The sequence below is a fragment of the Ascaphus truei genome, chromosome 18 (genome assembly GCF_040206685.1).
Source record: "Ascaphus truei isolate aAscTru1 chromosome 18, aAscTru1.hap1, whole genome shotgun sequence".
NCBI lineage: Eukaryota > Metazoa > Chordata > Amphibia > Anura > Ascaphidae > Ascaphus > Ascaphus truei.
The window spans coordinates 7866603-7936791 of NC_134500.1; the positions used below are offsets into that span (position 1 = coordinate 7866603).

Consider the following 70189-nt stretch of genomic DNA (forward strand, 5'->3'; position numbering starts at 1 on the left):
AATCTGGTGCCTAAAATGTAGGAGCACTGAGCTACAGTGCATTGAAAACTGGTTAATAACCAGGAATGTCCGAGTGACTGTAGTGGGGAAAATCTGCAACAAAAATATGTACTTCCTGCGCTGATCGCTACAGCCAAGGTCCCCGCCGGCACCTGTGTCTGGGGGCAGACATCTCTCGGTGGGCTACTATATTCCCATGCGTGTACTGTACGTCCCCGAACATGCAAGGATTGTCACAATACTGACCCTTTTAAAAGGATTTAAAAATAAAAAACACTAGCTCAATGCCATTCACATGCAATATCTTACAAAAAATACATTCTGCTGGAATTGTATTTTATACCCCTGCAGCCAGCTCCGGGGTACAATCAAAATGACATGTTCCTGGTCCTCCAAATACAGGAACAGCGATTGCTGATTATAACCAATTACTCTTTCCTTGCTGGCTAGCCGTATATAGTGTTGTGCTGGAATAGGATTTTTCACCCTACAAATTCCCAATTCAAAGGGACAAAGCCATTGTCTGCCATTGGCTAAAATGTTAGTTGGAATTCCATTGTGGCAAAGCCCTCTGCTCGTGTTATCTGTGCGACTTCTGCTAACCACTGTATCTGCATGCATCTGTGATCTACAGCCTCTGCATCTCGCTATACACAATGTGAGCGTAACAGAATGCTTTGCAAGCCACGCCAGCATTAAGCAGAAGCATCTTCCTATGTTTTGTGCATGTATATCTTTCTTCTCCAAAGTAGCACGATTAACAAGGAAAACCGTACTTGCAATTTTAATTGAATGAATAAACCGCAAATAAGGCTATTTCTATGTGAGCCTTTGGGGGAGATTGACTAGTCTGATACGGTTATCGTGCTGTGTTCTGGCGGAATGGCAGTGCAATAACCCGTATCGGAGGCAAGTGCAGCCTGGAGATTGTAAAGGCTACAAAGGCATGTTGATGTTTACAGCTTTGGACCTTGATGTTGAGCCTGTTCCTGATTTTTTAAACTGTATTGTGTGTTCGCCTGTCTCAGAACTGCTGCAGATTGCTGGGATCAGCCCACATGGTAATGCCTTGGGGGCATCGATGCAGCAGCAAGTGAACCAGCAGATGCCCCTGGAGAAACGAGGAGGTGATGTGCTCGATTCCAACCATGAAGATATCAAGCTGGAAAAGAGCAACATCCTGCTGCTGGGACCTACAGGCTCCGGTGAGTAGTGACGCAGACGGACCTCACACGCGTATCTGTATCTACCCTGCAGCTCCCGTGACCATTTCCTGTATTCCTAGAGGAAGTGCTTTACATGTCATGCAACCAACTCTTCCAGCATCTTCCTTATACACTGGTCAACAGGCCACCCTTCCAAAGAGCTTTTTAAGACTTGCACCTCAACCAGTCGGGTTGGTGTAGCGTCTGGGGTATGTTATTATATAACACAAATCTCAACCGCTGGAGCAGGTGGAATTGGATGGAGCCCAGAGCATGGCCGTACAGACTGGCTGTGCGTCAGTTGTTGACGTGCAGGATCAACAGACCGAGGCAGACGCGAAGGTCATGTAGGCTCAGGGCAAGCGGAATAAAGGTTTTAAACAGGCCAGGCTCGGGGCAGGGGGGGAAACCGTGTAGTCAGGCAGGATTAAGTATGCACTGATGGCAAGGCTGGATGCACAGGGCAAAACTGCATTTACCTGGCAGCCAGGAAGTGACCTGCTTTTATAGGAAGCCAGGGGGAGTGTCAACGGGTGTGCGCAGCAGGTACAGCTCATCGGTATGCAGTGGAGCTATCAAGAAGCTGGCTACTGCCTTGTATTGCAGAGGTCGTGGGACATGACATTCTGTATATTCATGTTTTTGCGTCTTCGCTGCTCCATTTCGTATTGTTTCCTCCGCCACCGGTGTGTCTCATCTGATCTTTTCTTGTGGTTTTTTTTTTTTTTTTTTGGCGATTTCCCCCAGTTTTTTTTGTTTGGGCTTTCAACTACAATCTCCTTAAGATTTTCAAGAATCAGTGGAGTAGGCTTCATCACTACCAAGTAATGGAAAAACCATAGTAGCAGCGTTTGAAAGCTCATCAGAAAGAGCAGCGAGAATCATTATTCAGTTGACGGAGATATAAGCGTAACATTATTAGTCTATGGCCAGCATTGAGTTACAGACAATGAAGTGGAAGACGTCCACCATCAAATCAACCAACGTAACCACAGAACGTTGCCACCTCCAAGCTCATTACGGGAGATTTCAATGGAAAGATGGTTACCAAGCAGAACAATCAAGCACCAGTTGGGGGTAAGTATGGTTACAGCAACATAAATGAGGGTGGTGACGGATTGATAGACTTTGCAATTGTCTGAACTTCTATATCTCAAACTAATTCTTCAAGAAGAAAATGGACATGGGATGGACCAGATGGATAGTTAGGAAAAACTTGATTAAGAACTGCACCGTCCGTAATGGTCTTGACACAAAGTGATCAATCATTGTTTTGCTGCAAAGATGGAAAGAAGAGAAACGATCACACACATTACTCTCTTGGTGTGTGCATATATATACACGCCTGATAACTTCTTACACCCCGTGTGTGATTTTTATTCAGATGCCTTTGGGTTTTCTTTTCGGGGGTTATTTTTCTAGGTTTCTCTGGATATGCGTAGTAACGGTTTTAATGGTGGTCTTTTATCCCTGGGATCTGGCTCCTAATGACCAGGGCCCTTCATATAGAAACCAGCCATTGATTTTACCAACGGATACTGGAAGCGCCCAGAGGCGGGAATAGTTTTAGCCATTTTTGCTCTGAATTTTTATCCTGGACACCTAATGTGTTAATCTAATGCCTGCATCCGGAGTAAGACCCTGTAAGTCACTTGGGGTGTTCTAACATGTTCAGTAGACTGGCATTTTAATCCGATGCAATCAAAGGGGTTTCCAATGCATTGAGAGAAACAGAAGTTGACGTTCTTTTAAATCTTGGCCTGTAATTTATGTGCAGGTAACTCCCGTGTACTTTCTGGTGTTTGCAAGTCCTTTACCACAGCACACCGAAAGGTTAACATTTCCTCTTGTTGTCTTGCAGGTAAAACGCTTCTGGCGCAGACGCTGGCAAAATGCTTGGACGTACCTTTTGCCATCTGCGACTGTACCACGCTGACCCAAGCCGGATACGTGGGGGAGGACATAGAGTCTGTGGTTGCCAAACTGCTACAGGATGCCAACTACAACGTAGACAAGGCACAGCAAGGTGTGTGGGGCTGCATTAACCCCTACACTCCCGCGGTCCTGCAGCAAATAGGAACACCCCCTATCCAAATAAAAAATACACATTTGAGTCTTGCGTGAGGTCAGGTCATATCTATCTCATGCACACGTTGTTTGGGTCCATTTTTTGGCACTATATGGGGGGTGCTTGTTCGCGACCCTTTTTCTACCTGTTTCGGATTGGTGTCCAAAGAAGTGAATGCCGCCTCGGACCTGATTTTTGTTGTGCAAATAAATGAGAAATAATTGCACAGGATAAATGCAGAACTTGATGCGTCCCATTGTGGTTCCTGCTCCAGGAACCTCCTCCTATCGTCGCACCCACCGCGTCACATACTGCTGCACACAAGGATACATTGTAACAACGTGCCTTGATACATTGATGCAAAATGAACATTTCTCTACTCCCACATTTGTTCCAAAACGGCCTTCGTCCCCTAAAGCTGTTTCTGCAAAGACCAAGAACGATTGTTATAATTACTTTTACAAATGTAGTCCCACAAAGCAGAAGCACATAATACATGTATAAATATGGATTATCCTGAGCGCTGCAGAACAGACCGCATTGCGTTTACATTATATAACATATATTAAACTGTTAATTTCCGCTCCACGGACCCCCTGCTTGCAAGATAACTCACTTCCTAGTGCTGCCAGTATCTCTGTAGTTTAAGTGTCCTTGTCACCCTGGCCAATAGGAAGCCTCAACGGGTGATGTCACGGAATCCTATTGGCCCTCACGGGACATTTAAAGCTGCCCTTGTTAGGCGCACAGTGTGTGACTGCTCTAATTACTTGTGAGAGCGGAATAGCTCTTTTAAAAGTAAACCGTAAATGCAAGATTCACAAATAGCCTTAGAGAATCTGATTTTCAGGTAAAAATAGTGCTGGATGATTTCGCAGGGAAATGTGATCGGGGTAGAAAAGGAGATGACCCCACATTAGTGACCAAAAGCTGAGCCTGCCCCCCCCCCCCCCCCCAGAGTCCGATCTCATATCTGATTGTACTCATAGCCTCTCCTTACAGGGATCGTTTTCTTGGATGAGGTTGACAAGATCGGCAGTGTGCCGGGAATCCATCAGCTGAGGGATGTTGGTGGAGAAGGTGTTCAGCAGGTATGTGCCCAAAATCCCTTCCCTTCAGCGGGTACCTGCCCAAAATCCCTGCCCGTCCTTCAGCGGGTACTTCCCCAAAATCCCAGCCCCGTCCTTCAGCGGGTACTTGCCCAAAATCGCTGCCCCGTCCTTCAGTGGGTACCTTCCCAAAATCCCTGCCCTGTCCTTCAGTGGGTACTTGCACAAAATCCCTGCCAGTCATGATGTGAAGAACAGAAGTGACGTTCTGTATCCGTTGAGCTGCTGACACGGCGGCTGGTCACACCAGTGAAACGCAGGCTCCCAAACGCTTCCTTTGTTGTAGACCAGTCATATGGAGACAACTAGTGTGTACTATTGTTCTGGGGGAGGGAGGTAGTTCTTGGATACTAGGAGAACTTACTGTAGTTTAAAGTGGACTTATTAGTTGGATATTGTCTAGATTTAATAGGACTTATGATTATTAAATACTCTAGTATACAAAATGTTTCTTCACTGTTTTTCACAACTGGCGGTTTGTATTTTTAAAGCGCACTTTCTGTGTGTGTTTGTTTGTGTGTTAATCGCCTCTGTTTGTGCTCAGGGCTTGCTGAAGCTTCTAGAAGGCACCATTGTCAACGTCCCGGAAAAAAATTCCCGGAAGCTGCGCGGGGAAACGGTACAAGTCGACACAACCAACATCCTCTTTGTAGCATCCGGGGCTTTCAACGGCTTGGATCGGATTATCAGCAGGAGGAAGAATGAGAAGGTGTGTGTGTGTGTGTGTGTGTGTGTGTGTGTGTGTGTCACAAGCTTGTTTACTGTTCTGTGGTCATTAACTCGGGCTATGTGAGGTTGCATTTTTGGGGGTTATCGTCAGTGGTTGACAAATAACCAAAAAATCTACTCGCTACCTAGTACCAAACGTGTGCTGCTTGGGCCAATATTTACTCGCCTGGGGGTTAAATCCACTCGCCCGGGGCAAGCAAATGTATAGGTTTGTCGAACACTGGTTATCGTTATATCTCAGGTATTATAGCAATGTGGCACTGCAGGGATTTGGCAGCAATTAATCATCCAATCCAGATGGAGACTTGCAAACTCCAAAACTATTCGGTCTAAGTCGCCAATGTTCGAAAAAAACGCATATATCCAACATCTATATATTTTAAATTAAATGCCGGACAGGTTGTGCTTCATTAATTAGATGCCTGGGTAAGCAGGTTGGTGTTGAGCCTGTGCTTATAGATTCCCAGAGACGGGCCTCTCACACGGTACATGGCAGAGTGATCCAGAGTGGGAGTAGCGTGGCTACAATCTTAAGGAATCATTATAGAACAAGAAAACAAGGCGTGCACGCTAAGAAAAGCAAACACAAGTTATGGCGTTAACGCAAATAGTGTTGCACAATTGATCAGTAAGCGCTTTTTAAATGGGCAGCCTTACTGCGGTGCTATGGTATAGGTAAGTCTGTAGCCATAGTGCAAGCGATGACATGTGTGGCACGAACAAATTCATGCAAGTTCGCGACGGCGTGTAAGGATTTTTTTTTTGCACGACGGCTAAGTGAGCCATTGAGGGCTAACCAGCCTGGTGACACCACGCCTCTCCGCGGCGTCTTCGGAGTCCACAGATCGCTGAAGCGACAGGCGCACGTCTCCATGTGCTCTGTCGAGCGTGCGATGGCTGCAGCCTTGGGGCTCTTATTCGGGCTATAATTTGCTACACTGAAAAAGCAACAGTCACACCACGCAGCACTGACCATAAACAGCCCCAAAAATGTATTTAAAGCATGAAGATACAAAATGCAATAAATCCCTTTGTCAGACGAGACGATGGTGCAGGTTGTATCCCGAAACAACACAATGGGAGCGTTTGTGACACCCGAGGCTGTAACTTCCAGCCCCTCTGCTCATAGCTCTGGCCTCATTCCAGCTCCGAATAATCTACAATGGCTAAATTAAATGTATTTCTGAAACGTTTTACCAGGAAGTAATACATTGCGTTACCTCTGTTTCTCAAGTATGTCCTGGGCATAGAGTTATGATGACAAATAATACATGGATATAGAACCGTTAAAGATATTACATGTTATAGGCGTATGTAACAGTTACAGACGAGATTAAAATGTGAGACCGCTTTAGTTTTGAAAGCACTTAGCCTGGTGGCGGCTGTGAGTCTCGGGTAGATGGTTCCAGGTGTGAGGTGCACGGTACCAGGAGGAGAGCGCCGGATACTTTGCTGAACCTTGGGACCGTGCAGTCTTTTGGAGTCAGATCTCAGATGAGTGCTGCTTGTGACATTGTTCTGATGGTATTTTTATGCTTTAAATACAATTTCTGGGTATGCTGCATGATGTTACCATGTTGCTTTTTTCGGTATTCATTATAGGCGATTGCCAGCTTGTGATTTTTTGTTTCCGTAATGTAAAGCCAAACACTTGCTGTGCCCATTGGCCACAAAGCTGCAGAATGAAAGGGTTAAACCTTTGCCTTCTTGCCGACAGTATCTGGGATTCGGCATCATCTCCAACCTGGGCAAAGGGCGCAGAGCGGCGGCAGCTGCCGACCTCGCCAACACCAGCTCCGAGTCCAACGCCGTGCAGGACATCGAGGAGAAGGACCGGCTGCTGCGGCACGTGGAGGCCAGGGACCTCATCGAGTTTGGCATGATCCCGGAGTTCGTGGGGCGCCTGCCCGTGATAGTTCCCCTCCACAGCCTGGACGAGGAGACCCTCGTGCGCATCCTCACCGAGCCGCGGAACGCAGTGGTGCCGCAGTACCAGGCCCTGTTCAACATGGATAAGGTCTTTGTATTTCCTGCTCTTATTGTGCACAGAATAGAATCCTGTAAAGATCAGAGCGACTTAACCCCTCGGCTGCCAGAGGCCGGCAATGCCGTTAACTCGCTGCCACGGCTTCTATGCCCAGCTCTGCTGACACGCGTGCTCTGTAAGGCGAAAGCACCGGCATGTTAATTTTAGGATATCCAATATGTTTGTCTCTTTTATACAAGTACTTTGTCATAATAACCTGCTCTTTGTGAACTCTTGTCAGTGTACGAGTTAGGCTAAGGCCCCGCTCCCAGAGTCAGCGCACCTGCGCTGCTGACAGGCGGTGCGCTGAGATACACAGACCGCGATCTGCGGTCTGTAGGGAGCGGGAGCCGGAGCGGGAGGTGGGCGGGAGGTGGGAGGTTTGATCGGGAGGTGGGCGGGAGGTTTGATCGGAAGGTGGGCGGGAGGTGGGAGGTTTGATCGGGAGGTGGGCGGTTTGACAGGGAGGGGGGGCGTGGCTTGAGCGGAGGGACCCGCTACTCTCCCCCCCCTCCCTCCACGGACTCGGGCTGGAGCTGGAAAGTAAGTTTAAACACACACACGCAGGCACTCATTCATATACACACGCGCACACGCGCACACACACACAGGCAGGCACTCACGCACTCATACACACACACGCGCGCACACACAGGCAGGCACTCATACACACACACACACACACAGACAGAGGCAGGCACTCACGCACTCGGGCACACACATACACACACAGATAGGCATGCACGCACTCAGACACACACACAGAGAAAGGCACTCACCTGCTGTCCCTCCACACTCCTCCCCGCTCCCCGAAGCCTCTCCTCCTCCCGAAGCCTCTCCTCCTCCCGAAGCCTCCCCTCCCCATTGGCTCACAGCCACACACGTCACGCGTCAAAGCTAGAAAACACCATTCTCTGGTGTCTCCAGCGGCTGACGCGCTACAGCGTGTAATCAGCTGTGCAGCCAGTGGGGACCGGGACCGGCTCGCGAGGATTCCCCTGCTGGTGGGGAACTCGCGACCCGCCGCCCGCGCCAACGAGCGCAGCGGGACCGAGGCCTTAGAGGGTAGCATGCACTGACATGCACGACATCCAGTGTGCGATATGTAGACTGGTCATTTAAAAACGCACCAGACCATATATCACTACTAGTGAAAATACAATACATGTAGGAAACAGCGGTCTTCCAGGGGGAAACCTTTCCAAATAGTGACTGCCCAAGTGAAGTCAAATGAACCCTCAGAAGGCACACCAGGTCCCTAGACCGAGTAAAAACGTATTTTGTTGTGTTTAAAAATGACCATAGAGGGCAATCCATCAGCGTTTCAGTCCTGACTGCTTCTCGCTGTGGTCACTTTTGATGCATTGATCCATTTCTACGTTTGTAATGGATTAATAAAAGTGCTTTTCTGGTGATTTTTGCTGTGCCCTGTTTTGGGGGTCCCCTATTTGGGGCGTCAGTCTGTGTTTGGCCATTGTAGGAGGTGATTGTGCTGTCCTGCGTGTCCCGGCAGCTTTATAACCGCAGTAACATGCCACTTCTTTGTGCACAGTGCGAGTTGAGCGTCTCTGCTGGTGCTCTGAGGGCCATCGCCAGGCTGGCTCTGGGAAGAAAAACCGGCGCCAGAGGACTCCGATCCATCATGGTGAGTGCGCAGAGGGGAGCAGCCGGTTAGACGCGTGTAAGCCTGGCCGGCTGGATACGTGTATCACTGTACTACTACATGCAAGGGGTCCATCTGCGCCTGGTGTAGGTCACGGAAATGCTTCACTTGCGTTTATTTTGCTTCTAAGGGTCTCTGCAAAATAAAAGCTTTATTTACAAAAACTAAGATTTTTGCTTTGCTGATGGCTGCATTTGCAGAAAGTTACACTGTTGGCTTGTTAACAAAACACTTATGAGTGTGACTACCCCATTTTAACATGGCCCATTGTAATATGCAGTACCCCAACCCTTGTTCTTTTGGTAACCGTAACACACCCATGGAAGCCCGTTTCCGTCTTTTTAACCCCTTCTCCCCCTGCCAGGAAAAGCTGCTCCTGGAGCCCATGTTTGAAGTGCCGAACTCGGACATTGTGTGCGTGGAGGTGGACCAGGACGTGGTGGAAGGCAAGAAAGACCCAACATATATCAAGTAAGTGAGCGCAGATCGCCTGCCACACACCGGTGTCACCGCGGGCTTGCGCTGCACCACGTTTCCCACCAGAAAGGGCTGCCATCTTCAGCAGAATTATAAAGGGCTGTCCTTTTTGGTGTTTGGTATTTCTTCCACGTTTCTGTAGCGCTCAGTAAGAATAGAGCTGAATAATATTTAAGTTATGGACTTCATCCATATTCCCAGCATGGGCAAGTCACTATCGCCCTCTGGTGCCTGCATCAACGATGAATTGCCAGCTCTTTGGAACAGGGGCTCATTGGGCTTACACAATGAGGTGTGGTGCCAATTCAGCACTGTCGTACAGGGAGTCCTATTCAAGTCAATGGGGACCTTCTGTAGTGATGAATCTTTACAGTCGTCTTTTATTTAATAAACCCCTTTGTGCCAAATCGGTGTATCAGAAGTATTCTCGCTCCTGTGTTATTTAAACATGTTCACACACACCCCCACGGCTGCTTTTTAAAGACACAATCCAAGCATGCAACTTTTTTTATTTTTTTGCAAGTTTTTTTTAAACATGGGTTTGAAGCAGGGGGTCTCCAGAGCTGAACCCTGTACATTTCAGCCCCGGGGTCCCCCGACTTCCGGAGATAGGCCACTGTAGGTGGTGCCGGTAGCAGCTCAGCTAGCAGGGTTCTTGTAATGGCGGCGTTTCAAAGTTCCCGTGTCCTGTGGGCCAATAGAAAGCTGTGACATCAGGCTTGGCTTCCTATTGGCCAACGTGATACAGGCGCTTTAAACTTTGCAGATATACCGGCACCCCCTTTTTGGAGGTCTGTATCTCGGGAAGCAGGGGGGTCCCGAAGCTGAAATTAATGGGGTTCAGCTCCTGCAACCAACCCTGCTTGGAACCCTATGTTTAAAAATATGCATTTATTGCTCTTTTAATAAACCCCTTTGTGCCAATTCAGTATTATTAGAAGTATTCTTGCGCCTGTATTTTAAAAACGTTCATTGCGTTACGAAGAAAGCATCGTTGCTGTTAATCTGCACGGCTGCTTTTTATGACGGTGCTTTTAATACATTTTTATTTTGTTTTCTTCCGAATAACCGCAGAGCGCAGGCCAAGGAGGTGTCTGAAGAAGAGTACGATTCTGGCGTGGAGGAGGAAGGCTGGACCCGTCAAGCAGACGCAGCAAACAATTAAACTACCCAGCTTAGTTTTTTTTGGTTTCCTTCCCTGTTTAAAAACTTTTCCCTATATAAAAAAAAAACAACAAAAAACCCCCCCACCCCCACGACTTTTCAGCAGTAGACACGGCTCCGTTTTATGACGTGAAAACATAAGGAGAACCAATGTAAAAAAATTGAGCAGATACATTTTAAGAAAATGCTTGATTTCTACAGGCGGACAATATTTACACAATGCCCAGAGGTAAAAATGTACATTATTTTTGGGGGCTTTTTTTTTTTGTTTTTTTAAAGAGATGCTTTGTTAACAATTCTTAGATCTGCGATTTAACAGTAGTCCATTTTACAATTCTGTTCTCTAATACATGGGGTGCTAAACTCCAGTCCTCAAGCCCCTCCCCAACAGGTCAGGTTTTCAGGATATCTCTGAGGCACTTGTGCTGAAGCTGGGAGATCCTGACCTGTTGGGCGGGGGGGCTTGAGGACTGGAGTTGAGGAGGCCCCTGCTCTAATGAACCCGCCGGGTGACATTTCTCACTCCAGAACAGTCGGAATAGTTTTGTTTCCGTCTCGCCGGACCCCTTTCTTCCCATCCGTTTATGCCCCACCTGCAGGTGTTCTGCGGATCTCATCCGTGTCCTCTGCAATCCCTCCCCCAACACTCAAATCCTTTCCTGCCCTCCACGTCTCGTTTTATGGTCGCCTGTTTTAAACCTATCGCAGCTGATTACAAACACACTGGAATCTGGGCTCTTCCGCTGAAGATTTTAGAGTTGCGAGTTCAGCGTTATTATTTTAAACCTGCTTTCATGTTCTTTAGGAAACCCAATCTCGCATCACTTCTCTTACCTGTCCTAGGTCTAACCGCCTCGCATTGGAAGCAGTCTCTAGGGCAATACGGCAATTAACCCAGGGGGTCCTCAAGACCTCCCCCAACAGGTCAGGTTTTCAGGATATCCCAGCTTCAGCACAGGTGGATCAGTCTCTAGCTGAGCCTATGATTGAGCCACCTGTGCTGAAGCTAGGATAATCCTGAACCGGACTTGTTGGGGGAGGTCTTTTAGGACTGGAATTGAAAATACCCTGAATTAACCCCGTTGGTGCCAGATATCGTTGCTGTGCCCTGCAGCCCTATAGTAGCCAAAGACTAAAAGGATGACCGCTGATTAATTATAAAAAAAGTAATCATAAGTGACCTCATTAATCGCCCCCCTGCTATAAGACAGGGCCAGAAATGTATTATATCATGCTGGAGCCCCCCACCCCTGCAAGGAGGGCTCATATGGTTTTCTTTTTAAGTTATAGATAAATGCTTGTCTAGCATTTCCTGTGTTTTTTTGTTTTTTTCTTGTTGATTTTAGAATTTCAGTCAGCCAGGCAATGAAAGATGCGTTGGTCTCGTTTGACACACACACTTGAATAAACTCGATCCTTTAGCCACATGTTTGTGTAACACTAAAGGACTTGTATGTTTTCATTTTTGTGGCTCATTTAAATAAATTAAACTCTACCTAAAATACCGTGCCTGTTTTTATACACTGTAGCTACATTGCATTTTTCCTCACGAACACTCAGAAGGAGCTGCTGAAGCCACATATACACTTCTCCCCCTTCCTAATACAGACATCGGGACTGCATCGTTTCTCCCCCCCCCTCCCCCCCATTCCCCAATACACAGGCATCAGGATCTCATCCTTTCTCTCCCATTGTACTTTCAGTGTCTCTTCTGCTAACACCTCCTCCTCAATTGATCTCTCTGTGGGGGTACCCCAGGGCTCTGTCCTGGGACCTCTTCTCTTTTCTCTGTACACACTCTCTCTAGGTGACCTAATAACATCTTTTGGGTTTAATTATCACCTCTATGCTGACGACACACAAATATACTTTTCAACACCCGACCTTACACCTGCTGTACAAACCAAAGTTTCTGAATGTCTCTCTGCTATATCATCCTGGATGGCCCTCCGCCGCATGAAACTCAACATGGCTAAAACAGAGCTCCTCATACTTCCTCCCAAACCTGGCCCTACTACCTCCTTCCACATTACCGTTGGAACTACGATCATTCACCCAGTAGCCCAAGCACGCTGCCTAGGGGTCACACTCGACTCCTCTCTCACATTCGCCCCTCACATTCAAAACATTTCTAAAACCTGTCGCTTTTTCCTCCGCAATATAACCAAGATACGCCCTTTCCTCTGTTGCTCGACTGCTAAAACTCTGACTCAGGCCCTCATTCTCTCCCGTCTTGATTACTGTAACCTCCAGCTGGCCGGCCTTCCTGCCTCTCACCTACAATCTATCCTAAACGCTGCTGCCAGAGTCACGCTACTCTTTCCTAGATCTGTCTCAACATCTCCCCTCATGAAATCCCTCTCCTGGCTTCCAATCAAATCCCGCATATCATACTCCATTCTTCTCCTCACTTTTAAAGCTTTACATTCTTCTGCCCCTCCTTACATCTCATCCCTAATTTCTCGTTATGCACCATCCAGACTCTTGCGTTCTTCTCAAGGATGTCTTCTTTCTACCCCCTTTTGTATCTAAAGCCCTCTCCAGCCTTAAACCTTTTTCACTGACTGCCCCACACCTCTGGAATGCCCTTCCCCTCAGTACCCGACTAGCACCCTCTCTATCCACCTTAAGACACACTTGCTTAAAGAAGCATATGAATAGCACTGTGGATATTCTGAACACACGATACATAAAGCTTGGCCCCCTGCAGACGCACTTACCAGCACTCCCTCCTACTGTCTCTACGTTCTCCCTACCTACCAATTAGATTGTAAGCTCCTTGGGGCAGGGACTCCTCTTCCTTAATGTTACTTTTATGTCTAAAGCACTTATTCCCATGATCTGTTATTTATATTATCTGTTATTTATTTGATTACCACGTGTATTACTGCTGTGAAGCGCTATGTACATTAATGGCGCTATATAAATAAAGACATACAATATACCAGGGACACGTACCTCCTAATGCACAAGCATCATGGACATATTGCTTCTCTTCCCTCCCCCCCCCTTTTTTTTTTTCAGACCCCTCCTTCCCCTTCCCCCTTTTTCAGACCCCTCCTATCTGCGTATTAGGAAGGGGTGAGAGGTACGTGTCCCTGATACCTTTTCAGACCCTTCCTAATATCAGGGGCTTGTACCTCTCAGACCCCTCCTAATACGCAGGCATCAGGGGCATGTACCTCTCAGACCCCTCCTAATACGCAGGCATCAGGGGCATGTACCTCTCAGACCCCTCCTAATACGCAGGCATCAGGGGCATGTACCTCTCAGACCCCTCCTAATACGCAGGCATCAGGGGAATGTACCTCTCAGACCCCTCCTAATACGCAGGCATCAGGGGCACGTACCTTTCACCCCCTAGTGTCAGGAACACGCTTCTCTGCACTGACACCTCCCGGCCTGCAGGTGTCGCTGTTCCCAGCTCTGGACACTCCCCAGGTCTCTTTCCTCGGCCGGGCGCTGCTGCAGGAAGTTCGTGCCCCACTTCCGGGTGAGTTCCTAGGGATGGATAGGAGGAGGGCGCCGCCGCCCACCGGGGTTTGGGGTGGACCTCTGCTCGGGGGTCCCCAGGGCGGAGAGCAGCAGCACAGGCCCCATCGCCGCGGGGATTTCCAGCCGCAGGAGAGCTTTTACCATGGCGCCCCTCACCGCATACACCCCCAGGGTGGCAACACCTATCCTGGGACCACCCAACAAGTCAGCTTTCAGCATGGGGGTCCGCAGCCTGGCGTCTCCCAGCATGGGGGTCCACAGCCTGGCATCTTCCCGCATAGGGCTCCGCAGCCTGGCATCTCTCAGCATGGGGCTCCGCAGCCTGGCATCTCCCAGCATGGGGCTCCTCAGCCTGGCATCTCCCAGCATGGGGCTCCGCAGCCTGGCATCTCCCAGCATGGGGGTCCGCAGCCTGGCATCTCCCAGCATGGGGCTCCGCAGCCTGGCATCTCCCAGCATGGGGGTCCGCAGCCTGGCATCTCCCAGCATGGGGGTCCGCAGCCTGGCATTTCTCAGCATGGGGGTCCGCAGCCCAGCATCTCCCAGCATGGGGCTCCGCAGCCTGGCATCTTCCAGCATGGGGGTCCGCAGCCTGGCATTTCTCAGCATGGGGGTCCGCAGCCTGGCATCTCCCCGCATGGGGCTCCGCAGCCTGGCATCTCCCCGCGTGGGGCTCCGCAGCCTGGCATCTTCCCGCATGGGGCTCCGCAGCCTGGCATCTCTCAGCATGTGGGTACACAGCCTGGCATCTTCACGCATGGGGGTCCACAGTCTGGCATTTCCCAGCATGGGGGTCCACAGTCTGGCATTTCCCAGCATGGGGGTCCACAGTCTGGCATTTCCCAGCATGGGGGTCCACAGTCTGGCATTTCCCAGCATGGGGGTCCGCAGCCTGGCATCTCCCAACATGGGGGTCTGCAGCCTGGCATCTCCCAGCATGGGGGTCTGCAGCCTGGCATTTCCCAACCTGGGGGTGCGCAGCCTGGCATCTCCCATCATGGGGGTCCACAGTTTGGTATCTCCCAACCAGGGACACCCAAGCACAGACTCCCTCAGCTTGATGCTTTCCACTACAAAACCCCTCAGCCTGGCATCTACCAGCATGGCACCTATCCTCAAGGAGAACCCCAACATGGCCCCTCCCAGTTACCCCTTGTATCCCCCCAGCCTTCCCCCTATTTGGGTATTCCTGGCCCAGGTGAAAACCGGGACCCTTTCCCGCATCATCTGCCCAGAGACCTCTCCCATCCTCCCTTCCCTGCTCTTCCCCCTGCCACGGGCTACAGCCATGGGGCATCTTACACGGAGGAAGATGTGGGTGCCTTAGATCTTCAGAGACATACTCAGGATGTAGACAGATTTGTGCGACAGGAACGCTTTAATATGCAGACTGAAGGCAGATCTGTGTACCAGGATATATGTAATGTGCAGAGGGAAGACACTCGCTTGCACCGAGACATGCTTTTTTTACAGAGATCGGACCCAGTCATGCCCCCGGAGAGGTCCGGCGGGCAAAGCGAGAGGCACTTTATGCACCAGCACCGACCAAACATGCCAAGCGAGGGCCACTTTATGCACCAGGACAGATACAACGTGCATGGTGAGGGCCCTGTCATGCACCAGGACAGACTGGGTGATCGTATGGGCCAACTCGGGGACAATGGGCCATTGCCGTGGCAACAGCATCCAGAACACGGACCAGGCTCCGGTGCAGATGTAGATAATGAAGCCCACCAGCAGGCCCAGCAGTGGCTTTCTACCTTCCTGGCACGCAGGTGCAAGAAACTTCCTACCAAATCTAAGCCTGTGAAATGCCCGTCTATAACGGAAGCCCGGGAGCTCGTGTACGGTGCCCTGCGATTGGTATCCCAGCTCACCGCCCTGTGCCAGGACCTGGAACGCGTTGCTGAGGACGGGGAGGCCTTGGCCCAGGAGTACCCTAAAGCAGCCAGTATCCGCAAGGAGTTGGAAAGGAAAATGAAGGGGCTGGAGGAACCTGGGTATATCGACGGTCTGAAGCGGAAGCTGGGGAGGGTCAGAAAGAAGAGACTCCGCCAGCAGCGGGGAAAGCAGGAGACGGAGGAAGAGAAGGAGGAGGCTGAGCGGGCAGCTGAGCGGGAGGCTAGGATCGATAGGTGGAGAATGCGGCGAATCCAACAGGTGGAGGAGAAGAAAAGGGTGGGTATCATCCTACAGGGCGCAGGTGATTTAGTCTGTGTGTGTGTACAGTATAAATGTACACAGCACCTTATAGAACACATGAACTAAAACTTCAATACAGGGCAAATAGCACCGAACATAGAAGTATCCATTAGTCGGACCAATTCCTGCCCTGAAGAGCTTACACTTTAATCTGTTGTCTCCTCTTATTGACCCAAATGAAGGATCCTTCAGTGTAAAATAACCGTTGGCTTGGTTGCCATAGAATAATGTGACAGTGCTCACCTCTGACACTCACAATTGTTGTCATTCCCTGCATTATCCTCACTGTACAGGCATACCCCGCATTAACGTACGCAATGGGACCGGAGCATGTATGTAAAGTGAAAATGTACTTAAAGTGAAGCACTGCCTTTTTCCCCACTTATCGATGCATGTACTGTACGGCAATCGTCATATACGTGCATAACTGATGTAAATAACGCATTTGTAACAGGCTCTATAGTCTCCCCGCTTCGGTACAGGTAGGGAGCCGGTATTGCTGTTCAGGACGTGCTGACAGGCGCATGCGTGAGCTGCTGTTTACCTATTGAGCGAAATGTACTTACTCGCGAGTGTACTTAAAGTGAGTGTCCTTAAACCGGGGTATGCCTGTATATACAATATCACTGTAATAGGGAGATTCACTAAGCACCCGTGCGGGATATCGCGCCCCGATTTACATCAACGGCAGTTAACGCGGGATTGGCTGGCGATACCCCACGTCGGCGCTTGGTGAACCCGGCTGCTGCTATTTCTGCCTCTCCTTAACCTTGCATCGAATCCCGGCAGGAGCGCGAGCTGAAAGCTGCAGCTGACAGTGTTCTTTCGGAGGTGCGGAAGAAACAAGCAGACGTCAAAAGAATGCTGGAGGTCCTGCGAGCTCTGGAGAAGCTGAGGAAGCTGAGAAAGGAGGCTGCCGGGAGGAAAGGTGAGCAGGCAGCGCAGATGCACAGTATGGGGGGGGGGGCATCGTGTGGGCTGCAGGGTGGGAGATCTCACTGCAGGATATCTTGGGCTTCGTTAAAGTGGCAAACCGTGAAATCGTATGGTTGTTTAAAAAAATATATATATTTATATATTATTATTTTTTTTGAGTTTTAATATACTGAGCATCCTTTGATTTCTACAGCAGGTTTTAGCCACCTCCCCGGCAGTGCAAGATCTTTGCAACACTGTTTGTGATCATTTGTTGCCAATGTTCCAAGCCGTTTGAGCTGTAAACTGGAACAATAGTTAATGTTACTTTAGGATACATTGTAGCTGCTGAGTTACACTGACTGATGGATTGATTGAAACGGAAAGGCGGCCATTACGTTAGGCCCACAATCAGGATTTTGCTAGATTTAGAACAGAAGCACGAAACTATTGCCAGTTTAGGTAAGAATGGACAATTATACATGGTCACACGATTTACACATAAAACCTATATATATATTTTCTTACAAATAAGAAAAAGAGGGGGAAAGTAGTCTTGCTGCTTTAGGAAAGGTTACACATGCACTGTGTGAGTTTGATGGGATATAGGTAGCGAGCAACAGGACAGGCTGATCATTACCTGGAAATGGTTCAATGCTGAGCTGCCATGGGACCCTCTGCTAAATCCGCAAATAAAAGAAGCTTTTAAGTTACAGAAAGAACTGGGGAATTAGCGGTTCGGAAGGGAGATTTAACGGAAATGTACAAGGATGGATTAAAAAAGGAGCAAGGGCGTTAGGCTGCGGCCCCGCTGCACGCGCGTCCGTGAGGCTGGCGGCGCGTGCAGCTGAGTCCCCCGGTCTGCAGCGAGCTGCAGAGGAAGTGACGGGGCGCGGCCGTGACGTCACCCGGCAGGTTTGCCCATATTGGCAAATCGCGACTCCTGCTCGATTTTCTTGAGCAGGAGATTCTCTCGGCGCGGCGGGCCCCATTGTGGGGCGGTTCGTGGCGGACGCTGCAGTAGCTAGAAGGGACCTGGCCTAATGGGTACTGTGGGAGGGAAGTGTGGGGTGGGATGGGTGTAATGGGTACTGTAGGGGGGAAGTGTGGGGTGGGACAGGGGTGGAGAATTACTGCTATAGAGGGGAGTTTATATGAGCCGTGGCAAAAAGGAAGCTGCTTGGGAAGGATGAGGGTTGTGTGAATCACTGACAGAAAGCACCTGCATATGTGAGCAGGGGAGAGAGCTGCATGGTGGGGAGGGAAGAGAGCTGGGGGAGCACGGGAGAGAGCTGCGTGGGAGGGAGCGCGAGAGTTGCAGGGGAAAGAGCTGTGGGGGAGCGGGAGCTGAGGGAGCAGGAGAAAGAGCTGTGGGGGACCGAGAGCTGCGTGAGTAGGGGGGCCGGGGGAGAGCTGCGTGATGGGGGGGAGAGATGCGTGGCAGAGACCTGCGCATGTCACGGAGAGAGGGTGTCTGCACGGCAGGCTGATAAACCCGTCCCATCCACCTCTTTCTTGCAGGCGTCTTTCCACCGCCCTCCGCCGACGAAACCTTTGAAAACAACATCCGCAGGCTACGGACCATGGTCCAGAAACGCACGGCGCTGTACGATGCAGAGGAGAGAGCCCTAAGAGTGATGCTCGAAGGAGAGCAGGAAGAAGAAAGGCAGCGAGAGAAGGAGAAGAAGCATAAAAGAGAGAGAGAGAAGCTGCAGCAGCAGCAGCGAGAAGTAGACTCCATACTGTTTGGCGACCCAGGTGCGTGCAAGACTTTGTGTGTCCGGACCAAGGTCTTATTGTGCACAAGGTGTGATTCATTCAGGTAACAGCTTGTCTTCCTGTGACTCCGCATCGCGACCTCTTGGTGCAGATTCATGTGTTCCCTAATTAAAACTCTGCTGTTTACCACAGGGGCGGCCAACTCCAATCCTCAAAGGCCACCGCCAGGTCAGGTTTTCAGGGTATCCCTGCTTCAGCACAGGTGGCTCAATCAGTCACTGCTTCAGCACAGGTGGCTCAATCGGCCACCTGTGCTGAAGTAGGGATATCCTTAAAACCTGACCTGTTGGGGTGTCTTGAGGACTGGAGCTGAGAACCTCTGCCTTATAGGATAATGTGTCACTGGGGTTTTTTGTTTGCCTTCCTCTGGATCAATATAATGTAAATACAATTCTAGGATAAAGTATCTGTCGTCTAAATTTAGAATAGGTTAAACTTGATGGACATATGTCTTTTTCAACCTGGTCTACTGTGTGGCTGTGTGTGTGACTGTGTGCCTCTGTGTGTGTGACTGTGTGCCTCTGTGTGTGTGACTGTGTGCCTCTGTGTGTGTGTGACTGTGTGCCTCTGTGTGTGTGACTGTGTGTCTCTGTGTGTGACTGTGTGCCACTGTGACTGTGTGTCTCTGTGTGTGACTGTGTGCCACTGTGACTGTGTGCCACTGTGTGCGACTGGGTGCCTATGTGTGTGCCTCTGTGTGTGCTTCTGTGTGTCTGTGTGACTGTGTGCCTCTGTGTGTGACGGTGTGCCACTGTGTGTGACGGTGTGCCACTGTGTGTGACGGTGTGCCACTGTGTGTGACGGTGTGCCACTGTGTGTGACGGTGTGCCACTGTGTGTGACGGTGTGCCACTGTGTGTGACGGTGTGCCACTGTGTGTGACGGTGTGCCACTGTGTGTGACGGTGTGCCACTGTATGCCACTGTGTGGCTGTGTGCCTCTGTGTGACTGTGTGCCTCTGTGTGACTGTGTGCCTCTGTGTGTGACTGTGTGCCACTGTGTGTGACGGTGTGCCACTGTGTGTGACGGTGTGCCACTGTGTGTGACGGTGTGCCACTGTGTGTGACGGTGTGCCACTGTGTGTGACGGTGTGCCACTGTGTGTGACGGTGTGCCACTGTGTGTGACGGTGTGCCACTGTGTGTGACGGTGTGCCACTGTGTGTGACGGTGTGCCACTGTGTGTGACGGTGTGCCACGGTGTGTGACGGTGTGCCACGGTGTGCCACTGTGTGTGACGGTGTGCCACTGTGTGTGACGGTGTGCCACTGTGTGTGACGGTGTGCCACTGTGTGTGACGGTGTGCCACTGTGTGTGACGGTGTGCCACTGTGTGTGACGGTGTGCCACTGTATGCCACTGTGTGGCTGTGTGCCTCTGTGTGACTGTGTGCCTCTGTGTGACTGTGTGCCACTGTGTGTGACTGTGTGCCACTGTGTGTGACTGTGTGCCACTGTGTGACCGTGTACCTCTGTGGCTGTGTGTGTGGGACTGTGTGGCTGTGTGTGTGACTGTGTGCCCGTGTACCTCTGTGGCTGTGTGTGTGGCTGTGGGTCTGTGTGCCTATGTAATGACTGGTTGTTATGAAAGAAGTTGTGCAGCTGCTTGTGGTTCTGTAGCATAGCATCGTCTGATCGGGTCTTCCCTTTGTGTCTTTAATTTCTCCTCCCTCATTTTGCTGTGTTTTCCCTGACAGATGTGCTGCCCCCTGCCCACCCTCTGCAGCCGTTCCGTCATTACTACCTGCAGGCTGAGCACTCTGTCGTGTCGCTCGTCCACATACGGTGAGACCAAAATCTTTCTCACAATATTCTGCGTGTCCACGGGTTTCTGCTGACGGTTTTAGTTCATTTAAAGCGTGGCCCTTCCCGTGGCTGCAGTGAAAGGTACAGTAGCAGCAGGTTAGATCCACGTGCTGTAAACCTGCCCACAATTCCCCCTCTTATCTCAGAATCGTAAAAGGCTATTCCGCTAACGGAAAGGAAAAAGAATGGCGGGATGGAGACGGGTCACGGAATTGTAGGCTGTTTTAACATTGTAACGAGTCGCTGACACATTGTCCCCGTGTCCCCGTGTCACCGTGTCACATTGCATGGCATCTGAGATGTGTAAATGTGCTCACAAGTGATATTTATATTTGCTGCACGGGAGGGGTGTTGGCACATTTTTACTCACCATAACTTCTATAATGTGGGGCTGAAACCTATCCCAACAATGCAAAGCCGGTATAACCAGCCTCACACTGACGAGACCCAAAAGGTCGAAACAAAGCTGTCTGTGAGTAGGTTTACTGGCTCTACACTTCTTTACTCCAGAAACAAAAAATGATCGAGAGGACTACCGCTTGCAATGTAAAGAGCTTGGGGAACTCGCCAGATATGAAGGTTAAAAAAAGTCTTTAATGAAAACGACATAAAATGACAAAACTCCTCCTCCCACATGTTTCACGCCCACTATGGCGCTTTTTCAAGGAGTGGGGGTTTTCACAGCAAGCGGTCGTCCACTCGATCATTTTTTTCTTTCTGTTGCTGCCTGGGTCGGAGGGCACCACCGGTTTCACCATTGTTGCGGGGGGAATGGATTAGTGGTGACACCTTGTGAGTGTGCGGCTCTACACCACTTCCTTTGGAAGGGGACGGGGGTAAGGTGAAGCTTCTCAGGGGGTCACACAGCCTGGTGGGAATCCAACCTCTCTGTAAGTACCCCGCTTCTTATACCTTGCTTGACCCCTTGCTTTCTCCCCTCTCCCTGCATTCATCACTTATATGTACCGGGCGTTGCTATTATCTATTTAAAAGACTGTTATTTGATACCACTTACCCTTTTGCTTTTTGGAGCTGATATTCGTTTTTTTTGTTCTATTTCTTTACTCCAGGCTGGGCTAAACGAGCTGTGTAATATGCTTATCTAGGGGGGGGGGGGGGGGTCCATGTTACAATGGATTAGAAGCAAAAGGTGATAGTGTGCATGTCATTAGCCAGAATCCCTGGCTGCAGTGGAAGCAGTGTATTCTATGAGATAATGGGGAAGGGCAGGGTTGCAGACCGGCCTGAGACATGTGACTGTGCTCACACGGGGGATCTTTATTTCCATTAAATGCGCAAAGCGCTCCCATTTCCCTGCGCGGCCGGGATTGTTCTGCAATGCGCTGCAGGAAGGACGTGAGGCTGGGAGGTGTACGCAGGACTAACCTCTCCCTCCCGCATCCTCTCTCTTAGGCACGATTGGGATCAGTTCCTGGCCCCAGCTGAACACCCCGATGCCAGCAGCATCCCTCGTGGGTGGGTACTGCCCGGGCCCCCGACCAGTGACACCTGGGCGACAGCTCTGACGCAGGCAGAGTGAGAGGGGCCATGTTGTGTGGAGTGTTACGCCCCGCAGGCGGGACTCTGTGTGAGAGAGCCAAGCAGCTCAGTGCAGGGCCTGGAACAATTGTGTACACCAGGGGTGGCTAACTCCAGCCCTCAAGGGCCAACAACAGGCCAGGTTTTAAGGATATTCCAGCTTCAGCACCTGTGCTGAAGCTGGGACTGATTGAACCACCTGCGCTGAAGCTGGGACTGATTGAGCCACCTGCGCTGAAGCTGGGACTGATTGAACCACCTGCGCTGAAGCTGGGACTGATTGAACCACCTGCGCTGAAGCTGGGACTGATTGGGCCACCTGCGCTGAAGCTGGGACTGATTGGGCCACCTGCGCTGAAGCTGGGACTGATTGAACCACCTGCTCTGAAGCTGGGACTGCTTGAGCCACCTGCGCTGAAGCTGGGACTGATTGGGCCACCTGCGCTGAAGCTGGGACTGATTGAACCACCTGCTCTGAAGCTGGGACTGCTTGAGCCACCTGCGCTGAAGCTGGGACTGATTGGGCCACCTGCGCTGAAGCTGGGACTGATTGAACCACCTGCTCTGAAGCTGGGACTGATTGAGCCACCTGCGCTGAAGCTGGGACTGATTGAGCCACCTGCGCTGAAGCTGGGACATCCTGAAAGCCTGACCAGTTGGTGGCTCTTGAGGACTGGAGTTGCTCACCCCTGGTATATATACTCTGAGTATACAGCACAGTTGAGGACGATCCTCTCTCCTGCGCGCGCTTGCTGCGCGCACCTCTCTCCTGCGTGCGTCTCTCTCCTGCGCGTGCGTCTCTCTCCTGCGCGTGCGCCTCTCTCCTGCGCGTGCGCCTCTCTCCTGCGCGTGCGCCTCTCCTGCACTCGCCGCGTTGTCGGCTTCCTGCCACTGATTTCCACCATACCCTGTTTACAAGTTGTTTTCTTTTCTACTGTGGAAATTAACCCCTTGTGTTCCAGCAGAAAATGGGACACATTGCCTTGCAACGTATCGCATGCTTCCTTGGCAGCGCAGGGGTTAATAACAGCTTTGCCAGATCTATATTTATTTTGCAATAATAAATGATAAGAAAATAAAGACATTTTGTATTTCATTTATTCAGGGCGATAGAGTGCAAGCTCTGTGGCACAGCCAGTGTCTCGTTGGTGTGCCGTGTCCGGCCTTTTGACTGAAGTCCTAGTTTTCCTTCCGCATAAACCAAAAATCTATATAAATATAATATATACACGTCAGGTCCCTGTACCAAAGAGCTTACAATCTAATTATTGTTGCCCGAGACAGGGAGTTAATTAGACCAAGGGGGAGCTGACACTGGGAAATCTGGGATCTCCCACTACAAAGACTGTGATTATACCTCCATTGGGAGTGTATTCTGCGTGCCCCGGATTGCTTCCCCTTGTCGCATTTCATTGCCACGTGACACTTCACCGTCTGCATAATCCGTGAGCCGCTGGGATGTGTACGTGACCTGGAGGTGTTCTTATTAAGCCTTTAGGCTGCTTACATGTCGGGGGAGCGGTGGGAACCGCCAGACGTCCCGAGCTGCTTGTCAGCGGGAGTTTCCGAGCCCTCGCTGTCCCAATCCACGCGCTCCCGTCCTGCAGAATCCAGCCACGTAGCATCGCAGGGTAAGTGTAACGTTCGCGCAGCGTCGTGTGGGACCGCCGGCTGGATTCACCTCTAGCACAGGGGCGGACAACTGCAGTCCTCAAGGGCCTCCAACAGGTCGGGTTTTAAGGATATCCCTGCTTCAGCACTCGCGGCCCCATCAATCCCAGCTTCAGCACAGGTGGCTCAGCTGAAGCAGGGATGTCCCTAATACCTGGCCTGTTGGTGGCCCTTGAGTACTGCAGTTGGTCACCCCTGATCTAGCATTATGAGGCCTACAAATACTAGCAGTTCTGCAAACACTAGCCATGTTTCAGCACAAGAGACTGTCTCCTCTCGTGGGTATTTGCATGGCAGGAATAGGTGGCAGGACATGCGCTGGGGGTTTCTGTCACATTACTTCTTTGGTATCCTGTCACATCAACGAGCGTGCAGTGCGTGTCCCATGAATTGACTTCTCAGGATGGATCCGGGGCCCCTAAGCGGTTAAACCACGTTTCCCACTATGTCGTTCTCTTCAAAGTGACAATTTGAGCAAAGTGAATGATCTCTGCTGACATCTCGCCTTGTGAGCTGACAGTCACAGTGTCGTCATTTAGGGCGTGTCCCGCGGAGAACCCGCGGCGATGAGTTTCCTGGATGAGATCCCTTTCAAGTTTCATGACGGATTCGCCCCCGCCGCCCCCGCTGAGGACCAGAGCCCCGCCACCCCGGACTTCCATCTCCCCGACTGCAACGAGATACTAATGTGCACGCTGGTGAGTCACGGGGCGCCTCGCAGCCGGGGCAGTGGCAGCAGTGCCGTGGTACTAGGGCAGGGGTGGACAGCTCCAGTCCTCATGGGCCACCAACAGGTCAGGGTTTCAGGATATCCCTGCTTCAGCACAGGTGACTCACTCAATGACCACCCTTGGGCCCAGACGCACTAAGCAAGTGGTGGCCAACACCAGTCCTCAAGGTCCACCATCAGGTCAAGTTTTCGGGATATCCCTGCTTCAGCACAGGTGGCTCAATCAGTGGCACACTGAGCCACTGATTAAGCCATCTGTGCTGAAGCAGGGATATCCTGAAAACCTGACCAGTTGTTGGCCCTTGAGGACTGGAGTTGGCCACCCCTGTATTCGGGGGTATCACTACTTTTTTATTTTCACACCCAGAGTGGCACTACTACAATCCCGCCGTGTTCTTAGTGAAAAAAGGATTTCATGTAATTCTCCGCTGTGATGTGAACGCGCTCCCCGTCCCGCTCTCCCTCTCGCCATTCCCGCGTTTGTGGGGTACACGCGGTTTACTCTCCGAGCGCAGCGTTCGGAAGCCGCTGCGTCCAGGATATGTCGGTTTTCTCTGCGTGACGCAGGGAAAGTGCAACGTCTATAAATAAATTGTAATATAAACATAGTGTACAGGATATACAGATCCCACTTGTGGGGCATTTGCATGTCTTGGACAGGTCTGCAACGCTGCCCTTCCCCATTATCTCTTAGCATACAGTGCTTCCACAGCAGCCAGGAATTCTAGGTAATGACATGCAAATAAGCACACAGTGTGCAACCTTTTGCTTCTAATCCATTTTAACATGGACCCCTATAATCTTATGCCTGCCGTATTACACCGCTTTTCAGCGCAGCCTGTGTTTAAGAAGTGCAGAGCCAGTAACCCTACTCACAGACAACTTTTTCAACCGTTTGGGTCCCGTCGGTGAGAGGCTGGTTGCAGGCTCCGCGATAGGAAGCTGGTACGTGGGGAAAACCCGACATTAACAAGGTTATAACTAACCGGCACTGTTTTTACTCGGGTAAATCATATAAGGCGCATTGTCACCATCGCTGCCCCCGAGACACAAGAACGCACATTTTATAGACTCCAGAAAAAAAGCAAAAACTCCAGAGCCGAAACCCGGCAGAAATCTGCTATTTTTTTCCGTTCCTTTAATGCTTCAGGGGGAAAAAAAAGTGAGATCCCCCACCCCACCTCCAGGTGGCGACATTGCATGACATGCTTTAAAAAATAAAAAGTAGCGATACCAGGTGTGTGCAACCCAATTCTCAACAGGTCAGGTTTCCAGCGTATCCAGGCTTCAGCACAGGTGGTTAAATCAGTCCCTGCTTCAGCACAGGTGGCTCAATCGGAGGCTCAGTCTTTGACTGGGGGAGGGGTGGGGGCTTGGAGGGGAAGGTATAAAGCACAACTACATGTTAATTGGCAAACGTACGGTTCTCTATTTAAAGAGAGAATGTATTTGAGGAGTTCTCTCTCCCTTTCTGCTCTGCACGGATACACAGGGTCACAATCCCAGTTACTTTCCCGCAATGTTAAGTACACTTACAATATTTGGGCCGGCCCTGTGCCGCCTCCTCTCTCTTTTTTTTTTAACCGTAGCACAAAGTTATACAGAGTTCGAAGAGGAAAGCGCTTGGTACAAACTAACCCATCATTGACTGAGCCTCTGATTGAGCCACCTGTGCTGAAGCAGGGATAGACAACAAGAAAAAACAAAAAAGTGTAAAAGCGCCGAATGGGTTTTAGGTTTGAATATGGGCAATGGAACAAAAAAAAAAAAAAAAAAAAGGTCATGTGACATGAACCAGTCCGGTGCAAGTGAGTGTTTGCTAATATTGAAGGTGGAAAATAGATGAAGATATAATAAACAAAGTAAAATAATCACAACCCAGTGGTGAGTGCAGCTTCTGATAATAGGGAACCCCCCGTCCCTAATATGACTGTTACAACAAAAAGAAAAAAAGAAAAGAAGCGCAGACAGTGGGGGTTGTGATTAAACTAAGGTACTTTATTATAAGAACTTGTCCCAAGAAAACATACTCTGGGACAACAATGGTATCAATAATGAATGGTAATAAAACAAATTATATATATATATATAATGCTGGTTGAAAAGATATGCGGTAACACTTGGTCAGTTTACAGGAGATTGAAAACGGGAATTACCCGATATAAAGGTCTTAGTCCTGTAGGTAGTGCACTGCCCGGGCAGGTATTAGTGAAGAGGGGTACCCCAGGGTTGAGACAATGTAGGAAAAGCTCACCCTTTGAATCTTGCAGATCCTTGATGGTCCTGTCTTCCCTCAGATGACAAAATAAATGCTCCGGTGCACGCAGCTTGAATGTGCTGCACCTCGCGATACCACGCAGCCCTCCGGGTGTCCAGGTCTGATGTCACTTCCGGCTGTGACGCACAGACCCTTCCCGGTAGTCTCTGGGCTCCGTCTTTCAGCGCTACTTCTCCTGATGGTTGAATATGACCATGCGGACAGCGCGGCGAGTAGTGTTAAATGCTCCTCTCAAACGCACACAATGGCAAGCAAACACTCTATTTGCTCCTCCTCCTACGCGTTTCACCAAAAGGCTTCGTCAGGGAAATTCCCGTTTTCAATCTCCTGTAAACTGACCAAGTGTTACCGCATATCTTTTCAACCAGCATTATATATATATATATAATTTGTTTTATTACCATTCATTATTGATACCATTGTTGTCCCAGAGTATGTTTTCTTGGGACAAGTTCTTATAATAAAGTACCTTAGTTTAATCACAACCCCCACTGTCTGCGCTTCTTTTCTTTTTTTCTTTTTGTTGAAGCAGGGATAGCCTGAAAACCTGACCTGTTGGTGGCCCTCGAGGACTGGCGTTGCCCGCCCCTGGGCATGGATGCGGGACAGGAGAGCGGGATCCTGATAACCGTCCCAATGCTAAACGGGCAACACTTTGCCAGCATCTTTTGGACTTAACGGGATCAAATAGCGGGACCAAGCTCTCGGGATACAGACATGACACCATGATCACTTGGGGAAGTGCGGCTGTATGTACCGCGCGGCGAGCTTATTATAGGACCTCGTGGTACATACCGTGGTATATACCGCGCGGCGAGCTTATTATAGGACCTCGTGGTATATACCGCGCGGCGAGCTTATTATAGGACCTCGTGGTATATACACCGCGCGGCGAGCTTATTATAGGACCTCGTGGTACATACCGTGGTATATACCGCGCGGCGAGCTTATTATAGGACCTCGTGGTGCATACCGTGGTATATACCGCGCGGCGAGCTTATTATAGGACCTCGTGGTGCATACCGTGGTATATACCGCGCGGCGAGCTTATTATAGGACCTCGTGGTACATACCGTGGTATATACCACGCGGCGAGCTTATTATAGGACCTCGTGGTACATACTGTGGTATATACCGCGCGGCGAGCTTATTATAGGACCTCGTGGTGCATACCGTGGTATATACCGCGCGGCGAGCTTATTATAGGACCTCGTGGTACATACCGCGCGGCGAGCTTATTATAGGACCTCGTGGTACAAGAGATATTTGTTTCTATTGTTGCTAAGGAGAATAAAACAACGTCCGTTTCTTTTATAGGGGATCTTTCTCGTCCCACGCCAGCCCCAGCGGAATATGGACGATACATTGTACATTGTCCGTTTTGTGCCGTCTGTGGGATTGGGAGTTAGGCCCACAGATGTTTGCGGGCGCGTGGAGTGACCGGGGGCACAGGCGCCCAAGGTCGCAGAGGTCGGGAGTCAAACTGGCTTTACCGGCCCAAAAACATTCTCACTCAGCCACTTCTTCAGCCTGCAAACTGAAGCAAACATTACACGTGTTGAATGTCTGAGTGCTTTCCTTTTTATTCCAAACGCTATATACATTTGTGCGTGTGGGGGGAGACCCGGAGTCGCTGTAGATCAGGGGTGGGTAACTCCAGTCCTCAAGAGCCACCAATAGGTCAGATTTCCAGGATATCCCTGCTTCAGCACAGGTGGCTCAATCAGTCGCAACTTCGGCAAAGATGGCTTAATCAGTGACTCAGTCTTTGACTGAGCCACTGATTGAACCACCTGTGCTGAAGCAGAGATATCCTTAAAACCTTACCTGTTGGTAGCCCTTGAGCACCGGAGTCGCCCACCCCCTGCTTTAGAAGAATACAGGCCTCTGCTTTGTGCAGTTGTGTGGGCTCTGAAAGCACTCCCCACTGCAACGCCTCTTCCTCTGTCTTCCCTGCAGCATGATTTCTCCATGGAGAGGAAGGTCCTTGAATGGGTGGACGGGGTCTACGGTAGAAGTAATCCGGCCACCGACATTAGGCCGTCTGCTCCCCCTTACTGGATGGTTCTGGATGGAGGCGGCGTTTCCCCAGCCAAGAGCAGCCCCCCCCAGCAGGGTCCTGACCTGCCCGTCCGCTGGTGCAAGAGCCTGAGCACCTCGGACCTCTGGCTCGCCCGCCCCCCGCGGAGCAGCTGGGGGGCGCCGGAAAGGGCGGAGCAGGGGGGCATATTCGAGGAAGATGGCTACTCGGAGGATGACGAGTACTCTTCATCGGAGGAGAGCTCGGCAGAGGTTCGGCAGAGGCTGGCCAGAGCGCGGTCCACCAGGGCGAGCCCCCAACCTCTGCGGGCACCCCGGCCCCGCACCTCTCCCTGCGTGCCCAGCCCCCCTTCTAGATGCCGCCATGCCCAGCCGGACGCCGCCCCCCAACTCTGTAACGTCAAGAAGAGGAAATCGCTGACCCCGCTGAACAGCACCAGGAGCGAGCTGGAGGCCGCCAACAAGAGAATCGCCGCCCTGGTGCACCCCCGCAAGGCGAGCCCCGAAGGGAGGGGGCCTCACCCAAACCACCACACCAGGAGCAGCCGCAATGGGTCACCGCTGAGCCCCACTCCCCCTCCGGCCGCCAGCTGCTGCTGCTGCGCAAAGAGACCGTACAGCGCGGGCTCCATCCCACCAATACGTTGCCACAAACCCAGCACCGCGGTAAGAGCCCCTCTGAGCCGGAGAGGACCCCCTGCTGGAGAGGCGGTCACAGAGCACTGTGCCTAGTACAGTTCTTTTGTTGGCGGGCAGAACGTCTTGGCATGGAGGTTTTGGGCAATGAAAAGGGGGTCTCCGTATCGGGCTGTAGCGAAGCGCGCACACACAGAACCACTTGTCCCACGTAATCTGCCCACTATTTGTTGCACAACCTCGGACCCCGTACGATCCTTCCCTTTCATATTTAGGGATCGCTTATTTAAGTTATACGTATAACCTGAGAATCGGGGGCCGGCAGCCGCTGTCCTCGGCTACCAAGGTTCAGAGATTTCCTACACTGCGGACCAATAGGAAGCCGTGACGTCATCGGTGCGGCTTCCTATTGGCTAATGTGATGCGGGAGCTTTAAACGTTGCAGCTACCGGCACCTACTACGGAGGTAAATATCTCCGGAAACGGGGTCCCCAGAGCTGAAATAAATGGGGTTCAGCTCCGAGACCCCCTGCTTAAATGCTATATATATGTGTGTGTATATATAAAAGGTGGCACTGTGTGCTCATTTGCATGTCATTTCCCAGAATCCCCTGCTGCAGTGGAAGCGCTGTGTGCTGGGTGATAATGGTGAAAGGCGGGGTTGCAGACGTGTCTGAGACATGCAAATGAGCACACAGTAATATTTCCATATTATATATATATATATATATATATATATATATACACATGAAGGTCAGTCCGCACACTGCAGTAGAAAAGGTTATAATAGCAGATGCTAGTCCCATAGAAAATAAGTATGATACGAACCAATCCAAAGACCAGTAAAGAGACAGCACACCGCACGGGGTTAATCCAAAAATCTATATTCACAACATGAAATACACGTAAGCCAACGTTTCGGTCCCACAGAGAGACCTTCCTCAGGGCCGTGCGGAAGGTCTCTCTGTGGGACCGAAACGTTGGCTTACGTGTATTTCATGTTGTGAATATAGATTTTTGGATTAACCCCGTGCGGTGTGCTGTCTCTTTACTGGTCTTTGGATTGGTTCGTATCATATATATATATATGCTTCACCAAAAAATGAGCAGCCAGCGCCATGATTTGCGCCATGAGACCTCTGTTTCCCCTGTGATCTCCCATTCTGACATTGGCAGTGTGTTTGTTGTGACATGGGGTGACACTTCTCTTCTCTCTACCAGTCTCTGAGCCCGTACTCCTGCCTCCCCCCTACAAGGCGAGGCCTCCCAGACTCCTCGGGGGACGTCCTGCTGGCTCTCAGCCAAGAGGAGCGTGATGTCATCGAGTCTGTGACATCCCTGGGATATCCGCTGCGCAGAGCCATGATCGCACTGCAGAAGATGGGAGAACAGAGCCTGGAGCAGGTCAGTGAGCAGAGCTTATCAAACCTCACAGGTCTCTTCTTCACATTTACAGAGCTTATCAAACCTCGCAGGTCTCTTCCTCACATGTACAGAGCTTTCCAAACCTCACAGGTCTCTTCCTCACATGTACAGAGCTTATCAAACCTCTCGGGTCTCTTCCTCACATGTACAAAGCTTTCCAAACCTCACAGGTCTCTTCTTCACATGTACAGAGCTTATCAAACCTCACAGGTCTCTTCTTCACATTTACAGAGCTTTCCAAACCTCACAGGTCTCTTCATCACGTGTACAGAGCTTTCCAAACCTCACAGGTCTCTTCATCACATGTACAGAGCTTTCCAAACCTCACAGGTCTCTTCATCACGTGTACAGAGCTTTCCAAACCTCACAGGTCTCTTCATCACATGTACAGAGTTTCTTAACCTCACGGGTCTCTTCCTCACGTGTACAGAGCTTCCAAACCACACGGGTCTCTTCCTCACGTATACAGAACTTTCCTAACCTCACGGTCTCTTCCCGTGTACAGAGCTTCCCAAACCTCACAGGTCTCTTATTCATGTGTACAGAACTTTCCTAACCTCACACGTCTCTTCTTAATGTGCACTGTTCTAACCAAACCTCACAGGTCTCTTCTTCACATGTACAGAGCTTTCCAAAGCTCACAGGTCTCTTCTTCACATGTACAGAGCTTTCCAAACCCCACAGGTCTCTGGTTCACATGTACCGATCTATCCAAACCTCACAGGTCTCTTCTTCACATGTACAGAGCTTTCCAAACCTCACAGGTCTCTTCTTCACATAAGGTATCATAATGTTCAATATATATATATAAGCATAACTTCGCAGAGATAATACACTTCAGTTATAGTAAAATGGTAGAGTGTAATCCTGCCGAGTGCTTTCACTGTGATGCAATGTCAGTGTGTGTGATTACACAGCCCCTGCTCAGGACGCCCCAGTACTGGGGGTTTGGGAACCTCTAACTCTTACTTATTTGGTGCCAGCTGTTCCTCTCTGGCTGCCCTTCCGAACCTCGTTACATCAGCTGCTTTCCCTTTAACCCTTCGCCTGCCGCAGGTTTAGGCAGCCGCCACTGTGTCACCCAGCCTGACCGCCCCCTCCGGCGGCGAGGGGTTAATTAGCTTCCGATGAATATGTACGTATCTGGAGAACGGACGATACCGCTGGGAGCTGATCTGTCGCCGTACCGAGCCAAAAATACCCGCGCAGCCCCCACGCGGCCAGCACCTCCTGCCTCAGCGGGGGCTTATTTGCACAATGATGGGGGGGGGGGAGAGATGATGGGAGCAGCGGGTAGTACCCCCCAAAGCTGCAGTTTTCTGATCCCAGCTCTCCTTATAAAGCATCAGGCGGAGTCTTATTTGGACTTAATCCCCCCTCGCTTCCCCCCACCCCTCTCCCCCCACCCCTCTCCCCCCACCCCTCCCCCCCCACCCCTCCCCCCCCACGATTCTAATAATAGCTGCATTACTGGTTCATATCATTGCTCGGAGCTGCCAGGTTTGCATTTAAAGCTGCAGTCTCACTGCCCACGCACTGTATGCAATCACTACCCCTCCCCCCCCCCCTCTCATTTATTAGAGATACAAATATCCCCCATTTTGGGATCAATGCAAAATACTGCGAGCTGGTCGTTCGATGAAAATCTCCGCTTGAGAGTATATTGTGTTTCCCCACATTTAACCCATGGAGTGTGCCACTGCCATTAGTGCGCTGTGCCCTCCTTTTAAGTGTATCAAAAAGTGCATGCGTGTAATTGGTGTATGAGCGGGAATTAGGAGAGGTGCGATGTTGCTGAGACAATGGTTTTTTTTGAGGTTTGGCTACAGTCCAGAGTGTCAGCTGTCTCTCTTTCTCTCCCTCTCTTAACTGTCTCTCTCTTCTCCCCCTCACTCTCTCTATTCTCTCCCCCTTTCTTCACTCTTTCCTCTCTTCTCCCCTCCTCCCTTTTCTCTCCTCTCCCCCCATTTCTCTCATCTCCCCCTCCTCTCTTCTCTCCCCCCCTCCCTTCTTCTCTCCCCCCCTCCCTTCTTCTCTCCCCCCCTCCCTTCTTCTCTCCCCCCCTCCCTTCTTCTCTCCCCCCCTCCCTTCTTCTCTCCCCCCCTCCCTTCTTCTCTCCCCCCCTCCCTTCTTCTCTCCCCCCCTCCCTTCTTCTCTCCCCCCCTCCCTTCTCTCTCTCTTCCCCTCTCTTCCTCTTTCCTCTCTCCTCCATTTCTTCTCTCGCATCCCTCTCTTCTCTCTCCCCCCTTTTCTCTCTCCTCACCCCTCTCTCTTCTCTCCCCCCTCCCTCTTCCTCCTCTCCCCCCTCCCCCTTCCTCCTCTCCCTCCCCTGCAGGTCCTGGGGTACCTGGGAGCCACTGACCGGCTTTGTAAGATGGGGTATGAGGAGGCGCTAGTGGAAGAGGCCATGGAAATGTTCCAGAACTCCGAGATTAAGGTAAATATAGAGGTAGAGATAGGGCCGGGGTCTTAGCCAATCAGAACACACATTTCTGTAAAGCTCCCAAGCCCTCGCTGCAGGTACCAATAGGATGTTTGCTGTATAGAACTTTCAGATATGGGGCCCTGTGATTGGCTCATGCTGTTGTCATGGTTAAACTGATCCCACCCCTACCCGTAATGTTTAATTCTACCTGTACCTTATATGGGATAAGAGGGTTCCCGGAATGTAAAATCCCATGTGAGGGGCATTTTACTGCACAACGAGCCGGTGACACTAACCACATATAGTCTGTCACTTCCTATAACATGACACTGCAGCCATTTCTTACACTCCACAATCTATAAACATAGAATCATTCCAATAGTATATTTCTCCGGGTGTAAGCACACAGTCCCTGCTATGTACAGGTGGTCTATGGCTCTATTTGTTAAGGTCTCCGAGCAGTGCAAAAAACAGCACCAGATTTAGCAAGAGGACTTTTTTAATGGGATATCTTTTGTTTCATAAATGTAATGCTGTTTTTGCCCTCATAATAATGCCAGCCGGTCCCAGGCTGTGACTGTCCCTGTGTGACGGTGTCAGCGGGTCCCAGGCTGTGACTGTCCCTGTGTGACGGTGTCAGCGGGTCCCAGGCTGTGACTGTCCCTGTGTGACGGTGTCAGCGGGTCCCAGGCTGTGACTGTCCCTGTGTGACGGTGTCAGCGGGTCCCTGGCTGTGACTGTCCCTGTGTGACGGTGTCAGCGGGTCCCAGGCTGTGACTGTCCCTGTGTGACGGTGTCAGCGGGTCCCAGGCTGTGACTGTCCCTGTGTGACGGTGTCAGCGGGTCCCAGGCTGTGACTGTCCCTGTGTGACGGTGTCAGCGGGTCCCAGGCTGTGACTGTCCCTGTGTGACGGTGTCAGCGGGTCCCTGGCTGTGACTGTCCCTGTGTGACGGTGTCAGCGGGTCCCTGGCTGTGACTGTCCCTGTGTGACAGTCTCAGCGGGTCCCAGGCTGTGACTGTCCCTGTGTGACGGTGTCAGCGGGTCCCTGGCTGTGACTGTCCCTGTGTGATGGTGTCAGCGGGTCCCTGGCTGTGACTGTCCCTGTGTGACGGTGTCAGCGGGTCCCAGGCTGTGACTGTCCCTGTGTGACGGTGTCAGCGGGTCCCAGGCTGTGACTGTCCCTGTGTGACGGTGTCAGCGGGTCCCAGGCTGTGACTGTCCCTGTGTGACAGTGTCAGCGGGTCCCAGGCTGTGACTGTCCCTGTGTGATGGTGTCAGCGGGTCCCAGGCTGTGACTGTCCCTGTGTGACGGTGTCAGCGGGTCCCAGGCTGTGACTGTCCCTGTGTGACGGTGTCAGCGGGTCCCTGGCTGTGACTGTCCCTGTGTGACGGTGTCAGCGGGTCCCAGGCTGTGACTGTCCCTGTGTGACAGTGTCAGCGGGTCCCAGGCTGTGACTGTCCCTGTGTGACAGTCTCAGCGGGTCCCAGGCTGTGACTGTCCCTGTGTGACGGTGTCAGCCAGTCCCAGGCTGTGACTGTTCCTGTGTGACAGTGTCAGCGGGTCCCAGGCTGTGACTGTTCCTGTGTGACAGTGTCAGCGGGTCCCAGGCTGTGACTGTTCCTGTGTGACGGTGTCAGCGGGTCCCCGGCTGTGACGGTCCCTGTGTGACAGTGTCAGCGGGTCCCCAGCTGTGACTGTCCCTGTGTGACAGTGTCAGCGGGTCCCAGGCTGTGACTGTCCCTGTGTGACGGTGTCAGCGGGTCCCAGGCTGTGACTGTCCCTGTGTGACGGTGTCAGCGGGTCCCCGGCTGTGACTGTCCCTGTGTGACGGTGTCAGTGGGTCCCAGGCTGTGACTGTCTCTGTGTGATGGTGTCAGCGGGTCCCAGGCTGTGACTGTCCCTGTGTGACGGTGTCAGCGGGTCCCCGGCTGTGACTGTCCCTGTGAGACGGTGTCAGCGGGTCCCAGGCTGTGACTGTCCCTGTGTGACGGTGTCAGCGGGTCCCCGGCTGTCCCTGTGTGACGGTGTCAGCGGGTCCCAGGCTGGCTGTCCCTGTGTGACGGTGTCAGCGGGTCCCAGGCTGTGACTGTCTCTGTGTGACGGTGTCAGCGGGTCCCAGGCTGTGACTGTCCCTGTGTGACGGTGTCAGCGGGTCCCAGGCTGTGACTGTCCCTGTGTGACGGTGTCAGCGGGTCCCTGGCTGTGACTGTCCCTGTGTGACGGTGTCAGCGGGTCCCCGGCTGTCCCTGTGTGACGGTGTCAGCGGGTCCCTGGCTGTGACTGTCCCTGTGTGACGGTGTCAGCGGGTCCCCGGCTGTCCCTGTGAGACGGTGTCAGCGGGTCCCCGGCTGTCCCTGTGTGACGGTGTCAGCGGGTCCCCGGCTGTCCCTGTGTGACGGTGTCAGCGGGTCCCCGGCTGTGACTGTCCGTGTGAGACGGTGTCAGCGGGTCCCTGGCTGTGACTGTCCCTGTGTGACGGTGTCAGCGGGTCCCCGGCTGTGACGGTCCCTGTCTGACGGTGCTGAGACCAGCTCTGCTCTGACTCGTTGGGGAAAAAGGCTAATTTCCTGCTTGCATGAAACCCAAACTAGTGATGAGTTATTCCGATGCCTGGAAGTGCAGAGACTGTGAGTAAAGCACAGAGCGTGTCCTGAGATCAGAACCCGGGCCCCTGAGCTGGGTCAGCACCTCCGCCCTGGGCCTGACCGCAGGGGGAAGTGCAGATATTACATTGTCTATGTTTGTATCCCAAACCCGGATGTAAACACTCTGCAAACCCACTGCCCTTATTACTGTGTCTAACTTTAACCGAACGGAGGGAGCTTCCAGGAGATAAATGCCCCTCTCTTACCCTATAGATCCCACCATGGTTCTGTAGATATTTACTTTTTTCTTTCTTTCCGGCTTCCCTGGGATTTTAAAATGGCTGCCAAGTACACCACTTGCTGGAGAAGCCAATGAATAATAACAATTTTGGTCCATTGTGACCAGTGCAAATTCTGCACATCTTTGCTACATCACCGGTGTGCATTGGCGTGCCAGCAATGGCGTTGGCAGAGGCCTTTTTAACATCCTACAAGTAAATTCCAGCAGATCCATACTCCTCCCGGGGGGGGAGGGGCAGGATTATCAGGAGATCGGAGACCCCCTGCTTAGATCAGGTTAGAAATGCAAGCAAATACACACACAAGCAAGAAAATGTATCATTGTATTTATATAGCGCCAACAGTGTAACGCCAGTCCTTGAGCTACCAACAGGTCAGGATTTCAGGATATCCCTGCTTCAGCACAGGTGGCTCAATCTGTCTCTGCTTCAGCACAGGTGGAGAAATCAGTGGCTCGGTCACAGACTGAGCCACTGATTGAGCCACCTGTGCTGAAGCAGGGATATCCTGAAAACCTGACCTGTTGGTAGCGCTGGAGGACTGGAGTTGGCCGCCCCTGGTGTACGCAGCGCTTTACACTATTACAATACACGGTCAGTCAATTGCAAACAATGGGGATCAGTGCACCAGGTTAATGACAACACGGGGCAAAGGGAGACCCTGCCCCGAAGAGCTTGCAATCTAAGTGAAATGGTTAATCACTTCATCACTAGAAGAGGCTGCAGGGTTTGTAGTCCGTGGCGGCAGTGAAAAGGTTAAGTGTGTGTTAGGTGGGAGCCAGGCTGGCTGCTCCTGCAGTGAGTCAGTGTGAGTCAGTGTGGAAGGATCCTCCTGTCAGTCTTGTTATTACAAACGGAATTAACATAGTCTAACGGAACCATCTATCAGAAAAATCATTAGTGCCAAAGTTGGGAGACTCTGCCAGCGCTGAACCCCATCCCCCCCCCCCCCGCCATGTCCAGTGGGGGGCCGTGGGTAAGCGCAGCATCCCGAGCTGAGGCACAGAGGGGGCTCGGATTTACCCCCTGTCCATCTAACTGCCCCCTTCAGTGCTGTGTATATCATCGCATTGCGTGATCTTCCTGGCTCTCGGGGTTTAAACCTGAGGAGTTAAAGCAGGGGCGGGCAACTCCAGTCCTCAAGGGCCACCAACAGGTCAGGTTTTCAGGGTATCCCTGCTTCAGCACAGGTGGCTCAATTGGTGGATCAGTAGTTGTCTGAGCCACCTGTTCTGAAGCAGGGATATCCTGAAAACCTGACCTGTTGGTGGCTCTTGAGGACTGGAGTTGCCCGCCCCTGCAGTACAGGTAAATATCCCGGGGTCCGGGGGGCCAAAGTTGAACTGCGTGTGTGTGTGCGTGTGTGTGTGCGTGTGCGCGTATGCGTGTGTTATAAGTAGTGTGTATCTGTGTTATAAATAATGTATATCTGTGTTATTATACGTAGTGTGTATCTGTGTTATAAATAATGTATATCTGTGTTATTATAAGTAGTGTGTATCTGTGTTATAAATAATGTATATCTGTGTTATTATACGTAGTGTGTATCTGTGTTATAAATAATGTATATCTGTGTTATTATAAGTAGTGTGTATCTGTGTTATAAATAATGTATATCTGTGTTATTATAAGTACTGTGTATCTGTGTTATAAATAATGTATATCTGTGTTATTATAAGTAGTGTGTATCTGTGTTATAAATAATGTATATCTGTGTTATTATACGTAGTGTGTATCTGTGTTATAAATAATGTATATCTGTGTTATTATACGTAGTGTGTATCTGTGTTATAAATAATGTATATCTGTGTTATTATAAGTACTGTGTATCTGTGTTATAAATAATGTATATCTGTGTTATTATAAGTAGTGTGTATCTGTGTTATAAATAATGTATATCTGTGTTATTATAAGTAGTGTGTATCTGTGTTATAAATAATGTATATCTGTGTTATTATAAGTAGTGTGTATCTGTGTTATATATAATGTATATCTGTGTTATTATACGTAGTGTGTATCTGTGTTTTAAATAATGTATATCTGTGTTATTATAAGTAGTGTGTATCTGTGTTATAAATAATGTATATCTGTGTTATTATACGTAGTGTGTATCTGTGTTATAAATAATGTATATCTGTGTTATTATACGTAGTGTGTATCTGTGTTATAAATAATGTATATCTGTGTTATTATAAGTAGTGTGTATCTGTGTTATAAATAATGTATATCTGTGTTATTATAAGTAGTGTGTATCTGTGTTATAAATAATGTATATCTGTGTTATTATACGTAGTGTGTATCTGTGTTTTAAATAATGTATATCTGTGTTATTATAAGTAGTGTGTATCTGTGTTATAAATAATGTATATCTGTGTTATTATACGTAGTGTGTATCTGTGTTATAAATAATGTATATCTGTGTTATTATACGTAGTGTGTATCTGTGTTTTAAATAATGTATATCTGTGTTATTATAAGTAGTGTGTATCTGTGTTATAAATAATGTATATCTGTGTTATTATACGTAGTGTGTATCTGTGTTATAAATAATGTATATCTGTGTTATTATACGTAGTGTGTATCTGTGTTATAAATAATGTATATCTGTGTTATTATAAGTAGTGTGTATCTGTGTTATAAATAATGTATATCTGTGTTATTATAAGTAGTGTGTATCTGTGTTATAAATAATGTATATCTGTGTTATTATACGTAGTGTGTATCTGTGTTATAAATAATGTATATCTGTGTTATTATACGTAGTGTGTATCTGTGTTATAAATAATGTATATCTGTGTTATTATACGTAGTGTGTATCTGTGTTTTAAATAATGTATATCTGTGTTATTATAAGTAGTGTGTATCTGTGTTATAAATAATGTATATCTGTGTTATTATACGTAGTGTGTATCTGTGTTATAAATAATGTATATCTGTGTTATTATACGTAGTGTGTATCTGTTATAAGTAGTGTTTATCTGTTATAAGTAGTGTATATCTGTTATAAGTAGTGTGTATCTGTGTTATAAATAATGTATATCTGTGTTATTATACGTAGTGTGTATCTGTTATAAGTAGTGTTTATCTGTTATAAGTAGTGTGTATCTGTTATAAGTAGTGTGTATCTGTTATAAGTAGTGTGTATCTGTTATAAGTACTGTGTATCTGTTATAAGTAGTGTGTATCTGTGTTATAAATAATGTATATCTGTGTTATAAGTAGTGTGTATCTGTGTTATAAATAATGTATATCTGTGTTATTATAAGTAGTGTGTATCTGTGTTATAAATAATGTATATCTGTGTTATTATACGTAGTGTGTATCTGTTATAAGTACTGTGTATCTGTTATAAGTACTGTGTATCTGTGTTATAAGTACTGTGTATCTGTGTTATAAGTTCTGTGTATCTGTTATAAGTACTGTGTATCTGTGTTATAAGTACTGTGTATCTGTGTTATAAGTACTGTGTATCTGTGTTATAAGTACTGTGTATCTGTGTTATAAGTACTGTGTATCTGTTATAAGTACTGTGTATCTGTTATAAGTACTGTGTATCTGTTATAAGTACTGTGTATCTGTTATAAGTACTGTGTATCTGTGTTATAAGTACTGTGTATCTGTTATAAGTACTGTGTATCTGTTATAAGTACTGTGTATCTGTTATAAGTACTGTGTATCTGTTATAAGTACTGTGTATCTGTTATAAGTACTGTGTATCTGTTATAAGTACTGTGTATCTGTGTTATTGTCAGTAATATGCTGCAATCCTCATCCACAATTCTGTATTAACAAAATCAACACCTTTGTATAGTGCTCTGCACAAATAATGATCTCGTGTCTACATTGTAGCAATCTGTGGTTATCCACCTGTGTGTTTTACATGTGATAGAGTGTATAATGATATCTGGGACCTGCATCTTTCCCCACATTATGTTTTTTCCTGTGTGCGTATTGTGTGATTTGCCCTGGGGTATTAGTGAGTCCCGTGTCACTCTCACCCGCCTCCTCCTATCACCCGCAGGCGGCTGAGTTTCTCCGTCTCCTGCTGCAGTTTAACGACATGGGCTTCCAGCAGGAGGAAATAAGGGAAGTGCTTCTGCTGTACGATAATCACAGGGACCGGTCTCTGGAGGAGCTGATGATCAGAGCGCAGTGAGCGCGGCAGAGAGGCGAAGGAATCACTGACATCGGCGTCCCATAATCAGGATCCTCACAGAGCCAGCAGCATATTACTCAGATTGTTACCCCGCAGCATCAATCCGTTACTATCGTATCCATCAGTCACTCGCGGTCCCCACAGCTCAAAGGTGTCTCACACAGCAAGTGTCACGTAAAAGTGACAAAAGTGCTCATCACGTTGCAAAGGTGTGACCCGGATCTGCAGCCCGGACGGGTTACTCGGCGGCTTATAATGCCGTGGAAAAATGTGGCGCAGAATTTTCCGCATCTTGTTGCAATGTTGTGTAAGGCCTCGGCCGCGATGAAACTCATTGCGGCAATGTGTGTGGCCAGCGTGAGCGAGCGCCTGAGCATGCGCGGCGCTTGGCTGCTTGCCAAGCAAGCAAGTTTGAATTTGCCGCTTACTTGCGCCGCCGGACATGAGCGCCTGCACGCTCAGCGCCGCCCTGGTCGAGGCCTAACGCGCACTGACTCACTCCCCCCCGTTCATTCCCAGATCACAACTTGATACATTGATGCCAAGAGACTCATTAAGAACGACTCCGCTACCAGCAATTTAACCGCTGCTTTTTGCAATGACTCAAACTTCCACGTACGAGATCTCACCTTCCACGTACGAGATCACATCTTCCACGTATGAGATCTCACCTTCCACGTGCGAGATCTCACCTTCCACGTGCGAGATCTCACCTTCCACGTGCGAGATCTCACCTCCCACGTACGAGATCTCACCTCCCACGTACGAGATCTCACCTCCCACGTACGAGATCTCACCTCCCACGTACAAGATCTCACCTTCCACGTGCGAGATCTCACCTCCCACGTGCGAGATCTCACCTCCCACGTGTGAGATCTCACCTCCCACGTGCGAGATCTCACCTCCCACGTACGAGATCTCACCTCCCACGTACGAGATCTCACCTCCCACGTACGAGATCTCACCTCCCACGTACGAGATCTCACCTCCCACGTACGAGATCTCACCTCCCACGTACGAGATCTCACCTCCCACGTACGAGATCTCACCTCCCACGTACGAGATCTCACCTCCCACGTACGAGATCTCACCTCCCACGTACGAGATCTCACCTCCCACGTACGAGATCTCACCTTCCACGTACGAGATCTCACCTTCCACGTACGAGATCACATCTTCCTCGTATGAGATCTCACCTTCCACGTGTGAGATCTCACCTCCCACGTACGAGATCTCACGTGTCAGAAAAACACCAAAGTAGAAATAAAGAGGTGTAGTATCCAACTTGCACAGTGCATAAGAAGTAACAGGCTTATAATAATACGTGGAAAAATATATTTACTTCTTTTTTGTTTTATTTGATAAACCCATTTACACCAGGAAAGGTTCTGAATAACTGAGCCCCACGTATAAGTCTGTGAAGCGCTGATAAGACGGGATGTTGGCGAATGTGAGAGCGCGAGTTGCGGACACGCTGGCTCCCATTCAGCTTTCCTTCGCAGGACCGAAATAAGACTGTTTTTCTTCCCCCCGCATTAGGGTTACGCGGGGCCCTTTTATGGCCCGTCCAGCCTGTGCATATTTCTCTCCCGCTTCTCTTGCCAACATGAGGTCACCTCTTTATTGCTTCAACATGTGACGGTTCCATAAGATAAAAGAGCAGCGGAGGCTCCGGGAAGAGATTCTTATACAAGGTGTGAGCGCGCTTCCTTGTCCACCCTTTGCAGCGCACTGTAGGCTTAAAGAGGCCAGCTGGGTATTTGCTACATAAAGTGAAATAGTAACCCAGTTTTTTTTGCTCCCTCGGTGTATCGGAGTTAAATGATTGAAATCTAGGGCTTGGTTTCTGCCTTGTGTTCTCCCATTAAAGTTATTGTGTGGGGACCTCACTGTGCGTCTGTTATTCACTGACCCCTGCACATCACTCCTGTCCAAGGTCGCCACCGTTAACTGATGGACAACCCGGAGAAAATAATTAATTTAAAAAAAAATCCCTTATTTTGGCGGCATCTTCTGGCATCCTGCTGCAACTCCCCCTCCAACTGCAGTGAACATGGCTGCGCGTTGCCATGGCAACGGAGCGCTACGTGGCCTCATGACGCTACGCGGTGTCACGTTGCCGTGGCAATGTGATGCCGTGTAGCGTCATGACGTCATGTTGCCCTGGCAACACGCCACCATGTGCACTACAGTTGGAGGGGGAATTGCACAAGAACGCCGGAGACACCGCCGCCGCACCCCGCCCACCACCTGGAGATTGACGGGCTAACCCCGTAGCCTGGAGGTAAGTACCCAAAACCCGGGGTCTCCGGGTCAAACCCGGAAAGATGGCAACCCTGCACCTGTCAGAGAGCATGACTCAGATGTAATGTATACAGATACTCAATACTCAGCTAGAAATGAGTAGTCATCCTGAGCTTGATTCTCTAAAGCAGTGTTTATCGACAGGGGTTCCCTGGGCAGCCCTAAAGGTTTCGTGCAATTTTCAGGTCACTTGAAAATTGTACTAAATACAGAGTAAATAAGAAATTCAGTATTAGGTGAGACCTTTTTTATTTGGACTAACAATAGATATTATAAGACAAGCTTCCCAGAGTTCTCCTCTCTTCCTAAGGTCAGCGATACAGATTTACAGAGATTCCAGGAGTTTCACACAGATGTACAAAAACAGATAGTAATCTAAGACACGATCAAAAGTCTCAAAGGAATGTTTAAAAGCAGCAAGAATGGAAAATATTTGAACTTAAACTAATAATGCTTTTTGACCCTAAACAAGAGGACTCAATATGCTAATATGGGGTTTCCTTCACACGCAGATTTCTTTTGTAATGTTTCTCCCTAACTCTTTAATATTCATTCTCCCCCTTTCCCCTCCGCTGCCCCCCCCCCCTTCACACTGCTGATGGATATATTGTCCTACACGTTCTCCAAATAGCTCAGTAACCCTTTCATCCATGTATTGCCCTGTGTTTATTTGCCCTCTGCAATTAATTCTCCACATCTCTGTCAGATTGTGATCTTGTATTTTTACATCTGTGTAAAACTCCTGGAATCTCTGTAAATCAGTATTACTAACCTGAGGAAGATAGGAGAAATCACAAAAGCTTGTCTTTAAATATCAATTGTTAGTCCAAATTTAAAAAAAAGGTATCGCCTAATATTGAAGTACTCTGCACTATCGCAACTGGACTAACACGGCTATTTCTACCAAATATAGAAGAGTTTACAATGCATCCGATCTCAGGCACTATTAGAGAGGGTTGGGGTTCCTTACAATGCATCTGATCTCAGACACGCTATTAGAGAGGGTTGGGGTTCCTTACAATGCATCTGATCTCAGACGCGCTATTAGAGAGGGTTGGGGTTCCTTACAATGCATCTGATCTTAGACGCGCTATTAGAGAGGGTTGGGGTTCCTTACAATGCATCTGATCTCAGACGCGCTATTAGAGAGGGTTGGGGTTCCTTGCAATGCATCTGATCTCAGACGCGCTATTAGAGAGGGTTGGGGTTCCTTACAATGCATCTGATCTTAGACGCGCTATTAGAGAGGGTTGGGGTTCCTTACAATGCATCTGATCTTAGACGCGCTATTAGAGAGGGTTGGGGTTCCTTACAATGCATCTGATCTCAGACGCGCTATTAGAGAGGGTTGGGGTTCCTTGCAATGCATCTGATCTCAGACGCGCTATTAGAGAGGGTTGGGGTTCCTTACAATGCATCTGATCTTAGACGCGCTATTAGAGAGGGTTGGGGTTCCTTACAATGCATCTGATCTTAGACGCGCTATTAGAGAGGGTTGGGGTTCCTTACAATGCATCTGATCGCAGATGCGCTATTAGAGAGGGTTGGGGTTCCTTACAATGCATCTGATCTTAGACGCGCTATTAGAGAGGGTTGGGGTTCCTTACTATGCATCTGATCTCAGACGCGCTATTAGAGAGGGTTGAAGTTCCTTACAATGCATCTGATCTCAGACACGCTATTAGAGAGGGTTGGGGTTCCTTACAATGCATCTGATCTCAGACGCGCTATTAGAGAGGGTTGGGGTTCCTTACTATGCATCTAATCTTAGACGCGCTATTAGAGAGGGTTGGGGGTTCCTTACATTGCATCTGATCTCAGACGCGCTATTAGAGAGGGTTGGGATTCCTTACAATGCATCTGATCTCAGACGCGCTATTAGAGAGGGTTGGGGTTCCTAACTGCATCTAATCTCAGACGCGCTATTAGAGAGGGTTGGGGTTCCTTACAATGCATCTAATCTCAGACGCGCTATTAGAGAGGGTTGGGGTTCCTTACAATGCATCTAATCTCAGACGCGCTATTAGAGAGGGTTGGGGCTGCGCAGAATTTCACAATATAATTATGGGGTTCCTTAACCAAAAAAAGGTTGGAAACCACTGCCCTAAAGGGTGCCAACTCTTTCAGCACATTTTAAAATGAGTCCTATTTCCTTTAAGTAGCGTCTTGTCCACTTTCTGTTTAGTTTTGAAATAGACGGAGTTGCTGCTGAGATCCGCGCTGGAGATCTGGTTGTGTATGAGATTTCAGGATCTCACCATCTGTTTTCTTTTAGATGTACTATTGTTTTCATGAGATATATTCATGTGTAAATCATTTTCCATTCACATTGCAAACCCTCACTTCTGGCTCTAGTCACATAGAAATTAAATACAATAACTAACAAAAGCAACGAGGAATTTCTCCCCCAACATCCCGTGCTACATACAAATCTAACCAACGGTTCTCGCCAAGAAAAGCGCAGGCACCCCCCCCCTGGGACTCGCGGAGTTTCCCAGACTCCGCCAGGGCCACAGTGCAGGATATGGGATATTTTCTATTTTTTTTAATCACATTTTATTGTTTTTTTAGAGGGGGTATAAAGGGGGTACCAGTTCAAATAATAATAACTTTATTTCATACAGCGTTTTTCTCCCAATGGGACACAAAGATGGTCACAATTACAGTACAGCGCGGTGTACGCAGCAATAAGCATGTTACAGACACAGTCCCTGCCCCGCAGAGCTTACAATCTATGTTTTTGGTGCCTGAGGCACAGGGAGATAAAGTGACCTTACCCAAGGTCACACGGAGCCGACACCGGGAATTTGAAGCAGATTCCCCTGCTTTGCGCTCAGTGTCCTTGTTATCAGAGCCAGTGCCTTTACTCACTGAGCCTTTACTCACTGAGCCTTTACTCACTGAGCTGCTCCTTCTCCCTTCCAACTATGTTGGATGGTACCAAGTCTCCAGCGATCCTTATATACATATATATTCCGGAAAGGCTTAACCTTTACTAAGATCCAAGAAGCTAGATGTCAGCACTATAGTATTTCCCTTGATGCCCAGACAGCCAGGTCTCCGCACCCTCTGACCCCCCTGTCGCCCAGACAGCCAGGTCTCCGCACCCTCTGACCGCCCTGTCGCCCAGACAGCCAGGTCTCTGCACCCTCTGACCCCCCTGTCGCCCAGACAGCCAGGTCTCCGCACCCTCTGACCCCCCTGTCGCCCAGACAGCCAGGTCTCCGCACCCTCTGACCCCCCTGTCACCCAGACAGCCAGGTCTCCGCACCCTCTGACCCCCCTGTCACACAGACAGCCAGGTCTCCGCACCCTCTGACCCCCCTGTCACCCAGACAGCCAGGTCTCTGCACCCTCTGACCCCCCTGTCACCCAGACAGCCAGGTCTCCGCACCCTCTGACCCCCCTGTCACCCAGACAGCCAGGTCTCCGCACCCTCTGACCCCCCTGTCGCCCAGACAGCCAGGTCTCCGCACCCTCTGACCCCCCTGTCGCCCAGACAGCCAGGTCTCCTCACCCTCTGACCCCCCTGTCGCCCAGACAGCCAGGTCTCTGCACCCTCTGACCCCCCTGTCGCCCAGACAGCCAGGTCTCCGCACCCTCTGACCCCCCTGTCGCCCAGACAGCCAGGTCTCCGCACCCTCTGACCCCCCTGTCGCCCAGACAGCCAGGTCTCTGCACTCTCTGACCCCCCTGTCGCCCAGACAGCCAGGTCTCCGCACTCTCTGACCCCCCTGTCACCCAGACAGCCAGGTCTCTGCACCCTCTGACCCCCCTGTCGCCCAGACAGCCAGGTCTCCGCACCCTCTGACCCCCCTGTCGCCCAGACAGCCAGGTCTCCGCACCCTCTGACCCCCCTGTCGCCCAGACAGCCAGGTCTCCGCACCCTCTGACCGCCCTGTCGCCCAGACAGCCAGGTCTCCGCACCCCTCTGACCCCCCTGTCGCCCAGACAGCCAGGTCTCCGCACCCTCTGACCCCCCTGTCGCCCAGACAGCCAGGTCTCCGCACCCTCTGACCGCCCTGTCGCCCAGACAGCCAGGTCTCCGCACCCTCTGACCCCCCTGTCGCCCAGACAGCCAGGTCTCTGCACTCTCTGACCCCCCTGTCGCCCACACAGCCAGGTCTCCTCACCCTCTGACCCCCCTGTCGCCCAGACAGCCAGGTCTCCGCACCCTCTGACCCCCCTGTCGCCCAGACAGCCAGGTCTCTGCACTCTCTGACCCCCCTGTCGCCCAGACAGCCAGGTCTCTGCACCCTCTGACCCCCCTGTCGCCCAGACAGCCAGGTCTCCGCACCCTCTGACCCCCCTGTCGCCCAGACAGCCAGGTCTCCGCACCCTCTGACCCCCCTGTCGCCCAGACAGCCAGGTCTCCGCACCCTCTGACCGCCCTGTCGCCCAGACAGCCAGGTCTCTGCACCCTCTGACCCCCCTTGTCGCCCAGACAGCCAGGTCTCCGCACCCTCTGACCCCCCTGTCGCCCAGACAGCCAGGTCTCCGCACCCTCTGACCGCCCTGTCGCCCAGACAGCCAGGTCTCCGCACCCCTCTGACCCCCCTGTCGCCCAGACAGCCAGGTCTCCGCACCCTCTGACCCCCCTGTCGCCCAGACAGCCAGGTCTCCGCACCCTCTGACCGCCCTGTCGCCCAGACAGCCAGGTCTCCGCACCCTCTGACCCCCCTGTCGCCCAGACAGCCTGGTCTCTGCACTCTCTGACCCCCCTGTCGCCCACACAGCCAGGTCTCCTCACCCTCTGACCCCCCTGTCGCCCAGACAGCCAGGTCTCTGCACCCTCTGACCCCCCTGTCGCCCAGACAGCCAGGTCTCCGCACCCTCTGACCCCCCTGTCGCCCAGACAGCCAGGTCTCTGCACCCTCTGACCCCCCTGTCGCCCAGACAGCCAGGTCTCTGCACCCTCTGACCCCCCTGTCACCCAGACAGCCAGGTCTCTGCACCCTCTGACCGCCCTGTCGCCCAGACAGCCAGGTCTCTGCACCCTCTGACCGCCCTGTCGCCCAGACAGCCAGGTCTCCGCACCCTCTGACCCCCCTGTCGCCCAGACAGCCAGGTCTCTGCACCCTCTGACCGCCCTGTCACCCAGACAGCCAGGTCTCCGCACCCTCTGACCCCCCTGTCGCCCACACAGCCAGGTCTCCGCACCCTCTGACCGCCCTGTCGCCCAGACAGCCAGGTCTCCGCACCCTCTGACCGCCCTGTCGCCCAGACAGCCAGGTCTTCGCACCCTCTGACCGCCCTGTCGCCCAGACAGCCAGGTCTCCGCACCCTCTGACCCCCCTGTCGCCCAGACAGCCAGGTCTCTGCACTCTCTGACCCCCCTGTCGCCCAGACAGCCAGGTCTCCGCACCCTCTGACCCCCCTGTCGCCCAGACAGCCAGGTCTCTGCACCCTCTGACCGCCCTGTCACCCAGACAGCCAGGTCTCCGCACCCTCTGACCCCCCTGTCGCCCAGACAGCCAGGTCTCCGCACCCTCTGACCCCCCTGTCGCCCAGACAGCCAGGTCTCCGCACCCTCTGACCGCCCTGTCGCCCAGACAGCCAGGTCTCCGCACCCTCTGACCCCCCTGTCGCCCAGACAGCCAGGTCTCCGCACCCTCTGACGGCCCTGTCGCCCAGACAGCCAGGTCTCCGCACCCTCTGACCCCCCTGTCGCCCAGACAGCCAGGTCTCCGCACCCTCTGACCGCCCTGTCGCCCAGACAGCCAGGTCTCCGCACTCTCTGACCCCCCTGTCGCCCAGACAGCCAGGTCTCCGCACCCTCTGACCGCCCTGTCGCCCAGACAGCCAGGTCTCCGCACCCTCTGACCCCCCTGTCGCCCAGACAGCCAGATCTCTGCACCCTCTGACCCCCCTGTCGCCCAGACAGCCAGGTCTCCGCACCCTCTGACCCCCCTGTCGCCCAGACAGCCAGGTCTCCGCACTCTCTGACCGCCCTGTCGCCCAGACAGCCAGGTCTCCGCACCCTCTGACCGCCCTGTCGCCCAGACAGCCAGGTCTCCGCACCCTCTGACCCCCCTGTCGCCCAGACAGCCAGGTCTCTGCACCCTCTGACCGCCCTGTCGCCCAGACAGCCAGGTCTCCGCACCCTCTGACCCCCCTTGTCGCCCAGACAGCCAGGTCTCTGCACCCTCTGACCGCCCTGTCGCCCAGACAGCCAGGTCTCCGCACCCTCTGACCCCCCTGTCGCCCAGACAGCCAGGTCTCCGCACCCTCTGACCGCCCCGTCGCCCAGACAGCCAGGTCTCCGCACCCTCTGACCCCCCTGTCGCCCAGACAGCCAGGTCTCCGCACCCTCTGACCGCCCCGTCGCCCAGACAGCCAGGTCTCCGCACCCTCTGACCGCCCTGTCGCCCAGACAGCCAGGTCTTCGCACCCTCTGACCGCCCTGTCGCCCAGACAGCCAGGTCTCCGCACCCTCTGACCCCCCTGTCGCCCAGACAGCCAGGTCTCTGCACTCTCTGACCCCCCTGTCGCCCAGACAGCCAGGTCTCCGCACCCTCTGACCCCCCTGTCGCCCAGACAGCCAGGTCTCTGCACCCTCTGACCGCCCTGTCACCCAGACAGCCAGGTCTCCGCACCCTCTGACCCCCCTGTCGCCCAGACAGCCAGGTCTCCGCACCCTCTGACCCCCCTGTCGCCCAGACAGCCAGGTCTCCGCACCCTCTGACCGCCCTGTCGCCCAGACAGCCAGGTCTCCGCACCCTCTGACCCCCCTGTCGCCCAGACAGCCAGGTCTCCGCACCCTCTGACCGCCCTGTCGCCCAGACAGCCAGGTCTCCGCACCCTCTGACCGCCCTGTCGCCCAGACAGCCAGGTCTTCGCACCCTCTGACCGCCCTGTCGCCCAGACAGCCAGGTCTCCGCACCCTCTGACCCCCCTGTCGCCCAGACAGCCAGGTCTCTGCACTCTCTGACCCCCCTGTCGCCCAGACAGCCAGGTCTCCGCACCCTCTGACCCCCCTGTCGCCCAGACAGCCAGGTCTCCGCACCCTCTGACCCCCCTGTCGCCCAGACAGCCAGGTCTCCGCACCCTCTGACCCCCCTGTCGCCCAGACAGCCAGGTCTCCGCACTCTCTGACCGCCCTGTCGCCCAGACAGCCAGGTCTCCGCACCCTCTGACCCCCCTGTCGCCCAGACAGCCAGGTCTCCGCACCCTCTGACCCCCCTGTCGTACAGAAGGGCAACCTTCCAAGGACACACGGACCACGTTTCGCTTGCAATTTACTCGGGGCCGTACTGTGGATGTGGGATTTCGAACGGATGTCTTAATCCTGCAGTCATCATTCTTTGCAAGGGATTATCTCAGTCTAAAAATAGAAGCCACATGTGCAAAGCTGGCCTGGGTCTGTGGTCTGTCCGCGTGTTACTGCCGCACACGGAAAGCTGCATTTCCTCAACATTGGAACATTATGTACAATATCCAGCAGCTTTTCTCTGTTTTTTGTTCTTTCCGTTTTCAGGAAATCCTTTGATTGCAGAACACGCAAAACACCCAGATTTTACTTTTCCGCGCATATTACATACCGAGAATATCAGCCATCTTGCTCTATCCCCCAGAATAGAATATGTCTGCAGTCTACGTGAAAATAAAGGACGCGGTCTTGGGAATTGCATTGAAATATCCCACACTGTAAACCTTTTTTATAACCCCTTTTGGTTCTAGAGAGACATGCAGCACAAGTTTTCAGCTGCCTGGCGGGAAGGAGTTTGAGATTCCCAGGGATCTGGAGGTCAGCTCAGTCCCGTGATGACGGTCAGCCAGTCGTAGGTCACAGTGACCAGATGTCCAGGGTCAGCAGGAGCACCCAGTTCTCAACTGTTCCCAGTGAGAAGTTTTCCTAATTGTCTTAAAGTTGCATCATGTAGGAACTAAAAATCCGTTAAAGGACTTCCCACGTGTCACTTCTACATATGGGCTTTGTGTTTGTTTTAAAGCAGTAATCCCCCACGCAGATGCCTGTATACATTTAACTCATATCTTTTTATTATCCCGCCCGCTGACCATGTCCTGCTCTTACCATGGAAGCTGTAAGACTGCCCTGGGCTCAGGGAGTGCTCCATTTTAACCTCCCGGACACTTAAAATACAGTGATGTAAAAAGAACATAAATATATATCATCTTCATCCTCCCCAGCCCGTGTCTCCCCACTGCTGGATGAAGTCTCCCCAGTGATCTCCCAGGTCCTGCGGTTACAGCCGCTCTTCTCCACGTCGCTCCCGCACATTCCCCCATCCCATCCTCTCCAGCCCGTGTCTCCCCACTGCTGGATGAAGCCTCCCCAGTGATCTCCCAGGTCCTGCGGTTACAGCCGCTCTTCTCCACGTCGCTCCCGCACATTCCCCCATCCCATCCTCTCCAGCCCGTGTCTCCCCACTGCTGGATGAAGCCTCCCCAGTGATCCCCCAGGTCCTGCGGTTACAGCCTCTCTTCTCCACGTCGCTCCCACACATTCCCTCATCCCATCCTCTCCAGCCCGTGTCTCCCCACTGCTGGATGAAGCTTCCCCAGTGATCTCCCAGGTCCTGCGGTTACAGCCGCTCTTCTCCACGTCACTCCCACACATTCCCTCATCCCATCCTCTCCAGCCCGTGTCTCCCCACTGCTGGATGAAGCTTCCCCAGTGATCTCCCAGGTCCTGCGGTTACAGCCTCTCTTCTCCACGTCGCTCCCACACATTCCCTCATCCCATCCTCTCCAGCCCGTGTCTCCCCACTGCTGGATGAAGCCTCCCCAGTGATCTCCCAGGTCCTGCGGTTACAGCCTCTCTTCTCCACGTCGCTCCCACACATTACCTCATCCCATCCTCTCCAGCCCGTGTCTCCCCACTGCTGGATGAAGCTTCCCCAGTGATCTCCCAGGTCCTGCGGTTACAGCCGCTCTTCTCCACGTCGCTCCCACACATTCCCTCACCCCATCCTCCCCAGCCCGTGTCTCCCCACTGCTGGATGAAGTCCCCCCAGTGATCTCCCAGGTCCTGCGGTTACAGCCGCTCTTCTCCACGTCGCTCCCGCACATTCCCCCATCCCATCCTCTCCAGCCCGTGTCTCCCCACTGCTGGATGAAGCCTCCCCAGTGATCCCCCAGGTCCTGCGGTTACAGCCTCTCTTCTCCACGTCACTCCCACACATTCCCTCATCCCATCCTCTCCAACCCGTGTCTCCCCACTGCTGGATGAAGTCTCCCCAGTGATCTCCCAGGTCCTGCGGTTACAGCCTCTCTTCTCCACGTCGCTCCCACACATTCCCTCATCCCTTCCTCTCCAGCCTGTGTCTCCCCACTGCTGGATGAAGCCTCCACAGTGATCCCCCAGGTCCTGCGGTTACAGCCTCTCTTCTCCACGTCGCTCCCACACATTCCCTCATCCCATCCTCTCCAGCCCGCGTCTCCCCACTGCTGGATGAAGCCTCCCCAGGGATCCCCCAGGTCCTGCGGTTACAGCCGCTCTTCTCCACGTCGCTGCCGCACATTCCCCCATCCCATCCTCTCCAGCCCGTGTCTCCCCACTGCTGGATGAAGCCTCCCCAGTGATCTCCCATGTCCTGCGGTTACAGCCTCTCTTCTCCACGTCGCTCCCACACATTCCCTCATCCCTTCCTCTTCAGCCTGTGTCTCCCCACTGCTGGATGAAGCCTCCACAGTGATCCCCCAGGTCCTGCGGTTACAGCCTCTCTTCTCCACGTCGCTCCCACACATTCCCCCATCCCATCCTCTCCAGCCCGTGTCTCCCCACTGCTGGATGAATCCTCCCCAGTGATCTCCCAGGTCCTGCGGTTACAGCCTCTCTTCTCCACGTCGCTCCCACACATTTTCTCACCCCATCCTCCCATCTTACCTTTAGTCATCGTCTCGGTCTATTAATGTCACTTTGAATCCAGTTGAGTACCATCTTTGTCCAATGATGATTATTTCTTCTTGCAATCTGTCCAGCCCACCGCCATTTTAATGCCTTCCCCCTTGTGATGATGTCACAGATTTGTTTGGGTTCTAACCCATTCATTATTTTCCCCGTCTCTTCAGGTAATACCCAGCATGCATCTCACCATACCTCTTTGTGTTGTCTGAAGCTTCTGCATTATCTTCGTGTAACCCACTGTGTGTGTGTGTGTGTGTGTGAGCTCACACACTGTCACACTGCCCCCTGTGTGTGTGAGCTCACACAGTCACACTGCCCCCTGTGTGTGTGAGCTCACACAATGACACACTGCCCCATGTGTGTGTGAGCTCACACAATGTCACACTGCCACCTGTGTGTGTGAGCTCACACAATGTCACACTGCTCCCTGTGTGTGCACGTGCTCACACAATGTCACACTGCCACCTGCGTGTGTGAACTCACACTGTCACACTGCCCCCTGTGTGTGAACTCACACACTGTCACACTGCCCCCTGTGTGTGTGAGCTCACACACTGTCACACTGCCCCCTGTGTGTGAGCTCACACACTGTCACACTGCCCCCTGTGTGTGTGAGCTCACACAATGACACACTGCCCCCTGCATGTGTGAGCTCACACACTGTCACACTGCCCCCTGTGTGTGAGCTCACACACTGTCACACTGCCCCTGTGTGTGTGAGCTCACACAATGTCACACTGCCCCCTGCATGTGTGAGCTCACACACTGTCACACTGCCCCCTGCATGTGTGAGCTCACACACTGTCACACTGCCCCGTGTGTGTGAGCTCACACACTGTCACACTGCCCCCTGTGTGTGTGAGCACACAATGTCACACTGCCCCCTGTGTGTGTGAGCTCACACAATGTCACACTGCCCCCTGCGTGTGTGAGCTCACACACTGTCACACTGCCCCCTGTGTGTGTGAGCTCACACACTGTCACACTGCCTCCTGTGTGTGTGAGCTCACACACCGTCACACTGCCCCCTGTGTGTGTGAGCTCACACAATGACACACTGCCCCCTGTGTGTGTGAGCTCACACACTGTCACACTGCCCCCTGCATGTGTGAGCTCACACAATGTCACACTGCCCCGTGGCAGCTTCCTCTCCAACGTGACTGTGATGGACATAAGAGCAGCCAATCATAACGGCTGTGGAAGAGGCGGGACTATGTGAGGGAGGAGCCTTTAAGAAAAGGAAAGGCAGCCATGTTAGATTAGATCAGCGTGGACCACGGCACAGCAGGTTTCTTCCAGGTCTGCAGAGAGCGTGCACGTGGCACGTGGTGACCGGAGCTGCGAGCTACAGTTCCAGAGTGGACAAGAGATCACGTGCCGCTGGTGGGGACCCAAACCGGCTATAAAGACACAGTGGTACCGAAGCCCCTTTTGGAAGAACAGGCCTGCAACAGGTTCAGCACAACACGAGCTCCCACGGCGTCCGGCACCATCACACCTTGGGTTGGGTGGCTACTACACTACTCACTCATACCCGGGCAGCGTTATTTGGGGATTGTGTTGTATTTGTGCACAGTGTGTAGTGACTCTCTGCTGAGGAACACAAACATAACCTGGTTTATTATGTGTATAGTAGGCTTTGTGAATTACCCGTACTGCGTTTGTATTATTCCTGCCGTCTGACCATAGGCCACATGAGAAAGAAAAAGGCATCCGGAGCATTCGGTAAACCGGCAATAAATTAGTACACGAACCCAAAGTCAGATTAATGGCTTTAATGGTACACACAGGACAGGCAAAAACCATGCCCTCCCTGTACGTGTTTCACACCGCAAGGGCGCTGCGTCAAGGAGTTGCCTGAAGGAATTCTACATGACCGGGGGACCAGCGACAGAGGTAAGGCGTTGCCCTATTACACCTCTGGGTCCCAGTTCTTATGCTTGACGGCTTTCTCCCAACATTGTCTCTCCAACACACGGCATATCACACACACTGATAAGACTGTGTGTAAGCACTATACCAGAGCACAAGACAGCATCCCATTCACATCGGCCACATGAGGCCCAGTAAGTCATAAGGGACTCAGACCCCAGCCAAGTCTGAGAGCTAAAAGTAGAGGCGTCACATTCACATTTAGTGTCCAATTTTCCCATCCGTACGTGAGCATGAGCAGAATACACTGGTCGAAAACGTTCCTCTTGAGGCCTACTGGAAGGTTCCCTTCATAGATTGTCTTGTTTCTTCCAAATACCTCCGTCCCATCTTCACTCTCCTACTGATTTCATTCAAAAGGTTCCCATCCGTTGTTACTCGCCGGCCCAGGTAGACATAGTCTTCCACTTCCACTTCCACTTCCTCTTTCGTTCCATTTATTTCAATCTTCGCAGACTTGACACGTTTGTTGAACTTCCCTTTGGTCTCGCTGAGATTCATACAGAGGCCACTTTCTTATTTGCTTCGGCGAGTTCTCCGATTTGTCGCTGGACGTCTTCCGGACTTGTGGCAAACAGAACAAAGTCACCTGCAAACCGTAGGCGACTCAAATATTCACCGTTGATTTTGATTCCTTTTTCTTCCCAATCTAATGTCCTGAACAATTCTTCAGGTGTTGCTGTGAGAAGCTTTGCTGACCGGTATCATGTCATCTGATGGCTGATGTGGGAACCTCGTAAGTGTTCTATATTTTATCAACGTGCGCTTCTCCAACATGTTGTCTTCTTCATACATCTAGGACCGCTGAGCCGCAGACAGAATCAAATGCTTTTTCGCAATCTACGAATTGTAAGATGAATGTCAGATTGTATTAAATACTTCGGGAAATCACTTCATGTACCATTTGGATGTGTTTCATTGTGTTGTATCCACTCATGCACACTTGTTCTGTAGGTTGTTCAAAGTCCGGGGTATGTCGTAGCCGATTAGTGAGTATCTTCGTAAAAATCTTGTACGTGATTGGAAGGAAACCCCTTTAACACCTGAGGGGGAAGCAATGCTTTGCAATACAAACTGACTCTGTAGGTAGGTCCTGCTCATAGGAGCTTACAATCTAAGCTGACAGTATAGTAACTATCATTTAACAGATAGAAAAATCATAACATGTAGAAGATTTCCTGTAAACGTTACAAGCCATCGAACACCAGGAAATCCCACTGAATTCCATCTGCCCCTTCGCCTCATTAGACAGCTGTGTATACATAGAGAGCTGGATGTATACATACAGAGAGACACATTATATACAGAAGGAAATCACAGCGACACGTTGGTGAGTCAGAGCATCACCCTCAGATATATCCGTGCGGGGGTGCAGACTTCGATATATAATGTCTCTCTGTAAATTGTTACAGTAAAATAAAAGAATCTCATCGCTTCAGCATCGATCTCTGCAGAGTTATTAAACACATCTGAAGTGTGATTGATTCCTTTGAGTTATTCTTCTCGTTCCTCACAATTCAATCCATTCACAAGACATATTTACTGGTTGCTAAGTTCCTATCTCTACTATCATCATTATATCGCACAAGATATATCAATATATACAGAAATGTACACTTTTATATATTCAATATTTAACCATATAATATTATCGCCAAGAGCTGAGTCTTCTAGGTTGGCTCACCAGTGACGTCCTGCAGGCATCCATGTTTTTTTGTCCCGGGATAGAGTGCAGGAGTAACGCCGTCCTGCACCGGGAAACCTTCCTGCTCAAATAACGTCAATAACGGGAAAAATAAGGCAGAACAATTCTAAAATAACCACTGTAAGGAAAACATTCGCTCAGTCAATGTGGTTAGTAAGGAAAACCCATGTTCTTAGGTGTGAATGTAACGTTCACCCGATCAGGGTCGGGTGGATCCAGTGTCCACTACCGTGCAAGGCAGGACCTTCCATCCAAACTAGAGGAACATAAATACTCGTGGTCATGTTTCAGTGTGTGGCCCGGTACTGTAGGGTAGAGGTGCTCAACTCCAGTCCGGAAGCCGCCGACCCTCGCCCCTGGTCAGGTTTTCAGGATATCCCTGCTTCTGCACAGGTGGCTCAATCAGTCCCTGCTTCAGCTCAGGTGGCACAATCAGAGGCACAGTCTTCGATTGAGCCACGTGCTGAAGATGGGATATCCGGAAAACCTGACCTGTTTAAGGACTGGAGTAAGGAACCTCTGCCGTATTCTACAAACCCTATCTATCCTTATCCCCTACCCTAACCGCTAAAACCCCTTAATTTAACTGACCTTATTGACTAAACGGCTGTGTGTCCAGCAGCGGAGCGACTGTGGCAAAGACTCCCACAGCGTCCAAACGCTGGCCACTGGGTCGCGGCACACGGCCACGACCCAAATGTCCGGTTCCGTATCTGGAGGGCCTGCGTCCTGCAGACTCCTGCCTTTGGTCTCCTGGACTCAGTCTGTTTTACAGCAGGGGGAAAATCTCTGTGAAGGGAATGTTTTAAAGTTGGCACCTATAGGGAAGACTGACATGTCAGATGTATCCGGGGGCCTGCTGCTCCCATCACATGAGCAGCGCTATCTTTAGCCAGAGACGACTAACCACTTCCAAGCTGTAGCTCAAACACAGAAAACAATCGAGAGGAGGATCAGGATAATGAGGCAGTGTCCCAGAGAAGCCAATTAATGCTCCTTGGAGTTTATCCCCAGAGAGGATAATAAAAAGCAGACTGAATCCAAAGCTACCCGGGCACAAACAATGACCAGGCTGCATGTCACAGTGGAAGGAACCTTGTTTGCCACAGACAAGGACTTGCTGATGACACACAGCGAATATTTCCGCGCCCTCTTCCAGTCTGGCATGCGGGAGAGCACCCAGGATGAAATCCAGCTCCAGATCTTGGGCGCCATGGGATTCCTGATCACGCTCAGGGTGCTGGGAGGTGAGAGACCCATCCTTAGCGGTGAGGAAATTGTGCAGGCAGTGGAATGTGCGGCCTTCCTGCAGGTGGAGCTCTTGACCAAGCACCTGGTCAACCTGATCAATTCGGATAACTGCCTCGTAATGTACCAGGCAGCGGCAACCTACGGACTTCTGGAGCTGTTCCACACTGTGGCTCTGTACATCCGGGATGCTTATGAGTTGCTGGGAGAGGAGGTGCACTGTCTGCCTGCTGACCTCCTGGAGTACGTTGAGTCCCTCCTACCCAGCACGTTCGTGGCTGTTGGCGCCCACACGCCAACCTTTGAGTTTCTTGAGGATGTATCCCGTACCATGTGCTACTTGAACGAGAACCAGAACCAGTGGGAGAGCCTGGGTTGCATTCCTGACGATGCCAGCACCTTCCTGGCTGGAGTCACCACCCTGGACAACAAAGTCTTCATTGTGGGGGGTGCTCGGGGGGCCAGCAAACAAGTGGTGGAAAGGAGCTTCTGCTATGATGCTGACAGCCATAGCTGGAGTGACTTCGCTAGTCCCCATCAGCTCCGTTATGAGGTGGCACTGGTGGGACATGAGGGGTATCTCTACGCCATTGGAGGGGAGTTTGAAAGGGTTGCTCTGGACTCCATAGAGAAATATTGTCTGTCCTCCCATGCCTGGAGCTTTGGCAAAGAGTTGCCCCAAGCTGCAGCGGGTCCTCCCTGCACCAAGACTATGGGACGGATCTTCATCTGTCTCTGGAAACCACAGGAAGCCACTATTATATACGAGTACGACACCCTGAAGGATGATTGGATCTCACTGACCTCCTTCAAGAAGATGCAGAGTTACGGCCACTTCATGGTGGGACACAGGGACAACCTGTACGTCATGAGAAATGGTCCATCTGATGACTTTCTGCGCTGCGCAATTGAGAGCTTCAACCTCACCACCCAGCAGTGGACGGCTCTGCCAGGACAGTACGTCAACAGCAAGGGAGCCCTCTTCACGGCTGTGACCCGTGCGGACACCGTCTTTACCCTGAACAGGGCACTTACCCTGCTCTATAAAGTGGAAGATTACACCTGGACACCCATAAAGGAGAAGGCTGGTTTTAACAGAGGGGGGTCTTTACACACTTTCTTTCTGAGGCTACCCAAGAAGTTAGAGTTAACGGCCAACTGACTCAACTAGAGACCTCCCACCAGTAGCCCATAAACTGCCCTCCCCCTCATTCCCATCACATACGCTCTTACATGTATCAGCAACTCCATATATTTCAATAGTATCAGCACAGAATTTGTAATTAACATCAGCTGTACCTCACCTCAAAGGGACTTACTATATATACAGTATCTCTCTCCCAGGTAAATCAGTAGCTACATAATGCAGAGGGACAGCAGTGGATACAATGCAGATAGACATTGCTCTGCATATAATACACGACCGCTCTAAATGTAATAAAGACATGCATTGTTCTGTATATAATACAGAAAAGATTGTTCTGTGTATAGCACATACAGTTTACAACGTGGTGCAGTAAAAGATATTAGTCATAAATATACAGCTTTCTGAGTTTAATTCCAGCCTCTGCTAAATATACTTATACCATATATATCCTGTATCTCCCTCTGGTACCTTACTTACTGATTTTGTGTTCCTTTATCTCTGTTTGGAGGATTTGTCACTGACCAACATTCTGCTACAATCCCCCCCCCCCCCAGAGGTGGCTGCACAGAGCCCACTGAAATAGCCTATTGTAAGTAACCCAGTCTTGAATATTAAATGCAGTAATATGATTAGCTCTGCAAAGGACTGATATAACTCATGCATACATGTAGGTTTGAAATATATTTCCCATTAAATAGATATTTTCTCAAAGCCTCAAAAGGGCCATTTTCCCCGAAGTCGATAAGATCCTGCAGAATTTGGCTCTCCCATCTGGAGCTGTCAGACGTATAACTCACAGCCTCACCCCACACTCCTAATACTGTCAGCATACAGCTCCACTTATCCAAACACAAGGCCTCATCACGCCCTCCCCACCCATAGCCCGGATATTTTAAGAGCTTCTTTGTGAGAAACGCTTACGTGGTATAAACATTTACATACTTTCAGATCTCTCAGAGCTCTGCTGCTAAGTTCCATTCAGTGTGAAAGTCATTAACATGGCAGGTCCCCGCAGCTCTGCCCACAGCGGGCCTACTCGTTCTTATGATTTATGGCACATTTGCATGGTTATATTTGTATAGAGCGGTTTATCGGTGTGTACTTCAGCACACTCACACGCAGGCATGCATAAATACACACCCAGGCACATACACACTTAGAAATAATATTACATGCACATACTAACACACACAGTCATTTTACAGTAACAGACACACATACTTGTATAGTCACACACACGTATAGTCACTTGCGCACGCACGCACACACACACACACACACACACACGTATAGTCATACACACACACGTTCATGTATAGTCACTTGCACACACACACACACACAAACATTCATGAATAGTCACACACACACACTCACACACACACACTCATATATAGTCTCACACACATACAATAACACATAAATAGAGGACCAGTTTTGAGAGTCATGGCGCCCGGTGCAGACTGAGTTCGGGGCCTCTTACGCTCTCCTCGGGGACCCCACCTGTGAGGTGGTTGCTGCGGCTCTGTAAGGAGCCCGGGGGTCCTGACACGGAAGTTCTGCCCCACTGGAAATCGGGCCTGGTTTCCATGGTTGCTGACCTGGGTGGGCTCCCTCCATCACCGCTGCTCCACAGGTTGGGTCCCCAGGGAGAACGCGGGCCCGGTGCAGTCGCACCAATGGCGCGGCACCATCACAACGCCCATGAATTTATTTATTTTGTTTACTTATAAAAATGTTTTACCAGGAATTAATACACTGCGAGTTACCTCACGTTTCCACGTATGTCCTGGGGGGGGGTCAAGTATTTTACAGAGGATCTGCAACTCCTCTGTATACGCTTTATAACGTAACCCCAGAAGCTCGCACTGGCGGTGTACAGGTTAATGGGCCAGTTGGTAATAAGTGAGCTGGATCGTTGCGCCCCCGAGGAGAGGAGACTCCTGGCCGATGTGTCCCGGTCACTGCATACTCCGGGCCTCGGTTATTCCTTCCCCACAATGAACGGAAGAGACTAAGCGACGGGAAACCTGGGAGACTCGGACACCCTCAGCTTAGCTCGCTCACCGGGGCCTACTCACTAAACCGTGATATAATCTGTGCATTCTCGCCCGACTATGCATTTATTTATCACACTGTAAGCCAAAAACAGGATTCACTAAGAAATTAAGGCTGATAAAAAAAAATACACTATCGTCCGGCCTGTTTTTTGTATCAGTGTTATCGCGATATAAATCCTATACCGCGATAACTGTTAGAAAAAAGTGCCGCCTGGAAGAGCTGCATGGAGACGCTGCATCCCCATGCACGGCTCTTACAGGCGATCGTGCAGGAAAAATATTTATTTTGATAATAGTGCACATGGGCAGGGGGTCTCCTGAGCTGAACCGCATTAGTTTCAGCCTCGGGGACCCCCTACTTCGTGAGATACAGGCCCCGTTATGGGGTGCGGTATCCCCTGTGCTTTTAAATCTCCCGCGTCACGTGACCGGTGGATTTAAATCCTGCAAGGGGGATACCAGCACCCCATACCGGGCGGGGCCTGTATCTCAGGAAGTAGGGGGTCCCGAGGCTGAAATCAATGCGGTTCAGCTCAGGGGACCCCCTGCTCCCGCACTATTATCCAAATCCCAATAACAATAATAATACAAATTAAAAAATTACCGTAGCGGCTATCCACTATGGTAATGAAGCAGCTTTAATTAAATGTATTAATAGTGTGTGGGAGCAGGGGGTCTCCTGAGATTAACCGCACTGATTGCAACCTCGGGGACCCCCCTGCTTCCCGAGTTACAGGTGCCGGTATCTCCTCCAGTATTAAATCCCAAGGTCACGAGACTCGGACGCTGTGTCTCTCTGCATACTGTGTACAGATGTTGGACCTGTAAGGTTTGCAGCTGTTACTCCGGGACATGTTGCTGGGGTGGGATGTGTGCAGATGTGCAGAGGGTTCATTTCAGTCTGTAAAGCAGGGGTGGTCAACTCCATTCCTCAAGGGCCACCAACAGGTCAGGTTTTCAGGAAGTCCCCTGCTTCAGCACAGGTGGCTCAATCAGGGCACAGTCTTTGACTGAGCCAGATTGAGCCACCTGCGCTGAATCTGGAACTGATCGAGCCATCTGTGCTGAAGCTGGGACTGATTGAGCCAGCTGTGCTGAAGCTGAAACTGATTGAGCCACCTGTGCTGAAGCAGGGACTGATTGAGCCACCTGTGCTGAAGCAGGGACTGATTGAGCCACCTGTGCTGAAGCTGGAACTGATTGAGTCACCTGTGCTGAAGCTGGAACAGATTGAGCCAACTGTGCTGAAGCAGAGATATCTGGAAAACCTGACCTGTTGGTGGCCCTTGAGGACTGCAGTTGGCCACTCCTGCTGTTAGGTGTCCCCCAGGTTCCTGCCTGTTCTCTACCCATAATATCTGTGACAAAGTCTGAGATTAACCCCTTGGCAGCCATAGGGGCCTGTCACATAGAGAAGAGTTAACGATGGAATTCCCTGATAACAGTATTATATATTCATATATTCATTTGTTTACCATATTTATATTCCCTTCCTCCTCACCAGAAGACTCGCCGTTCGGCAGACATAGGCTTCCGATTTCCTACCCCTTTGGGAATTTAAAATGGCTGCCAGTGAGCCAATTAATAATGACTATGTCGATTGGCTGGGTTAAGGGGAGTCTTGAGCTGTCACTGGGACACTTCTGCGTATGAGTGGAGGGGTCTGGCAGGACATGGTGCCTATCAGAGCATGAGAATGACATGTTTGTCACTTATACACAATGTCCCTGCTTTGTCGCACTCCCAGCACAATCATTGTATCTGACAACTGGATTCCCAGGATGCACTGCAGAGCCCTCTGGCAGTTAATGGGTCAAGTTTGGGGACAATCCGGCAAGGCCTGAGGATGACCAGTGACAGAGCGAAGATACTATCTGGGGCATTGAGAAATACTTCCCATACAAGGAGTTTGGCTGGGACCCAGAACTGCCCAGAACAGCACCAGCTGCTGGGAGAGAGGACAGGGGGGGGGGGAGAGAAGGGGAGGGGGGAGAGATAGAGAAAGAGAGGAAGAGATGGGGGGATAGAGAGGGGGGAGAGAAGGGAGGGTTAGAGAGAGAGGATGTGAGAGAGAGGGTAGAGAGAGTGAGAGGGAGGGATGGAGGGAGAAATGGGGAGAGAAGGGGGAGAGAGAGAGATAGAAAGGGGGAGAGGGGGGAATGGGGGGAAGAGAGGAAAAGGGAGGGGGAGAGAGAGGGGGGAATGGAGGGAGGAGGAAATAGAGGGGGGATGGAGAGAAAGAAAGGGAGGAGAGAGAGAGGTGAGAGAGGGAGAAGAGATAGAGAGCAAGAGGGTGGAGAGAGATCAAGAGGGGGAGAGAGAGAGAGCGAGTGAGAAATAGAGAGAGGGGGAGAGAGATTGTAGAATCTGAGTCAGGGGGTGAGTAAGTAACATCAGGGAAAGAAAGAGAGAGAGTCTCTTATCCCCTCTGCAGCATCAGTAACAAAAAGCAAGGGATACACACACACACACACACACACACACACACACACACACACACACACACACACACACACACACACGTCCCTGATGAAGGGATCCTGAGTTGACCCCGAAAAGGTTGTACCTTTTATATTTGCACTTTAAAGGAGCAATCCAAGCAATACCCTGTGTGTGTGTTTTAAATGAACCTGTTCTGTAGCATTAGATAAAACTTACTACATTTTTTTTAAATTCAACTCTTAATACCATTTTAATCAGTTTTAATATACTGAGCATCCTGTGATTTCTACAGCATGCTTTAGCCACCTCCCCAGCAGTGCAAGATCTTTGCAACACTTTCCTGTTTGTGGTAATTTGTTGCCATTGCCAATGTTCCCAGCTGTTTGAGCTGCAAACTGTAACAATAGATAATGTTACCTTAGTAATATAAGAATACATTGTAGCTGCTGAGCTACACTGACAGAAGGATTGATTGACAATGAAAGGTGGACATTTAGTGAACCCTGGGAAACAGGAGTTTGCTGATCGATCACAGAGAATTTATCCATCCGCAGTTTAGGTAATTAGTTGTCAATAAAGGTAATCAAAGGCTGCATATATATTTTAAAGTGCCACTTGAACCGTTTCTTTAAAACCTTCTTGTACTTCATGTTTGGCATGCTGTGTCTTCTTCCCCGCTATATATATATATATATATATATATATATACCACACTTAGTTAAGTTATGGTGGGTAAAAAATGTGACAAAAACCCTCCACAGTAAAGCATGGAAATACTGTAGCAAATGGAAATATTACTGTATGCTCATGTGCATGTCATATATATATATATCCACTGAGTAATACAGTCCTGGCAACACTAACAAGCTGGAGAGAGAAACACAACCCCAGCACAGCACAGCTGGAGCCTCTGGATCTAGCACAAGAGACAGTTGCAGGAGAGCAAAGAGGGGAGATCAGAGGGGACACCCCCAAAACCAGAGGGGTACAGAAGCTGGAAAACATGGGGGGGTGAGGAGCAGCAGCCTCAGACACAGCACATTCTGACTGAGACTTATCTAGGAGGGACCTGCAGACACAGGGGAGGAGGTGTGTGTGTGTGTGTGTGTGTGTGTGTGTGTGTGTGTGTTTGTGCTCCAGCTGTTGAAGAGGAGGCAGCTGGTGCTGGGATAACAGAGAGATCATCAGCAACTCAGTGGAAAGCCCAGAATTACAGAGGATTAAGCAGCAGCTCCTGCAGCATCTGAGGAAGTCATAGAGGATCTGACAGCACCTTGCCTGTCTGCCCTGGGGGGTAGCACTTGCCTGTCTGCCCTGGGGGGTAGCACCTTGCCTCTCTGCCCTGGGGGTAGCATCTTGCCTCTTTGCCCTGGGGGTAGCATCTTGCCTCTCTGCCCTGGGGGTAGCATCTTGCCTCTCTGCCCTGGGGGGCAGCACCTTGTGTCTCGGCCCTGGGGGGCAGGACCTTGTGTCTCTGCCCTGGGGGGCAGGACCTTGCCTCTCTGCCCTGGGGGGTAGCACCTTGCCTCTCTGCCCTGGGGGTAGCATCTTGCCTCTCTGCCCTGAGGGGTAGCATCTTGCCTCTCTGCCCTGGGGGTAGCATCTTGCCTCTCTGCCCTGAGGGGTAGCATCTTGCCTCTCTGCCCTGGGGGGCAGCACCTTGTGTCTCTGCCCTGGGGGGCAGGACCTTGTGTCTCTGCCCTGGGGTGTAGCACCTTGTGCCTGCCCTGGGGGGTAGCACCTTGCCTCTGTGCCCTGGGGGCAGCACCCTTTGTCTCTGCCCTGGGGTCAGCACCTTGTGTCTCTGCCCTGGGGGCAGCCCCTTGCCTCTGACCCTCCTCCCAGACAATGTGCTTCCAGTGCAGCCTTCCTGATGGATTTATACAGCTCTCCCTGTGCCTAAGAGGATACCAGGCTCTGTGAGCAGACAGATCTGTCCTTTCTCCCCACTCACTCCTGTAAGGTGAGCTCTGCATTAACATTCCTCACATACAGTATGCACTGAGATGCAACATGAAGCATGCAGTGCTGTGCTGGCCTCTCCGGCAGAGACAGGGTTAAACCCGCTCCGTGTATCCTGCTGTCAGCTTGGAAGAGAAATTATACTTTATATCAGGACGCGGGGACGGGGTTAAATGAATTTGCAGCAGAAAATGTATAACCACAAGGGTTAATGGCCAGTGTTTACTAAGCAATGCTATAAGATCCCCTCTGGGGCCAGGAGACATCGTATGGCCCATTCACCAGAATAGTGTGCGGCATCGTCTGTCAGAGCACCACTTAGTGAATATGTCACTTTTCTGTTGTGATTTGAAGCTGATGTTTGGGAGTCATTTGTGTTCTCTCTCTGCATCAATGTTAGAAGGGTACTGTGTCTGATTCCTGCTCTGTACTGTGTCTGATTCCTGCTCTGTACTGTGTCTGATTCCTGCTCTGTACTGTGTCCGATTTCTGCTCTGTACTGTATCTGATTCCTGCTCTGTACTGTGTCTGATTCCTGCTCAGTATTATGTCTGATTCCTGCTCTGTACTGTGTCTGATTCCTGCTCTGTACTGTGTCTGATTCCTGCTCTGTACTGTGTCCGATTTCTGCTCTGTACTGTATCTGATTCCTGCTCTGTACTGTGTCTGATTCCTGCTCAGTATTATGTCTGATTCCTGCTCTGTACTGTATCTGATTCCTGCTCTGTACTGTGTCCGATTCCTGCTCTGTACTGTGTCCGATTCCTGCTCTGTACTGTGTCCGATTCCTGCTCTGTACTGTATCTTATTCCTGCTCTGTACTGTGTCTGATTCCTGCTCAGTATTATGTCTGATTCCTGCTCTGTACTGTGTCTGATTCCTGCTCTGTACTGTGTCTGATTCCTGCTCTGTACTGTGTCTGATTCCTGCTCTGTACTGTGTCTGATTCCTGCTCTGTACTGTGTCTGATTCCTGCTCTGTACTGTGTCTGATTCCTGCTCTGTACTGTGTCTGATTCCTGCTCTGTACTGTGTCTGATTCCTGCTCTGTACTGTGTCTGATTCCTGCTCTGTACTGTGTCTGATTCCTGCTCTGTACTGTGTCCGATTCCTGCTCTGTACTGTGTCCGATTCCTGCTCTGTACTGTGTCCGATTCCTGCTCTGTACTGTGTCCGATTCCTGCTCTGTACTGTGTCCGATTCCTGCTCTGTACTGTGTCCGATTTCTGCTCTGTACTGTGTCCGATTCCTGCTCTGTACTGTGTCAGATTTCTGCTCTGTACTGTGTCCGATTCCTGCTCTGTACTGTGTCCGATTCCTGCTCTGTTCTGTGTCCGATTCCTGCTCTGTACTGTGTCCGATTCCTGCTCTGTACTGTGTCCGATTCCTGCTCTGTACTGTGTCCGATTCCTGCTCTGTACTGTGTCCGATTCCTGCTCTGTACTGTGTCCGATTCCTGCTCTGTACTGTGTCCGATTCCTGCTCTGTACTGTGTCTGATTCCTGCTCTGTGTCCAATTCCTGCTCTGTACTGTGTCTGATTCCTGCTCTGTACTGTGCTGATTCCTGCTCTGTACTGTGTCCGATTCCTGCTCTGTACTGTGTCCGATTCCTGCTCTGTACTGTGTCCGATTCCTGCTCTGTACTGTGTCTGATTCCTGCTCTGTACTGTGTCTGATTCCTGCTCTGTACTGTGTCTGATTCCTGCTCTGTACTGTGTCCGATTCCTGCTCTGTACTGTGTCAGATTCCTGCTCTGTACTGTGTCTGATTCCTGCTCTGTACTGTGTCCAATTCCTGCTCTGTACTGTGCTCTGATTCCTGCTCTGTACTGTGTCTGATTCCTGCTCTGTACTGTGTCCGATTCCTGCTCTCTATTGTGTCTGATTCCTGCTCTGTACTGTGTCTGATTCCTGCTCTGTACTGTGTCTGATTCCTGCTCTGTACTGTGTCTGATTCCTTCTCTCTATTGTGTCTGATTCCTGCTCTGTACTGTGTCTGATTCCTGCTCTGTACTGTGTCTGATTCCTGCTCTGTACTGTGTCTGATTCCTGCTCTGTACTGTGTCTGATTCCTGCTCTGTACTGTGTCCGATTCCTGCTCTCTATTGTGTCTGATTCCTGCTCTGTACTGTGTCTGATTCCTGCTCTGTACTGTGTCTGATTCAAGCTCTGTACTGTGTCTGATTCCTGCTCTGTACTGTGTCTGATTCCTGCTCTGTACTGTATCTGATTCCTGCTCTGTACTGTGTCTGATTCCTGCTCTGTACTGTGTCTGATTCCTGCTCTGTACTGTGTCCGATTCCTGTTCTGTGCTCTGATTCCTGTCCTGTTCTGAGAAACATACTGGACACCTAACAAGCTCCTATTGAACCCCTGTTCTGAGAATGACAGGACGATTTCCATTGGAGAGAGAGGAGAAGTTACATTCTGCCTAATTTTCTGTCCTGCTACCTACTGGTACATATTGTATGGCAGCTACATATATTACCTATACACTCTGCTTATACACAGCAATAATGCAGAACTATGGTCACTGAGCCGGTCCCTCCATCCACAGAGTGACACAGTGACACAGTGACATACAGAAGGGACCAATAGATAGCTCAGTCTGTCCCTCCATCCACAGAGTGACAAAATAACAGATAGGAAAACATATGAGCCAACAGGTGTGGCCTTACCTATGACACCGTGACACGTGACAGACAATACATGCCTTTCACTCCTACTCCAGGGTGCCTGTCTGAAAGGGTTAATGGCAGAAAGTGATGGCTGCTGCCATGTTCCTTCTCAGCCTATATGTGCAGTGCAGGGGGTTGTGTGACGCAGTGAGTATACCAGGGATGGCCAACTCCAGTCTTTAAGAGCCACAAACAGGTCAGGATATCCCTGCTTCAGCACAGGTGGCTCAATAGCATCATCTCAATAGAGCCACTTGTGCTGAAGCTGAGACTGATTGAGCCACCTCTGCTGCAGCTCGGATATCCTGAAAACCTGTTGGTGGCCCTTGAGGGCTGGAGTCTCCCCTGGGGTATACGGTATGTTCTGCGTGACGCAGTGTGTTCCTGACATGACACATTGTAGCTCTCCTATCTCCCGGGTGTCACACTGTCACGCCTTTTCTAACCGAATCTTCCTCTCGGTAACTGCAGACGATGTCCTCGATGTTCGGGAAACCCAGAGCCCTCAATGCTGTTACCTTCCCCAGTGTTAACGAGCGCAGCCTGCACTCAGAATGTAACATTGTGCTGCTGGGGTGCAGAGGTGCCGGAAAATCAGGTGAGAGAAAATCCACAGTGACCTGAGGAATCACTGGATGTACCCACGCTGCATGCAACTGGCAGTCTGCACGCAGCCAGCACGCTGCATGCAACCGGAACCCTACATGCAACCCGCACCCTGCAAGCAACCCGCACATACTGCATGCAACCGGAACCCTACATGAAACCCACACCCTGCATGGAACCCGCACCCTGCAAGCAACCCGCACATACTGCATGCAACCTGCCCCTGAATGCAGCCAGCACGCTCCATGCAAATCGCATCCTGCAAACCCGCACCCTGCATTCAACTGGTACTGCACATATTTATCATACTTCATGCAACCAGCACGCTGCATGCCACCAAAACATTGCATGCAACTAGCACCCTGAATGCAAGTAGCACCCTGAATGTGGCTAGTACCCTGAATGCAACTGGCACTTCAAATATCTAGCACAATGTGTGCAGCCAGAACACTGCATGCACCTGACACTGCACATACTGTATCTGGCATACAGCATGCAACTTGCACACTGCATGTAAACAGCACATTGTATGTGACCAGCACTGCATAAAACAGGCACATTGGATGCAAATGGCACTGCACATATCTAGCACACTGCACATATCTGACACTGCACGTGTCTAGCACACTGCCCATATCCAGACACTGCACATATCTGACACTGCACATATCCAGCGCACTGCACATATCCAACACATTGCACATATCCAGCACACTGCACATATCTGACTCTGCACATATCCAGCGCACTGCACATATCCAGACACTGCACATATCTGACTCTGCACATATCCAGCGCACTGCACATATCCAACACATTGCACATATCTGACACTGCACATATCCGACACTGCACATATCCAACACAATGCACATATCTGACACTGCACATATCCAGCGCACTGCACATATCCAGCACACTGCACATATCCGACACTGCACATATCTGACTCTGCACATATCCAACACATTGCACATATCTGACACTGCACATATCCAGCACACTGCACATGTCTGACACTGCACATATCCAGCGCACTGCACATATCCAACACATTGCACATATCTGACACTGCACATATCCAGCACACTGCACATATCCTGCACACTGCACATATCTGACACTGCACATATCCAGCGCACTGCACATATCCAGCGCACTGCACATATCCAACACACTGCACATATCCAGCACACTGCACATATCCAGCGCACTGCACATATCCAACACACTGCACATATCCAACACATTGCACATATCCAGCACACTGCACATATCCTGCACACTGCACATATCTGACACTGCACATATCCAGCGCACTGCACATATCCAACACACTGCACATATCCAGGACACTGCACATATCTGACACTGCACATATCCAGCGCACTGCACATATCCAACACACTGCACATATCCAGCACACTGCACATATCTGACACTGCACATATCCAACACATTGCACATATCCAGCACACTGCACATATCCAGCACACTGCACATATCCAGCACACTGCACATATCCAGCACACTGCACATATCCAACACATTGCACATATCCAGCACATTGCACATATCTGACACTGCACATATGCAACACATTGCACACATTTGTCAGTGCACATATCCAACACTAAATGTGCCCAAAGTGAGTTGAAGGTTTAGAGATTAAAGGGACACCGTTAGGGGAACCATCAAATCTAACCTTAACGGCTTAGTGTGCCTACTGCGTGGTTTACTTACACCCCACCTAACAAACTGAGACGGTCAGTGAGTAGGTCCTGCAAGCGCAGGATTTAAATAGCCCTCCCCATT

General features: G+C 50.8%; 5 protein-coding genes across 11 annotated transcripts in view; all 5 read left to right on the forward strand.

Moving 5' to 3' along the window:
- The window catches only part of CLPX (caseinolytic mitochondrial matrix peptidase chaperone subunit X), a 19449-nt gene extending 7506 nt beyond the window's left edge, over nucleotides 1-11943 (forward strand). For both annotated transcript variants that reach the window (XM_075575301.1, XM_075575302.1), the window contains 8 exons: nucleotides 1029-1205; nucleotides 3067-3231; nucleotides 4276-4364; nucleotides 4927-5091; nucleotides 6829-7128; nucleotides 8690-8782; nucleotides 9165-9271; nucleotides 10352-11943. In XM_075575301.1, coding sequence (XP_075431416.1) covers nucleotides 1029-1205; nucleotides 3067-3231; nucleotides 4276-4364; nucleotides 4927-5091; nucleotides 6829-7128; nucleotides 8690-8782; nucleotides 9165-9271; nucleotides 10352-10442 — 1187 coding nt within the window. In that variant the 3' untranslated portion in view covers nucleotides 10443-11943. The remainder of the gene's footprint in view (nucleotides 1-1028; nucleotides 1206-3066; nucleotides 3232-4275; nucleotides 4365-4926; nucleotides 5092-6828; nucleotides 7129-8689; nucleotides 8783-9164; nucleotides 9272-10351) is intronic.
- A 1966-nt stretch (nucleotides 11944-13909) lies between these two features.
- PDCD7 (programmed cell death 7) lies at nucleotides 13910-23252 on the forward strand. The gene is made up of 5 exons (XM_075575311.1): nucleotides 13910-16114; nucleotides 16928-17066; nucleotides 18575-18811; nucleotides 20525-20612; nucleotides 22047-23252. Exons 1-5 carry the CDS (start codon nucleotides 13949-13951, stop codon nucleotides 22171-22173), a joined length of 2757 nt encoding a protein of 918 aa, XP_075431426.1. The 5' UTR covers nucleotides 13910-13948; the 3' UTR covers nucleotides 22174-23252.
- A 173-nt stretch (nucleotides 23253-23425) lies between these two features.
- Nucleotides 23426-42309, forward strand: UBAP1L (ubiquitin associated protein 1 like). Of its 3 annotated transcripts, none has more exons than XM_075575314.1 (6): nucleotides 23426-23803; nucleotides 24307-24541; nucleotides 28811-29557; nucleotides 30749-30931; nucleotides 33288-33389; nucleotides 40286-42309. In XM_075575314.1, exons 2-6 carry the CDS (start codon nucleotides 24410-24412, stop codon nucleotides 40418-40420), a joined length of 1299 nt encoding a protein of 432 aa, XP_075431429.1. In that variant the 5' UTR covers nucleotides 23426-23803; nucleotides 24307-24409; the 3' UTR covers nucleotides 40421-42309. The 3 variants fall into 3 exon arrangements, with proteins under 3 accessions (XP_075431429.1, XP_075431428.1, XP_075431430.1); XM_075575313.1 differs by having other exon boundaries at nucleotides 23430-23803; nucleotides 24383-24541; XM_075575315.1 differs by lacking the exon at nucleotides 24307-24541 and having other exon boundaries at nucleotides 23433-23803.
- A 14810-nt stretch (nucleotides 42310-57119) lies between these two features.
- KBTBD13 (kelch repeat and BTB domain containing 13) lies at nucleotides 57120-59850 on the forward strand. Its single transcript, XM_075575316.1, has one exon. It carries the CDS (start codon nucleotides 57296-57298, stop codon nucleotides 58640-58642), a length of 1347 nt encoding a protein of 448 aa, XP_075431431.1. The 5' UTR covers nucleotides 57120-57295; the 3' UTR covers nucleotides 58643-59850.
- Nucleotides 59851-63491: 3641 nt separating this feature from the next.
- Nucleotides 63492-70189, forward strand: part of RASL12 (RAS like family 12) — a 26134-nt gene continuing 19436 nt past the window's right edge. Inside the window, exons 1-2 of one of the 4 annotated variants that reach the window (XM_075575320.1) lie at nucleotides 63492-63688; nucleotides 68240-68366. In XM_075575320.1, coding sequence (XP_075431435.1) covers nucleotides 68243-68366 — 124 coding nt within the window. In that variant the 5' untranslated portion in view covers nucleotides 63492-63688; nucleotides 68240-68242. The other 3 variants (XM_075575319.1, XM_075575318.1, XM_075575317.1) reach the window with 3 other exon arrangements.

What these genes read in the sequence shown, in the direction of transcription:
- UBAP1L (XM_075575314.1), top strand. Translation starts at nt 24,410, where the DNA reads ATGAGTTTCCTGGATGAGATCCCTTTCAAGTTTCATGACGGATTCGCC. An exon ending in AGATACTAATGTGCACGCTG is followed by an intron (nt 24,542 to 28,810) that starts GTGAGTCACGGG and finishes TCTTCCCTGCAG; the next exon opens with CATGATTTCTCCATGGAGAG. An exon ending in GCCACAAACCCAGCACCGCG is followed by an intron (nt 29,558 to 30,748) that starts GTAAGAGCCCCT and finishes TCTCTCTACCAG; the next exon opens with TCTCTGAGCCCGTACTCCTG.
- KBTBD13 (XM_075575316.1), top strand. Translation starts at nt 57,296, where the DNA reads ATGACCAGGCTGCATGTCACAGTGGAAGGAACCTTGTTTGCCACAGAC.
- PDCD7 (XM_075575311.1), top strand. Translation starts at nt 13,949, where the DNA reads ATGGATAGGAGGAGGGCGCCGCCGCCCACCGGGGTTTGGGGTGGACCT. An exon ending in AGGTGGAGGAGAAGAAAAGG is followed by an intron (nt 16,115 to 16,927) that starts GTGGGTATCATC and finishes GAATCCCGGCAG; the next exon opens with GAGCGCGAGCTGAAAGCTGC. An exon ending in CATACTGTTTGGCGACCCAG is followed by an intron (nt 18,812 to 20,524) that starts GTGCGTGCAAGA and finishes TTTCCCTGACAG; the next exon opens with ATGTGCTGCCCCCTGCCCAC.